The following is a 72,089-nucleotide window of genomic DNA, read 5'->3' on the forward strand; positions in this document are numbered from 1 at the left end:
AAACTTTAGACTAGATTTTCTTACTGTAATAAAAATTGTCATAAATTCTATATGCTTCCAGTCGCTAGTTTAAAGTCTCCTTTCAATCATCAGAATATGCGTTTTGCTAAATTATGGTCCTATTTATTATAAAATTGACGATAAAGTAGGCTATTCTCTAGGAGGGGCGGGATGATTTGATTGACAAGCTACACAACCAATAGCATTCATTCCCCACGCCCCCCGCTCTTGATTGACAACCTACCCAACCAATAATGGTCTGGTCTCATTCTGACGCGTATTGAAAGATGGCGGACCTACAGTCTTGGTACAATCGGCTTCATTTTCGGTCTGTAGAAAGCAGCGGAGTGGGTGTCCATCTCATGTATACAGTCTATGGTATACAGTATACTGCTGTGCTGTTCCATATTTGCATGTGATCAGGACTCTGGTCTGGCCTATAAGATAAAAGTTTCACGTTATTATTGATCTCCATGGGGAATTCTGTCCTTGTCCAATATTCTCCTCAGCAGGTTGACCATAATCTGAAATTGCACATGTGCTGCTGAAATGCCAGAGAGAACGCTAAAATATCATACAGAACCCTAGCAGAAAGCTGGCTCAACAGTGCAATGCTAAAAAAGGACTTTGACTTAAACACATGCTATATAGACTTGGAGCACTGACAAAATCCTGTGTTGTTGTTCATGTGCGTGTGTGTGTGTATGTAAATAAAGTGCAGACGCTTTAATTACAAAACTGTCTCAGTTGTGTGGATAAGAACCCAGTAGCACTCAGTGTGCTACAGTGACATAATGACCATGAGCAGATGGGGCCATTTACACAGTTACGTGGCCAACTGGCCACTCTCATGCAGTTTTTCCTCTTTAGTGGGCTGTTATTATTATTCAGAAATTGCGCATGACAATTGGCATATGCAGGGACTGACAAAACAGATTGTTCTGCCCACTTTTCCCAAGGTAGGGCAACAGATAAGGGACAACTTTATTAACATGCTACAAATATCTAGACAATAACATTACAAATATATACAAAGTTCTGAAAAGGTGACTGAACAAGTAGCAAAATGGAATTGCTAAATCACGGCGTAGCTAGTTACTACTGTAACTAGCTACGCCGTTAATACTGTACTGTATTGACTGTACTTATAGAGCTAGTTTTGAGTGCTAGACATTAACAAGGCAATTACCTTGTTAATGTCTAGCACTCAAAACTAGCTCTATTTGCATTGCACTCAATGCACTGGAACTGTTTCTACTGTTCTACTGTAAATATAAAGGTATATTGATAATATAAATGTTTTTGTATTTGTTTATATGGAGCTTGAGTGAGTTTAACAGGGTGGATTGTCTTCCACTCCTGACATCACAGCTTTGTATGGGAAGGGGAGACCGTTGTTAATCCCGTGGGTGAAAATTCAGTTTCACATTATTAAAATTTCCAGCCTTTAAAAAATACCTGTTGCCCTACCTTTGAGCTGTTGATTAGCATTTTTGCCTCAGGCTATGGGATCTGCAGTTGCAGTTCCATGTATTCTGTCTTCACCTCTCATTGCCTTCAGTCTCATTCTGAGTAACAAATCACTGCCACCTCCTGGCTTGAAAAATAATTTTCATTCCAAAAAATATCAAAGGTGAAATAGACCAGAGTTCATCTGAACATTATGAGCCAATCTTTTTTTTTTTTATAAACAGCTTGCCTTGCCAAAAGGCCATTACTGTCATCTCTCACTCTCCTGCTAGCTGGCCCACCCACTCAGGCGGTTTGTATTTGAAGGGTGCCCTTGGACATGCACAGGTATTGATAGACACATTTCTGGCTGTGTGTGTGAGTGGTGGTGGTGGTGGGGGAGCCTCACACCGGTGACCTTTTGACTACGGTACAGTCTCTGTTCCGTATCCAAACAGGAAGGACACTCTGCCACCCATAAGCCTGATTTAGATTTTGTCGTACATCACACGGCTAGCCAATCTACACGCTCACAGCGCATCGCATCACAACACTCTGTGAGCTTGTAGATTGTCCATTTTCGGTGCTTAAGACACCGTTGTACGACAGAGTGTAAAATATGCATAAAACAGCTGTGCCCAGCGGAAACCATCCATCACGGACCCGTCATGTAGGGAAAATGAGATAATTGAAGAGGGCCTGGTCTCATCTGCCATGTCAGGGACCGGTAATGAGGAGAGGCTCGAGTCATCACTCCACAGGTTTCACCAGGAGACCCAAATCTATATGCTATTCATCAACGGGAGAAATTGGTGGCTTAAGTATCTTTCATTAAAAAAAGCATCTCTTTTCCAGACCTGATTTACAGTCTGTAATTAGTCTGTAAATTGCTAACTGAGGAGGTCAGGCGTTCCATTTGCATAATTGTTTTAATCAAGGAGAAGAGAAGGTGTTTGGACTTTGCAATGTGAACTAGTACTAGTACACACTAGGTACGGTGTGCTCTGCGGATAACAGATCTCCATCAGCCTCTGCTTTTAGAGCAAGTGTGTTTTCATAAAGTTTTCATAAAGTCACCCAACGCATACCCCTCCTTCCAGGTTTGGGCTAATGGGTTTGATGACATCATGGGCCCATAAGCATGCGCATTAGCGTCCTTTATGCGTTTACGTCACAATCTGCCATGCGCAAAGCCCGTGAGTCGGGCCCATTATTTGAGCCAGTTTTGCTCGTTCATGTTTTGGGCCCAAACCTGCAGTTGAGCACTTGGAAAATGTTGCTTCAAAAAGCCCTCCCGGATGTGATGTTGATAGCTTGTAGATCTGTCCTTTTTGGTAAGCAACACAATTGCACGATGAAGTATAAATTCAGCTTAATTCTACAGCAAATGCAATTAATTAATAAAAACATGTGAGGAAACATCTGTGAAATAAACAGATTATGGGCCTTCTCAGGAAGACCCATCTTGATACAAAGATAGCTTCTTTATTACACATGCATGGAATGTTTACTCCATGAGCTGAACCTTATAGTACAATGTATAAGGGCAAAGATTGAGTCAATGGTATGACATCACCACCCTCATCCTATCCTATACTAAAATTGCCTAGAGGGTCAACCGCCGGCCCGGCGGATGGTGTGTGGATGTCACAAACGTAACATGCAGACCTGCGAGGCACACCGTTTCTTCGATCCGCACCAAACTTGGCACAAACACTGTTCAGGGGTGTGCCATCAGAATAGCCAGACCAGGGGCCGCGTTTGGGCCCCAGGGGCCCGACAAGGACAGGCGCACCGTCGCTCTGATCTGCACCAAACTTGCCATAAACACTGTTCAGGGGTCTGCCATCACAATAGCCCCACCAGGGGCCATGTGTGGCCCCCAAGGGCCCCGTCAGGGGCCTCTGGGTGCCACAGGCGCACCATCGCTCTGATCCGCACCAAACTTGGCAGAAACACTGTTCAGGGGTCTGCCATCAGAATGGCCACATAAGGGGCCCCTAACGTGGCCCCTGGGGGTGCCTCATTTGCGCAACATAGGACTAGGTTTGAAGGCAGCGTAGCAGCCTGAAAATCTTGTATAGTACATGTACAGTATGCCGGTACAAAAATAAATACAAAATCCAAATAATAAATATTGTTAAATAAAAGAGAATTCAACCAGTGGCAGGGAGGAAGACGGAGACTACAGTGCAGAGTACATCCCATCACGATTACCAACCTCAACTATGCAGGTGACATTGCCATAGTTTCGGACACAGCAGAGAACAGAAGAGAACTGTCACTAGAAATGGAGTGCAGGAAGATTGGCCTCAAGCTCAATGCCAAAAAAATCTGGAAATCTGACAGGGGAGATGACCTCAATAGGCAGCTGTTCGTGGAGTCAATCTGCTGTACGGGGCCGAGCCATGGACGCTCACAGTACAGGAAAAGGCCCTGGATGGTGTCTACACAAGAATGCTACAAATGGCACTTCATGTGACATGGGACCACATCAGAAACGTGGTCAGAGAGAGAAGGGATGAGGCTGGCTGGACATTATGTCAGGCACCTGTAACTGGTAGCGAGCAAACACTGTAGGAGCCAACCCAAGGCGCAGCTAGGAGGGGAAAGAGGACTCTCGCATCGCATTGCAGTTGTCATTCAAAAATGATATAAAATATTTGAGGAGTGCCTAGTTCTGACACTGATAGGTCGAGATTAGCTCCGGACACGCACGCACACACACACACACACACACACACACACACACACGTAAAACATAATCTTTAGCCCTGCCTTCGGCAAGCGAAGACGTTCAGAAAAGATGGAAATGTAAAATTACCATGAACAAATATACCACGTGGTCCTCTCTTGCCTCTGGCTTAGTTTATTCTTTGTTCTGTGTTTTGGATTTTAGACATCACTTTAAGATGTATCATTCGTTGTCATTTATATTATCGTGTACCAACCCTGCAGGTTATGTCCTATTAGCAATTACAAGAACATTCCCTACATTTCCTTTGATCAGTCCCCTGATTTATGAGCCTTTTTTGTACACCCAGTGTGTAAAGTCTTCCATTATCTAACCTGCACTCACGTTGTATACAATATTTTAATTACATTTGGGGCAGATTCTGTCATCCAAGGACAGTTGCAACAACTGTCGGGCATTAGAAGCTATTTTCCTCATGCCTTTGCCAGTCGTTGCCACTCTGCCAGGTAGTGCCAAGGGAAGGGTTCAATTTTAGTTACCATGGTGACAACATCATGGAAATAACCAGCCTGTCATTGTGTTTTTTTATCGAGTGCTGCCTGTCTTCCGTCCTCCTGTTTTTGTTTTGTTTCGTTTTTTTTTTTGTCATAGTGCTGGTGGAACTGGTGTTAGGACCCATGTGCAGGAACTGAAACTATAACAGAACAAGTTACATACCGACAGAGTACTTTGACATAAATAAGAACCTGACACTGACTTAAGATCCAGCACTGAATGCAGACAAAGACAAACGACACCATAGTCTCTGGAGCTCGTCACTCAAGCGGGCTCAGCTGGTCCTCACAGGTGATGGCACTCAGGGCAATCACTCTTCTAGCCACAGAGGAGAGGAGGTTGGCAGAGGCCAGAGGGGAATTAGGAGCAGGGTGGCAGAGGCAAATCATGGATAAACAGGTAGGGCTGAGGCCGGTACCATTATTTTGTGAAAGAAGCAGAGACTACTGTAGCTAGAGATGAGCGGTGCAGCAGAATAGCATGGGATTTAGAAGGTCTACAATGATGATGACACCCAAACATAGAAACAATAGTATTGTAATCAGCCTGCTTGGTAACAAAGGATTCGGCCCGATCTAATCCTGGAGACAGTGGGTGCAGACCTAGCCTGAAGATACTACAAAGGACAGGAAACTTCAGTGTCACCAATGGCAAATGGCAGGGATCATCAGCTAAACTCACCAAACCAGTCTGGTGAGTGGTTCGTTCACCCCATTTATATTCACCTAAAAATCCCTCACTGGTTATTCATTTATAATGAATGGTAATACTATATAAGATATCATGTGCTCATGTTTGCAATTTTAACACAATCTATTAACCATATGAACCCTAGTAGGTGAACATTCAGTACAATAACAGATCTACTGTACAAGCTCACAACACGCCTTAAGCTCATAGATCGGATATTTTTAGGTATTTGGTGTAAAGGTAAAAAAGGAGGGGACCAAGTACAGAACCCTGGGGGGACTCTGGTCAATTAAGTGCATAGGGTTTTAAGTGGTTAAAACAAGTATATACTGTATGAAATATAGGAAGTTGTTAAGAGTTAAAAGATTTAGGGGCATTTGGGTGGTGCGTGGCTACCCACCACCATGGAGTCTAGGGTTTGAATCCTGTCAGGGTGTTCAGAACAAACACAAATGGCCGTGTTCACAGGTAGGAAGCTGGTAGGGGAGGGTGATCCTGTCTCTGCATTAGCGAGTCCGATAGATTGGTCAGGGCGCCTGCAGTGTTGGAAGATGTACAAATACCACAATGTAGAAATGCAAATAAAAGTGCAGTAAAAGTATTGGCATCAAAATGTACTTAAAGGCACCAAAAGTAAAAGTAGTCATGTCATGATGTTTTTTCTTTCACCACTGGGTGCTGCTCAGCAGAGAGCGTAAGAAATAGCATGTTCATCTGCATGCGTTACGCCCTCCTGGTGAACCTCCTCACTGTCAGGTGAAAAGAAGCTGCTTGTGACTTCATGTGTATCGGAGGAGACACATGCTCGTCTTCTCCCTCCTACATAACCAATTGCAGGGGTTACTGTAGCAGTGACAGGAACTACATGTGAGGGGAAAAAGTGGCAATTGGCATAATAAATGGTACATTTATTATGCATTGCATTTGCATTTATATAGCGCCTTTATCCAAAACGCTTTACAATGTGCATTACATTCACCCATTCACAAACACATTCACACACCGATGGCAGAGGAAACTATGCAATGCATCAACCTGCTCATCGGGAGCAGTTTTAGCTCTACCCTCCTGAGCCACTGGCTGCCACCCCCGATGATGATTAAATTGGAAGAAAAGGAGGAGACACAATTTAGTAACTCTCCTTCTGAGAGTTACTAAATTAACAAAAAGCAGATCTTCCAAGCTGAGTATATAAACTCTAGGGGGTGTGCTGTGAAATCCAATCATTAGACGATTGTAGTATCGGGACCGATCTATCATAAATGTGATATGAGATGGCAGCTTCCCAATAAGAGCCTTGTAGATAAATAAATACCTGTCATGTTCCTGTCATGTCTCCTAGACAAGACAAAGTAAACCACCCTACTTTACTATACTGGATGCAATGAGGAGTCGTATGAACATTACCGGAAATAAACCTATAAGAGCAGAGTGGTAAACATATTTGGTGGTTGGAAGAAATGCCACCCTTTTCACATTGGCCTATTACAGCGCCACCAGGAGGCCAATTTTTGCAACAAAAAAACAATTTATATTATTCCTACACATTTTGTCCAAACATCACGCAAATCGGTACACATTATGTCTATTCATATGATCAAGACGTATCTGTCCGATTTTTTATTGTCCATCCTGATTGGCTAAGATTGGCATCTCCCACAAATCAACATATTGTGTCTGTGCAATAACTTCATCAACATGAATCCCTCAACTTCTACAGATTCCACTCACCTCTATAATGACTGAATTCCGAACATTGCTGTCCCACAATAACCTACCTGACCTGGCGGAGACCAGTTTTTCTTCGAGGAGCACTTTTTCTAGTTCCTTTTAACTTGATGTAAATAGACTTAAGACATGATCCTATGCAGATCTTTAAACAATCAACTTGGGATGGCATTAGATATCATTTGCAAAGGATACAACTTTTTTTTATTTCAGTAACAGCTACTGCATCCGCCCCAGCCAGGAAATGAGAAGTGACAACCATCTATCCAAGTCCAATTTAACATGTTTAACGATAAGGATCATTCAATATATGCTCTGAAAGAGGCTAGCCATCTACTGTATGAGAAGGTCTGTGTGTGCGTGCGTGCGTGCCGTGCGTGTGTGCCTGCGTTTGTTTGTTTGTCTGTCTGTCTGTCTGTTAAAACATTTTAGTATCAGTTGGTTGTTTTTACTCCCCCTCATATCAATGTGACAGCTGACATTTTCCTTGTTGAATTCATTATTTTTTTACTGGCAAGTAAACAACAACATGGCAGAGCTCATATTTTGTTAATGATGTGGCTTAAGGCCACAGGTTGAACAGTGACAGAATGACAGTATGGAATGCAAAGCAGGTTCTTGGAAACAAACAGCAAGCATGCGCTCTGCATACACCTATACAGGGAAATCAAGGGTAATGAAACCATTGACTCATAAGTGCCCTTTGAGCATAAATAAATACAAATACTGCATGAATATACAGTATAACGTCCATCAACTGCCTCCCTCTCTCACTGAATAGATTATGACTATATGTGACATCCTTTCAAGGATGAATGGAAGAGATGACATACATGTCATGGCAGGCCAGCATGATGATCGATATTCAGAGCTGTGCCTTACGCTCTTTTGTTTATTCCGAGTGACAACCTTGTGTTGACGTCCATCCAGTGAGCTCTGCTGCCCGACTTATCAGGACAAACAACCCCATCTATCCAGCCCGAGGGAGCCTAATCTGACATGCATCATAACATGTTTGCCTCCCAAACAGGTCTTCGTGCGAGCAGTGTCTATGATGGATTCGTTGAAAATAGAGACCACGGCTTCTCTTTTGAACCGCTCAAGGTTTATACTTCGAGGCACCACGGCGTCGCGCAGTGAAAATAGTCGATCTACAAGCTCACAATGTGCCGCGAGGCGACACGTCTCTAGCCTTTAGATCTGCGCAATGTGCGCATTTCAGTATTTTTCAAAAATGTGAAAACTTTTGAAAATCTTTGAAAATGTTTTGCCTAAAATGTCATGCCCAAAATAGGGATGCCAGGTTGAAATTATCCACTTTCAAGTCGCTGAATTGTGCGCATGCAATTTGGTGTTCCCATCTTTCATATGGCCCCACAGCAATATGGCTGCTCACATTTAATTGGCAGTTTTCCACTGCAAAGGTTAACGCAGAACTTTCCATAGCCTGAAACTGATAGTTTTTATTTTATTTTATTTCTTTAATGTTTCCATTATAACCAGAATCACCTCTGAAGGGAGAGGCACATTATAAAATATAACACATAACTCAACCAAAATAGCCAGTCTACATCTTAACACACTGTGAGCTTGTATATTTGAGCTATTTTAGAAATATTCTTTAAGTATAAGTTCTGGGTTAGTACCACCTCCTTAACAGGGCCCAAATAAGTTTCTGAGAACCTTATCTGACACCGAGCTGTAGCATAATTATGGAAACAGAAGCTATGAAATATGCTACACCACACGCCATGGTACACTTAGTTCTTGTATAGTCGAAAAGAGCCAATTGTTTTAGCAGGGGTGACCTCTGTGGGAATTCAGCCACTAACTCTGGCGGTGGTATAATGACATGATTTATCTTCTGTTACCATAACCTCAGCATGAACCTGCAAAAAATTCCATAAAGTAAGGGTCAGTCAGTGTGACATAATATATGAATTGCCATCATTTAGTGAAACAGAATTTAACCCATTAAAACCGGAAAAGCAACAGTGTCATTTTAGATTTTAACCACTTTAACCATTATATTATACTTTGGCTATTCAAAATTGATGAGCTTGTAGATCTGCATCGTGAAAATGTGTCCAAATAAAAGCAAACATTTTTAACTCAAATCTTTGCTTCAGGGGGTCCCTGGAACAAAATATTTTAAGATCTTTAAGGTCTGCGGCGAGATGCACATAATTTTGGGGGTGCTTGACATGAAAAAGTTTTAGCACCACTGATAAGTAACATAAATGATTCAGAGAGGGTTAGGGTTAGGATTTAGAAAACATTTGTAGAATCGACCTCAGGTCTTAAAGGGTTAAAAAAAAAGATCTACTAGCAGAGAATCATTTTCCACTATATTAACTTTATTAGGATTCATTATGTGGTCGCAAAAGAATATCCCTGCATGGTTCACAGCCCCATTTTGAAGAAACCATCTATGGTTGCAATTTTAAAACCCTCTGAATTTTCCCTCGAATGTCTTTTACTTTTTAAGAATGTAGTTCAGGAAGAGAATGATTATCAACAAGCATGCTGGAAAGTGAGATCACAGCATGGAAATCAATGGCGTGCATCTGAGAGAAAATTGTGAAATCAATACTACAATCTGCAGGATGGAATGGAAATTTCTCATATGTTTCTGTGAACAGAATATTTTCTTCCCCTGGTCAGGAATACCTTTATACTAATAGATTGGTAGATATATGTTTTTAACAGCACGTTATCTGGCAGCACGTTATCTGGCAGAGTGGCAGTAAATTTTAACGTTCAATCTATTGGTAGAGGACGTCATTCCAGACAATATGCAGCATATTGTGGTCAATTTGACATTATGTTACTGTTGCCTAAGGGGATTGACAGGGTTAAACTCATGTCAAGTGCTACAGAAAGTTTAAGGACAAATCAAGGACTCCAAAGTGCTTCAGGCTATAGCCTCCATCTGTAGCTAATAGCCTAAGCTCTTTGTTCCCACATAAAGCCTGAGTCATGCTGCTTTGTGTCGAATACAGTCACAACTGTGAAGCCTCCCAACCTAGTCAACGTTATTAGTCAAAATACAAAAGACAAGAACTTAATAGATTGAGCCATTAACCACTTAACCCCATATGGTTGACCGGAGTCCCTCAGGGCTCTATACTAGTGTATTTTCTGTTATTGTGGGAAAAGCTTTCAAAATAGCCGATCGACAAGCTCACTGTTGTGAGCTGCTATTTTCTGTGAAAGCCTTCACCACAATGAGGTTGCTGGGGTTTAAGTGGGTAAATAGTTCAAAGAAATTAGGACTGCAACTATCAGTTGTCAAAATGTCAAAATGTATTCATATTGTGGGACATTTCTTTCTCAAAATAACAAAATAAGCAAGTATCTGTCCGGGGGTCCGTGTGACAGACCAGACCCTGTGAGCCACGTTAGACAACTTTTCTTTTCTTTTGTCGATCATGCTCGTTTGAGCATGGGTAGAGATGTGTTTTGGAATGTTGTTGAAGGTTATGTTATTCTGTCTTACGGCTGACACCCAAGCTATACAACGTTTATTTGATATCTCCGACATGCAGCGTCTGATCTTTGTAGCTTTGCTTCCAAGTTGGAAATGTGTACATTTTAACTCCAACGTCTGAACATTGGTATTTATTGCACCCGACAACACAGCAGCTATGTACCATTGCTAAATTAGAGCAACAGACAAGTTAGAGATAGAAGAGAGATGGAAGATAATGTACACAGTCTGCACACCACCGTCACTACTTCTTACTGCTTATCTTGCTCGACAAGAAGGATAGAACTACGTTGACGTCACTACGTGTCAAACTAGTCAGCAAAAAAAATGCCGCCAAAAGTGGGCTGAGTTAACCCCCGAACCTTAACTCTGACGCCATGATCCCGTTCCCTATAGGCCTACTTTGTTGTACAATGGTGTCACGCAGAAAGGCTAAAATAGCCGATGTAAAAGTTCACAGATCAGCCTTTTCTTTAAGCGCCTATTTTATTAACATCAATCATTTTTTTACAATCAATTAAATCGATTAGTTAAATGAACTGTTGCGACCCTAAAACAAATATTAACTTATTTTTTCCTTCAGCAACTCTGAAGCACGCGACAATTGCACGCTTCAGAGCGCTGGTGAAAGGAAAAGACAGACAGACTTGAATGGGTGTTTTTGGATTGGACTGAGCGGTTTGCGACTCACTCAGGTTGACACACTATGTCAAGCTTAATGGAGAATAAAACCCCTGGAGGACATACTGCAGGGCTTTGACTGGCCGCCCTTTGAGGACGGCGCTGTCATCAGAGAATGGAGAAGGAGGGCTGGAGGGGCTTTGAGAAGAGGAGTTGTCTGCATGGTCACGGCCCACTCGGCCCAATCCGTGTGCACTGGGGCGGCGCCGTACGTGAGGGCAGTGGCAAATTCAAATTCCAAGGGACGCCAGTGCAGAGGACAGGTGTGCGTCAGTGAAAAGGTGGCAGCGTGTGTCGGGTTAGCCCAGAATGCACAACAACAACTCTGCTTATTTTGAGACGGGTAGAAGGGGAAAATGGGGTGGGGTGGGGGTTATTTTGCCATATTTGCACTTGATTCTCTCCATTTTACCACTTTCCATGCATCCTTGTTTTGGCCATCATATATGAAAATGTATATTTTCAAAAATGCCAAAAATAGCCGATCTACAAGCTCACAACGTGGTCTTGATGCGACCTGTTGCTATTCGCCATACATCAACGTATATAGGGCTTAAGTCGATCCTAATATGTGCGAAGGGCAGCTACTGTTCAGTGAGGCGTTCAGGACACTGCCAGGAAGAGCCGGGATCGAACTGGGGAAACTTTCGATTCCCAGGCTCTACCTCATGAGCCACTACAGCCCCATAGACCCCTAGAAAGAAATCTGAAAAGGAGCCAGCAGAGAGTTTATACTTGAGAAAGACAAACTTTTCCAGAGTGACTTACTGTACAAAGTGCATGATGAGAGTACATTTCAATATCAAAGGCACTTTACATGTACAGTATGAATTCATTTAAGTCAGGACAACTGAATAAAAATATTTTAATTAATATAAAATAGCCATACATTTATTTGGTTTAGCGATGGATGGATCTGATTTTAGGTAGCCTACTTCTGAGGGAGCACATTCCGAATATCCCCATAGTACATAAAAGTAGATCCAAAACAACAGGTGGTCACTGGGTTGGTGGAAGGTGAGCATTGATTTTAAAAGCAGCAGAAGCAGGGACAGCAGGCAAGTGGCAGCAGCACGTACGGCAGCACAGACAGCAGCAAACAGCAAGCAAGGAATGAGCAATGCAAACTTCCCCGTTTATGGGGCACTCTATTATTGAAGTGAGTGTGTGATTGGTTGAGAATAGAAGCGTGGACCTGAGACCGACCAATGGTCGGACACTAGTCATCTGACTGAACTGAGCTAATCTTTGTTTTTCTGAAGTCCCATGCAGAGCTCATCTTTTAATGCACATTATTATGAATAATCCAGGCTATAAAATAATCTCTTCACATCACATCCCTTACACAGATACACGTCTGTCTATTGACAGGGGGGCATTAGCTGGCCCATCATCACACAAGTAGAAAGCCAGATTTATACTGCGTCGCATGCTGAGAATAGCCGATCTACACTCACAACTCGTCACGTTGTGAGTTTATTGATATTTCCGGCATGCGACATTGTCGTACGACGGGCCATAAATTAGGCAAAATGGCAGTCAGATAAGTTCACAGTTATCCAGAGAGGAGAGCCTTAAAGTATGATCATTTGAGCTATACAGTATCAGATTCATTGCCTATTATTTATTTTTTTGACATGTCAAGGGTGTGTTTAGTGACATTTCAAGTGGGCACCTCCCATTAAATATCAATTATCTTTGCTTACAGTTCTGGGGGATGGGGGGGGGGGGGGGGTTGTTTTATACATTGATAACACTCAGCATGTGACATTTAGTCATGACAGTTTAATAATAACTACATATTTTTCATATAAAAGACCATAATTACAGTGCAAATGAAGTACAATATGGATAGACATCAGTATCCAACTCTCTTCAAAAAATAGTCTATTCAGTAAACACTTCAACAATGTAAGTTGACAACTGACAGCTCAGAGTCTATAGTTGTTTTCAGGTACAAACCACTTAAATGTAATAACGTAAGCTTTCTTGGAATGAAGAAAGTAATTGTTCTTTTCTCACTGAGGCCCCATGTATTTTGTAAATTACACAATAGGGTACTGGCCCAGGGTCCGTAACCACTTTAAAGGTCTTTACACAGTGGGGGATTTTTTTTTTATTAGATCAAATTGTCCAAAAAGTACATTTTTTGGAGCTGTTGGGGTTTTTTGAGTTGGACATTTTCGCCTATAATAAAGATAATAATGACATAATAGGGATGCCTAAAGTGGTTAAACTCGCTCAACATGTAAATGATCAGACCATGAAAACAAGAAAGTTTAAAATAAAAACAAATGCATTACATTTGACATACATTGATGAGTATAATACACAAATTACATCATCTAAAGAAACAATATCTACGCTACTGGAGATTTTGTTTGGGGAGGTCACGTGTACTGCAATGCAAAAGTTCCTCATGATCGTATATTAAAAGGAACATTTATTTAGCCAGGACTTGTGGATTAAGACTCGGCTTAGCAACAGTCAACTTGCAGGCTATACTGTCCTACGAAGGCAAATGGCAGCAACTACTCTTTGTGTTCAAGATAAATACTATGGTTTAGATTGAATAACAAAACAAATTATATATACCAATGAAGCTGCTAAAGAACATCTGTACAAACTTGTTGTTAGGCGGGATCAGTAGAACTCACATTATTATCGGTCTTTGGCTTGTAGGGCAGTACACCATCACCATGTTTAAGAAGTTGACCTATCGATACAATGTGAGCATTCAGGGTTTGAGGCGGATGTGGGAGGGATCCATACTTCTGCTTGTGGTGTCCCCCCTGGTATTTCATTTTTATGGCCAGTGGGGATTTGTTTTATATCTGCTTTCTGGTCAGACTGAATTAAATATATGCATTTCACATTGGTTGTGTTTGATAATACATTTAAAAGAAAAAATGTATATGTGAGCCACATTAGCCCTGACGCCCCTGTTTTGAGCAAATTGTGAACGTTTTTTTTCTTCAAAAAAATCAAAAATAAATATCTAATAAAAATCAAATAAATATCTACAACCGCAAAACGCGCCACACATTGTGAGCTTGTAGATCAGTACAGGCTGTAGGTTACTGTAGGGCTCAAGTGGTTAAGAAAATGTCCTCCCCTTTTTCGTCTTTCTCTCTTTCTTTTTTTTTTTTACAAATCGAACTCTGAGCATTTCTGTACTGTACACTGTGCCACAAGGTGCTCTAATCAGCATATCATTAACCCTGTTTCCAAAAGTTATCCATCCCCCAGCTTAACGACCAATTAATCAAGTCCAGTAATGGCACCAACTGATAACATGGAATCAAGGTCAAAGGTATTCAGAAGGATGATTCCTTCCACTGCCCTCAAAAGGACCTTGTTGTAGCATCAGGACTGCATCCGTTTGTAACCGACCACTTTATGCAGTGCCCATTCAGCAAAACAGAGTATTTTATTATGAATGCTGTGACTGTGACCTGCCTGGAATGGGGACTTTCTGGTGTATCTCTGTGAAGTTCCAGATGCATCAGGGATTTAGTGACATTTCATTAGCTTCAGCCTTGACATTACACCTAATGGCTCAGCTCCCTGTCTGAAGCTATTCAAGTGACATTGAAATGGCCTGTCTTACTGACAAGGAGGAAAGAGAACTACTCTCTCAGCTTGTCAGTGGGAAGTTGCATTCTAGGGGCTCGTGTTGACTATATGAATGCCAAAGAGAGTATGAGTAGAGCTAGAGCCCGACCGAACCGATATATATCAGTTTGGCACATAATATTTGACATTTCTGATGACATTGGAATAGACAATTATGCTCAAAGTATAAACAAAACGAGTAAAATATTTTCAGATGGGGGTCTGCGGCCAAATACATTTCAATTTGGGGTTCCTTGACATGAAAAAGTTCGAGAACCACTGGTCTATTTATGTCTTCATATTTCAGAGACTTTGAATGCTGTCTCCAAAATAAGACACATCTACAGCCCAGAATCTTCAAATACACCAACATAGATTCTTGTTGTGTATGAGCCAGCTGTGCATGATGTCTCATTAGCTGGATTAGCTTCTCATCACAGCTGTGTGTGATTAGCCACACAGTGAAAATCCTCAGTGTTAATTCAAACCCTTATGGGTCTAATTGGCTCCATTCAGCACGCATTAGGGTTAAATGAACACTGTGGGTTTTTGTGTGCAGGTGTGCCATAGAAGAGCAGCAGGTGTGATGCTTTAGAGAACAAATGACATCATATAAACCGAGAGGAAACAGGGAGATGAATCACTATGGCAACAGGCAAATCTCGCCCAGAGCTCATTAAGGGTCCTCAGCTTGCTAGCAGTTTGGGTGGCACAGTACAGCCAGGCAAACAAGTCACGTGGTTCTCAACCTTTTCTGGATCAGGGCCCACTTGAAAATCTTGTAAATTTGTGCAAATCTTTGAATATGTTTTTAAACATTTGTAACTGGAACAAAACATTTTGAGATGGGGGTCTGCGGCCAAATACATATTTAAAAATGTTTTCCAAATCTTAACAGTATGTTGCTATATCAGTGGTGCTCCAACTTTTCCATGTCAAGGACCCCCAAAATTATATTTATGTATCAGTATAATTTTTTATGTTATATTATCAAATCTTTGTGTTTTGCCAATTAGTTGGGGGCCCACTTGCAATATCCTCACGGCCCACCAGTGGGCTACGGCGCACAGGTTGAGAACTAGTGCAAACAGTGGTGGAAAGTAAATAAGTGCATTTACTCTTTACTTAAATTGAGTATTTCCATTTGTTGATACTTTTTACTCCAGTACAATTATCTGAAAACTTTAGCTATTAGTTACTTTGTAGATTTAGATTATTAATACAAAACATACATTAGCCAATGAATCCCTATTTTATCCTTTGTCTATTCGAAAATAGTAGATCAACAAGCTCACAACGCGTCACATCGCGTGAGCTGGTAGATGGTAATTTTACTCTGAGTAGGCTACTTCCTCCACCAGTGAGCCAGGCAAACCTAGAGATTAAATAAATCCAAGTTCATGATTCATGTGAAAGACCCAATTTGAATGTTTATGACTGTAAAATAATGACAGAATAATGAATCACTTTTCTCTCACATAACATATTATTACAGGTGTGTTTTGCTCAAATATTTACAAAAAACTTACATTACAAAAGAACACGTACAACTTAAAAATATTTATATTTCGCTTTCTCTATAACAAGTATTCACTCAATCAACCTGACCATGAAACAATGTCTGATGAATCATGAAGTTATGCCAGCAGTGCCATAGGGGATGCTGTAGTCTCATTATTGAACCTTTAAATAAAAAATACATTCACCATTGGATTTTCACATGTATACAGACGCTAACATTGATAAAAAGAGCCATATAAACTATAGAAACAACCAAAAGAGGCTAAAGTCACCATCTATTTCTTGTTGCGTCCAACTTCCATGAGGTCGGGGATCTTAAGAGGAAGTGTTTTTAGAGGAAATCACATTTCTTCCATGCATTGTAAATAGCCTACTAGTTCAGTAAATACTGTACAGGCATGTAGTCTACAGATTGTCTATTCGACACTCAAAGCTCACTTAGTGATAAACATAGGGAAAAAGAGGGGTTGCGGTTGGTTTTAAACCATTTTGTCAGTAGTACGAGGTTTATATTTTTCAATAGGCCAATAGAATGAAAACTGAAACTTTGAATTGCTCCAAAGCACACAGGGCTCAAAGGTTTTTACATCAGTCACAATGGGTTATGATGAAGCGTAAAATCCCCACTAGTGTCCCCTAGGGGCCGTGCTGGTCTTTACACGCCATCGCTGTGAGCTTGTAGATTTAATATTTTCAGTGTGCAACATGGCACGCAACCAAGTAAAACTCAGGATTTAGTGGGGCTAGTAAGGGAATTTTTCAAATGACTATAAGTGCTAGAATTATGTATATACTGTAGGCTATTGTATATTCACTGAAGAATTAACGCATACAGTACAGTGTATTGTGGTTAACACATATTGCCAAAACTTTAAATTAAAATATAGTACCATATATATATATATATATATATATATATATATATATATATATATATATATCATGTAGTACCAAATAAAGTACCATGATAAAAAATCGACATAGTTAATTTAATACGGAAAGCAATGAGCAGATTTAATGGCAATTCCCGCAATCTGACCATTACATCATGAAATATCTGGTGTGCAAAGTTGATATTTTGGCCTGAGAGTGGCGCTAGAGGAAAGGTACAGTAATAGTGTCACTCAAATGGGTCTCCACCGTCATAGGGTTCATCCTCCAGTGAGCATGAATGTCAGCAAAGTTCATGGCAATCCACCCATTAGATTCTGAGATATCTTATGTGCAAGTGGACATTTTGGCCTAATGGTGCTAGCGTAAAGACCATGGGGTCACCAACATCTGTAGGGTTCATTCTCCGGGAAACATAAAGGTGCGCAGGAAAGTCCATGGCAATGCAGACGGTCGTTTTAAAGATTGTTTGGGACAAAAGTGTTGGACAGACAAGCCAACTGAGCAACATTGCCATCCTTAAGCCCTGGCGCTGGTGGGGATAAACTCTTTCATTATGGTGGATTGGATTTGCAAAACTGTCCATCTCTGCAATGGCGAGGTGATTTCCAAACTGTCAAAGGGGCAACCACTTTTATGTCATACAAATAGAAGTATTGTTGTTATAACATAAACTAAATTCAAATGGATTCTGACCACAGAAAGGACCGTGTTATGTAGGATTTACACACTTTAACAGACTCCGAGGGATGTGTGGGAACGTTTAGGTAGGTCATTGAAGAAATCCCCACATTTGGAAGAAGATAAACACACATATTTGTATGTACAATTGGAAGTTTTCATTATTCCAACTGTATTACCACAAGAACATTTTTTTGTGCATTTTACTCCATATTTTTAGCCTCTTCCATGAGTCATTGTCAGAATTGGTTTATTATGTCTCATCGGAGACACCCAACAGTGGCGTGTGGACTAGCCAAAAAATGTCATGGTGAGAATTGTAGGGCAGGTTTCCATCATACTGTCCTCTCTCAGCCACCTTATAGGTTCTTCAGTCTTGAATCACAAATTCATTCCCTGTCAGCGTGTCTTTCAGCAAAGCGTCCTTGAGCATGACACAGAACTCTTATCCACAAATTTGCAACTCATTTGGAACAGAGTCAGCTAAATATGCAAATGTCAGATACTTAGTGTCCTGCAAAACAACCCAGTCCTTATGGTTGTCTCTCAGAAGGTGAAGGTGTACACTATGATTTAAGTACAGCGACGGACTTCCCATATCAATCACTTTAATTTGCCCCGGTTAGTTAATAGCTGATTCTGAAAACATCAACTGCAAAGAGATTTGTGTCAGGCAAAACATCCCTGTACTTTATGGTTTATACACAAGAGTTGATTGAACAAGACACTGGACTCAGCTAATAAGTGTACCAACACATAAATGCAGAGCAATAGACCTGTGTCCTGCACGAGGTCCCGTTCTCATAGCCCCCCCTCCAAAGTTAACATAGTGAACCCTAGCATCCCTATTCTGGGTCGAACATTCAGCGAAAATAGCCAATATACAAGCTGAAAGCGAGACGTCGCGAGCTTGTATGCTCTAGGCTATTTTCGGCGAAGAGATTTAGTCTGGAGGACAACTGGCGGACCTAGTATAATAGCCCTGGGGGAACCCAGTCAACTAAGTATTTACAGTAGGGTTTATGCGATTAACAAAATAAATATTAATAAATAAGAACCCCCCCCCCCCCAAAAAAAAAATAACAAAACAAATATTTTAGTTAACAAAAATAAAAGCAAGACTTTGTAAAACTAACTGAAACTTTATTGTGTGATAACAACCTATATAAATCTAAAATCATAGATGAAATATCCTTAAAGGGATAGTTCACCCCCAAAATGACTTTTTTCTATCGATTAGTCACCCCATGGAGACTTGAATTCATGGATCATTTTGAGTTTTTGTCGCATTCCTAAGTCAATAATTTGATGACCGGCAGCGGTTCCGGTAGGAGACACAAAGAGTCTCCTTTGTGTCTCCTACCGGAACCGCTGCCTACCGGTCCGCTGGTTATCAACTTATTGGCTTAGGAATGCAACAAAAAAAAACAAAATATCCATCCATGGGGTGACTAATCGATAGAAAAAAAAGCATTTTTTGGGGTGAACTATCCCTTTAATGCCATGCCGACGACCAGCCCTCAGAATGTGAATGCATACACCACACCCACAACCACTATGTTGCCGATGGTGGCGGTGATTGCGATCCAAAGCCAGATGGCGTCTCGAGACATGGGCTGGGGCTCCTCCTGCTGGCCATGGATGGCCATGGACGCGGCGTGCACGCTGGCCGAGGAGTTGAACAGGGAGTGGTCGGTGCTGTAGTCATCGTTGGGGGACGAGTCCATGAAGGCCCCCGTCATCACTGGAATCTGAGGAGAGACCATGACAGTGACTACTACAGACTTGTAAAAGTGAAAACATTTTCTTAACCACTTAACCCATTCAGACCGGAAACGCATGCTGTGTCATTTTTAAGACTTCTTTGGCTATTCAAAAATAGCAGATCTACAGATCTGCTATTTTGGGGGAAAATCGTGGAAAATCATGGGTCTTTGAATATATATATATTTTTAAAGCGAACATTTTTAACTCAAATCTTTGTTTTTGGAAAAAACTTATGTTGCTATAATATCAGTGGTTCTCAAAAATGATATGTATTTAGCCGTGGACCCCCATCTCAAAATATTTTGTTCCAGGGACCCCCAGAAGTTGTAATGTTCCCTTTCGAAAATATATATTCAAAGACTTGTGCAATTCTTCACGATTTTTCAAAAATAGCAGATCTACAAGTTCATAAACTTGTATATCTGCTATTTTTGAATAACCAAAGAAATCTTAAAATGACACTCAGATGTGTTCCCGGTCTTAATGGGTTATGCCCTATTATACTTTATGCAATAAGTATCAAAAATACCAGCTACAAGTTCACAACGTGTCACGTTTTTCGATATATATATTTTTTTTTACCATGAATGGACTTCATGGATTACATGCATGTCCTTACATTACAGAAAATATTAACAAAGTGCAATAACCAATCAAAAATGTAAGGTCTGCCATTTCATTAGAATGACAATATCAGTCTCCAGAAGCAGGGGTATAATTATGTTATCAATGAGTCTACATATGGAGTTTGAAGATGAATGGGCTTATACTGTATAGGAGGGGTGCGTGTGTGATCAAATGAATATCAAACATCTAAATATTGAATTAAGCAAATTAAAACTATCTCGGGTGAACACAAAAGCCAGAGTAGACAGTGAAAATGACCCCAGAAGTGTTTTAAAGTAAAAATTCCCCTTTAAAGGAGTTAATATACATTCTAATTATAGATTTTAACTTGTGATATCGTCAAAAATATAAAATGGTTACATTTCCCAAAAGAAATTCATTACTTATTTAATTCAGTCTGACTAGAGGCAGAGATTAAACATATCCCCACCAGCGATAACAAATGAATGACCTTATAAAACAATAGCTACGGTCCTTGATTACGAGCATGAGCTGAGCATGTGTCAGTTTTACTGCACCAAAGAAATTGTTTCAAAATGTCAGATTTTTTTTCTGGTTACACTTTAGGCAAGCTATGCCATGCAGTTGTTAAATATTGATACATTTTACATTTACATGTTTTCTATATTCATTGTTCATAACCTTCCATGCTTTTTCATAGCAACTTCCTTGTTTGTGCAGGCAGTTGGGGATTACTCTTCTTGTAGAAATTATTCTTGTAGGGAAATTGTTATTAAAAAACTGTTTTAATTGAGATTATGTCTATGATTTTGTTTTGTCAGTTTTATGCAGATATGACTATAAAACGGTACATCGGTGGGGATATGTTTTATCACTGCTTCTGGTCAGACTTAATTAAATTCATGCATTTCATTTTGGGAAATGTTGATATGTCTGATATGATTGACATTTATGTTTGATAATAATATCAAAATTTAACAATTTAATAACACAAAACAAATATTTTTAACCACATTAACACTGGCATCCCTATTTTGGGAAATTTGTTTAAAAAGAAAGTCTGCAAAAATAGTGATCTACAAGCTCAGAATTCAGCTATTTTTATTATTTGAACAGCAAAGGCAAAGCGACAGCACATCAACAAAACAGTGAGCTAAAAGCTGATTGTTTTGCTAATGTGTGAAAATAGAAGCTCCAGCTGACCTCATTAAGGAAAGTGTTGAGAACAGCTTCAGAATTTCACACCTCACAAACAGTCAATAAAACCAGGGAGAGGAAGATTAACCTAATTATGCGATATCATTGGAACTAAAAACACAATTGTAAAAATGGACGTTAACAAAGGACGTTAATAACCTTTTTTATTTTAAAGATCCTCTTTAAAAGATATGAAAATCGATTCCAATGCCATGGCACCTCAGTCTCACTTCATTCTTCATTCATTCATTCATTCATTCATTCATTCATTCTTCTTCTTGTTTTTTACTTTGTAAAATATCAATAATGAATTTGATTAGGAGGCATGTGTGACTCTGTGGGCTGTTGCACTGAAGAACAGTGTGTGAATTATGTTTGAACCAAACCCCAGTCTACTTCATTACCCAGTAATAGATTGCTCCAAGTGGGAAACATTAGAATGAAATGAACAGCGCAGACATCAAGGTCTTTCATTAACCATTAAATGAACCAAACAATCTCAGTCGATCCATAATGCAAAACAAACACATTGGTTACAGACATGATAGAGAATAAACTAGTGCCGTGGCTTTCAAAGTGAGTGCCACTGGGGAGTGGGGGGTGGGGGGGTGTGGGGGGGGGGTCGAGCAATTGGAAAGGGAGGAAAATTATTATTTCAATTCAAATTCAATTCATAAGATCTACAAGCTCACAATGTGTCACATTGTTGTGCATTGTGAGCTTGTAGCTATTTTCAATATTTAAATTGTTTTTTGGCCATTTTGAGGTAGGGGGGCTGCCATTAAAACTTTTTAATTGCATTTGAAGACAGTTTGCGGGAGTTTTTTCTTTCAGGGCCTTGGCTTGTAAAACGTTGGAAACCCCCGGCCAATTATATCACAGCATGCCGTGCGCACAGAACACAGTACACAGCACACAGTGTGCTATGCAGGTCAGATGAGACGTTTTCTCTTTGATAAGGAATCATTCATTGCGACCGTAGGTCGCATTTACTATAGAAACCTGCTCCAGGTGTCCGTCCGTCACGTCACTCCGTCACACACACACGTCACACTTTTGCCCTGCTCATATCTCCGCACCCGTTGCCCCGATCCATGCCAGATTTTGCACACACACTCCTTACCTGCCAAACTACACCCTCCAAGGACCCCCGGAACTCCAGGGACCCCCAGCTGCCTCGGGGACCCCCAAGTGTAAAAAATGAGCACATGTGGACTAATTACCAAATGACCACCCCAACGGGGCTGCTCACGGGGCATTCCCGGGGACCACCCACTCCTGGTGCTCCAGAACGGATGCAAAAGTGGTGGCGCCCCCAGTGGAGGACCCCCTGCCACTGCAGCTCACATAAAATGCCGTAACTCGGGCTAGGAGCGTCCGGGAGAGCCGCGGCCGGTACCTATTCGTCCGCCAAGGCAACGCGGACACCCCACCCCTAATTTCTCACATGGCCCTCTTCTAGCGCCACCTTCAGGCCGCTTTTCACAACACATTTTTGCCCACTACTCCTACAGTTTTGCCCCTAAAAACACGCAAATTGCTACACACTACACAGTATGTCTACACTCATGTCATCAACATGCCTGCCACCACATTTCTTAGACCACCAAACAAAACTATACATTGCCCACACAACTAGGAACCAATCGCCGTTACAGCCCTCTTCTGTATACATGTGACCTACGGTCGCTTATCTCCCGATTAGGGAGTCTTACTGGTTAGTAACCTCTGTTTGTTGAAAATACTTTCCATCACTGTGTTCACTTGGCTGTTTGTTGCATAATTATACAGCACACACACACACACGCACACACGCACGCGCACACGCACACGCACACGCACACACACACACACACACACACACACACACACACACACACACACACACACACACACACACACACACACACACACACACACACATACAGGACCTCCTTTGCGACCTCCTGTTGCAATGCTAAATGGATCAATGCTAAATGGATCATGTAATATGCCTGTATTACAGGGGCTTGTTTCTGTTGCTTACAGTAGACATGTTTACCAAACAGACTTTAATTCTACCGTTAAATGTAGGTTAAATCACTGGTTCTCAAAGCGCGGTTCAGGGAAACTCCAGGGGCACGTGGGGGGTTTGAAAATAGGAGATCTACAAGCTCACAACATGTCACAATGCAATGCGTTAAAAAACAAAAATATAAAAAGGCACAAAATCTTTTCGGATGGGGGTCTGCAGCCAAATATATATGAATTTTGGGGTCATTGACAATGTTTGAGAACCACAGGGTTAAATGGAGTATACTGTATGGCGACAGCCCTATGAAGCGAAGGGGAAACAAACATTCCCATCTGAATGAGAGACGGGGACGTGCATTCACGCTCAATCGCTCGCGCTACAGTTTCACTCCGGCTGGCCATTAAAAGCGCTGTGTGCTGTCCTGGCTAATAGAGGTGTCTGTCATGGCCAATAACAGCTTTCTGAGATGGCTTTTCTAGGCAGAACAAATGGATCTCACATATTGGCTCCCCCAGTGGGGCAAGCCCTGCAAAGTCACAGCTGAGCCAATAATTAAGTGGCATCAACAAGATCGCAAGGCCGATGGGTGGGGAGGATGTGTGTGTGTGTGTGTGTGTGTGTGTGTGTGTGTGTGTGTGTGTGTGTGTGTGTGTGTGTGTGTGTATGTGTATGTGTATGTGTATGTGTATGTGTATGTGTATGTGTATGTGTGTGTGTGTGTGTGTGTGTGTGTGTGTGTGTGTGTGTGTGTGGGGGGGGGGGGTGTATTGGAATGGGGGGAAGTTTGATAGACGACCCGAATTTATGAACTCTATTTCATAATTTTTCGGTCCTTTTCTGTCCCTTTAACCAACTCTCCACTTCATCACTGTCAGCCGACTGACTATGCAAATGCAGTGGTAAATAGCTTGTTAGGGTGAGCCGGTGGCTGTCTGATACATTAGTTTATTGGACGAGACATGATCCTAAATTAAAAAGTTGTCCTCGCCAAATTCCTGTAAAAGCCTGATTGTTTCCACCATACGTGCAGTGTTGTGACACCTACTGTGCCGGTCTTGCAACGATCTCTTCTCTTAATGAAGTCCTTGGTTAAAGCTGCAATCCGTGATGTTTTATGTCCATTGCCTGTCCCCATCGGAGAGAGGTACTGTAATTGCATGAATGTCCGAACTAGATAGCGGAGCCTGTGACCATAAGTACAATTGCATAGCCAGGGAAGCCATTGTATTATTATTTACTGTTTATTACAGCTACAGTTCCAGAATTGGAACACTAATTGAGTCTTGTTATTGAAACAGCAATCAAAAAGCAAATTTGGTACAGGTACAGTACCAAACAAGACAAGTAGTGTTTGATACATGAGCACTAGTCAACACCTCCATGTCTATAATGACATGATATCGTCCGAGATGAGAAGTCGCATGAAGACGCGCTCTCCGCGCTCCCGCTTGGAGACGCGCTCTCATGGCAACATATTTGCCAGTTTTTCACTGGATATACTCTTCATTTTCATCCTTTCGTGGACGACGGATTCATTCCTTGAATATCCACAAAATCTACACCTGATGGAGACAGAAAAGGGTAATCCACGGGAAATGAAAAACGAAAAACACTCGGACTTCTACCTACTCGACGACACTACAGAATCAAAACATCTGGGGTTTGCGGCTGGAGCTCTCCATATGCTCCTAGGCATGGACTCGACTAGAAAGTACGCGCCCCCGACAGGACGCATGGACCGAAGATTTTTAATCATCCTTTTTCTTCTCCTGTCGGGTGATATCCACGTTAATCCAGGCCCAGTTACCACCAGGCAAACTTCTGCCCGTCTGGCGAGAGAGGCAAACTTGGCCAACGAAGCTAGCGCTGCTAACGTTGCTATCGTTGCCAGCGACAACGTCGCACAACAACATCAACTCCACGCCGCTAGCTCTCGGTCCCAACAAGCCAACGCACCCTCGGACCACTACGACACCGCAGCCGTACTCGACGCACCACGACGCGCGACGGAGAGACGCTGCGCAACGGAAGAAACCTATCCACGGACACATCTGGCGTTTCCAGGCGGCACACGGACCAGGATGGACCCCCGTGGACACAGACGAAGGCCCCCCTCAACCCCCCATCCCCCCATCCCCCAAGCCCCACAGCTGGTTGCTTACCAACAAGAACCAGACGATGCCCAACCCCCCACCCCCCCCCAACCCCCACAGATGGCCGCGTACAGCGAAACAGAGGCTTTGATGGACGCTAACACCTCAACACCCCCCTCCCCCCCCGACACTGCTCCTCTCTGTGGACTCTCAGTGGACAGACATCTTTTCATTGAACAAATGAAAAAATCGTTTGGCGTTGGCTTGCACATGATACACCTCAATGTGAATTCCCTTGTAGGAGACAAGCTAACACAAATCAAGCAGATGTTTTATGATGGTAAGGTTGACATTTTAACTTTCTCTGAAACGAAACTTGATCATACGATAGATGATACTGATATTGAGATTGAAAACTACAAACTTTTCAGAAAAGATAGGAACAGAAACGGGGGCGGCGTATGCATGTATGTACACAAAGACAATGTCTGCATCCTTCGCGAAGACCTGAATGATGCAGACATTGAAGCTGTGTGGGTCGAGATCATTTTTGAAAATGCTAAACCTGTGCTAGTCGGTACCATATACAGACCTCCTAACCAGGCTGATTTCTATGATAGACTTGATGAATGTTTAGCTAAAGTGGACAATGAGGAGACAGTACTTCTTGGTGACTTTAACACTGACATGCTCCGTAAGGAAGCGTCAGTGTTTAAGTCATTCAGGGGGTTTTGTAATCGGCACTCACTCCACCAGCTGATCACTCAGCCCACAAGGCTGTGTGTTTCCACTCAAACTATCATAGATCTCATTCTAACAACGGACAAGGACAAAATCCTCAATAGTGGTGTTTCTACCTGTGGCATATCTGATCATAACATGATCTTCTGCACCAGAAAGAAACGTAAACCTAAGACCGGTTACCACCAAACAGTCACGATCAGAGACCTCAAAAACTACAAGAGTGAGGACTTAGATCACAGACTGGAGGAACAGGATTGGTCCGACGTACTAAACAGCACACAGGTAGACGAATCTTGGCTTGGTTTCAAAACCAAATTCATTCAAATTTTGGACAGTGTGGCTCCCATGAAAACCATCAGGGTCAAAACCCGCTCGGTTCCATGGATGAATTCGGATATCCTTGCTACCATGAAAGTCAGAGACAAAAAGTGTTCTGACTATCATAAAAGTAGGATCAAACTTGCCAAAAGCTTCAATAAAGGTCTCGAATCCCACGTAGCGAAACTCAAAAAAGAGAAAAACATGCTAAGAAACAAGGTTAATGGCATGCTGTTGTTAGCAGAAAAAAGCTACCTCGATGGCAAAATTGAGGAAAATCAAAACAAACCACGTGAGCTCTGGAAGCTATTCAACAACCTACTAGGCTGCAGCAAGAAATTGAAAACCAGGTTTACAAACATAAACCTCAAGGTGAATGACACTCTCATTTCATCCAAACGGGAAGTGAGTAAAATCCTCCACATATTCTTCACGACCGTGGCCTCAGAGTTAGTTGAAAAACTACCCCCTCACTCTGGGAGTCATGGTGGAGAGTATGTTGATTCATTTTACGATAAATAGGGTGTACGCAAAGATGATTTTAAACTCTCCCCTGTGTCAACAGATGAGGTGTTTAAAAAATTGAGTGCACTCCAACAACACAGAGCCACAGGTCCCGACAACATCCCCGCTAAATTTCTAAAAGACTCAGCCGCCTCCATTGCCCCAATCATTACCCACATAATAAACCTCTCCATCATACAGGGACGGGTCCCTAACGACTTCAAAAAAGCAAGAGTGACCCCTCTGTACAAAAAAGGAAACCAATTAGACCCTGGCAACTACCGCCCTATTTCTATTCTTAGCTCCATCTCGAAAGTCATGGAAAAAATAGTCTATGAACAGGTTGATAAGTACCTTGCCGAAAAAAATCTAATTTACGAATTCCAATCTGGTTTCAGAACAAACCACTCCACTGACACATGCCTTCTCTATTTGAACGACTCTATCAAACAAGATGTCGACAAGGGCAAATATTGCGGCATGGTCATGCTGGACCTCCAGAAGGCTTTTGACACCGTTAATCACCCAATTATGATCAATAAGCTCAAAGCAATAGGCTTTGATGACACGTCGGTGAACTGGATGAGATCCTACCTGGAAGGGAGGGAGCAAGTGGTGGAAGTAAACGGCACCCAGTCCCCTCCCCTCCCAGTGACTTGTGGTGTTCCTCAAGGAAGCATACTAGGACCACTACTGTTCCTGATATATGTGAATGATATGTCCTCAGCTTGCGACTGCAAACTGTTCCTGTTCGCAGATGACTCGGCTCTGCTGGTCTCGGACAGGGACAGGCTGCAGGTTGAGAAAACTCTCAGCACTGAACTCAACAAGATCTGCATCTGGCTCTCCGACAACAAACTCTCATTACACCTGGGTAAAACTGAATCCATCCTCTTTGGGTCCAACCCTAACCTTAGAAAGGCTGAGAGTTTCACGATCAAAGTGGGTGAAAATGTTATCACAAGAAAGGAGGAAATTACCTACCTGGGTTCCATCTTGGAGGCAAACCTCTCAGGTGACAAAAACGCTGAAAAGACGATCAAAAAGGTCCACAAAATAACACGGAGGATGTGGAGGCTTGTTCGTAAAGTCAGTAAGAATACTCTGAAGATTCTTGTAGGGGCCCTCATACAAGGTCATTATGATTATGCATGCACTTCATGGTATCACAACACCTCCAAGGCCCTAAAAACAAGGCTCCAAACATCCCAAAACAAACTTGTAAGGCTACTTCTTGGCCTCAATTACAAAGCCCATCTAACCCATGCCCATTTTGCTAGGCTTGGATGGCTTAGGGTTGAGGACAGAGTACAGCAACTTGCTATGGGCCTGGTCTTTAAGATACACCACAACATTGGGATCCCCCTGTATTTGTCAAAATACTTCCAAAATGTTAATCAAGTCCATGATCATAACACCAGAGGCAGCTCCACAAACCATGTTCAACCCAGATTTGGCACAACAAAGGGAATGAACTCTTTCTCATGCTATTCATCTAAAATGTGGAATGCCCTACCAAAAGGAGTAAAGGAGTGTAAAACCCTACTTACTTTCAAAAATGCCCTAAAGATACACCTTCAGGAGGCTGCAATTCAAAAATGGCCCCTGTCCAAGTCCTAACCTACCCCATGTCCTAACCTAACCTACCCCCCCCCTCTCTTTCTTTTTTGTACATATTTTTCACCCTTCATACTTCATACCAGTAACCTGTAAACTGATTGTATGACATTCTGTATAGTAGTGTGTATATCTGTCTGTCTCTTATATGTCAACATGATTTGTGTGCATGGGGATCTCATCTTAAACAAGCTACGTGCTTAACTGAGCTATCCAGTTTAGTAGACCTTGTATTGCGAATTTGTACTTCCATGTACTGTTATGTACTGCCATGTACTGTTCTCATGTCTTACTAAATAAAGTACATCAATCAATCAATATATGCAGGGATACACAAGAGTAGCCTGGCATTTCCATACTGATGACATGGATTCACTCACACGTTCCTCCACGGTATCAGTAATTGGCAGAGAGTATGAGAGATCAGAAAATGACCGGGCCAATCAGGGGCTGCTTTTCACTGTCGTACGGACAGCAGTTGAAACGCAGTCACTGATTATTTGGCCCGGAAGTACATTTAGATCGGTGGTATTTTATACGGAGTTACAATGACTTTGCACAATGCAGCTCTGTAAAAATCCTGATTTGACCTGCATCATGCTGAGTGTGACCCTCGCCATGCCTCAGTTATCACACAGCTTAAAGCAGCTTTTCTGAGGTATAGGTTTCACAAGTGAAATCAAGGAACCGTATAAAACACACACGCACACGCGCACACACACACACACACACACACACACACACACGCGTGCGCACGCACACGCACGCACGCACACACACGCACACGCACACGCGCACGCACGCACGCACACGCGCGCGCGCACACACGCATAGTATAAACCCCAAGGGTTAAAAATCCATCTTCAACGCATTCGTATGGTCACTAACGGACCAGGTACTCCCGATATCTTCTCTCTTTTATTACAGGCTTACAATGTCCCCCATGTCTACATATCAGTGTCTTCTAGCCCTCGCAGTCTGATGCACATGGGGACCGAGAGCACTTTACAGAGCAGCTGTCACAATGGGTGAACGTCTGCGTGTTGCTGTCGGCTGTTGCATCCGCTAAGCCTGCAGTTGCATGCCAATCATAGGCATTTTAAGTGCTCACAGTGTACTAAATGATCGTGTGTCCCATAGCCCGCGGTTTCCACACAAGGGGGGAAATAATTCACCGTATTCCATTCCATAGACGTCTATCAGAAAACAAAGAGTTCAGAGCTGCATGTTGGTTCAATGAGACTCAAATGAGCATTCACATTTTTTTTTTGTCGTTCTAAAAGCGCCATGTTTAGCGGCTAGGTAGAATGTAGACCAGGGGTGGGCAACTTTGATGATGGAGGAGAGGGACACTATATTTCCACACTAACTCCAGAGAGCCACATTACATATATTGTTGGGCCATTCTATGTCTCATAAAAGTAGCAAAAATAGCCGATATACAAGCTCAAAACGCGTCGCGGTGCGATGCGTTTTGAGCTTTTTTGGCTATTTTTGAATTGGAATCCTGAGAAGTAACATTTTTATTTAACTTCAAATGCATTTAGTTGCATACTTATGTTAAATTTATGAACTTAAATACAGATACACAGGACGTGAAAAAGACAATAGAATTTTAATACTAGTCATTAAGCTACTAATATAGACTGTAATTAAAGCGGGTCATGTTTGCATGTTTGGAATTGTAACAGCAATAATAAAGAGAAAATTGTGTGCACATCCCACGCCTGTATTTAGGCCAGGTGCTGGACATCAAGGGAAGAATCAAGAAAAAGAAGAAGGAAGTCCGCACACTGTTCTCAAGCTCCAAGAAACTCACTTTTTATTTTTGCAACGTTTCGACCTTCTAGGTCTTCATCAGCCAAAAAAAATGAAATAAAATTTGCCTGATGAAGACCTAGAAGGTCGAAACGTTGCAAAAATAAAAAGTGAGTTTCTTGGAGCTTGAGAACAGTGTGCGGACTTCCTTCTTCTTTTTCAACAGCAATAATAATCAATAATATATCAGTGTTCTGATATTAACCTGTGGGCCGCATTAAGTGAAGGTGGGGGCCGCATGTGGCCCCCCGGCCGCCAGTTGCCCATGTATGATGTAGACTCTACATTGTAGAGAGTAATGCCTGATTTATACTTTTTGTACGACTGTATCACGTGCCAGAAATAGACAATTTACAAGCTCCCAACGCGACACGTGGTGAGCTTGTAAATATGCTATTTCCGACATGCGACACCGCCATACGATGGACCATAAATTAGGCTTGCAGAGTGCAAGGGCAGGCCTCTTGCATTCATGGAGGCAGGAGCTGCATGATGCTTGGTGGTTGTGTGGGATCAAGCCGGAAACATTCCAGTTATTCCGATCACATGGTCTGCTTTCTCCAGACCAGACCTGACACTTTAACAACACCTTAAAGTGAATGAATAATATAACACGTGTAATCTGAAAGAGCAAACATGCTGCTTATGTATTCTACGGCATGCTCTCTCCAGAGGCAAAGCGACATTTAAAGCTGCGTGGCGTTGTGGTCCTCCTGGGTGCATTTACGTTTAATGGCTCGTCCCATGTTACTTGATGCAGCTGCTCTCTGTTGTATCGTAAACTGTTTCAATGTAACCTGTATAACCCAAATTCCAACCGAACGTTAAAACGTTTATTCTGCAACTGCAGCACGTTCACAGTAGCATGGTTAACAGGAATAGACTATATTTCCCATTGGTGTTTCTCCCAATACGCTATAGTCATGCTAAACAAAAACACATCATCTCCTCCCATGTTACAATGTATGTACTATGGAACAAACACTGAGGCATTAGGCCTACTCTTGGGACACAGCGTTCATGATTTGTGGCATTTTTTGCAAAACGGGCCCGTCCCACAAACTTTGAAAGCCAATCGTAGCCAATCGGAATGGAATGTGAAAAATCAGGCTTAATACATGCTGATCACAATACTACAGAGATTGTGTGTACCGATTTGCATGAGTTGTGGTCAAAAAGTGTCGGAGTACTAGCAAAAAGTGTGTTTTGCAGAAATCCGCCTGTTATAGCGCCACCATGAAGCCGATTTAAAAAAATTGGGGCAGTCCTTGGTCTACTGGGAGTGTGCGTGCAAAGTTCCATGCCAATTGGTCCAGCGGTGCTCGATATTAGCTGCTCACAGACAGACGAGACGGACTCACAGAACCAAAAAAACAAAAACATAAGTGCACAAGCCTGGCCATTCAGGCCTGGTGAGGATAATAAATCTAATCTGCAAGCTCAAAACGCGACGCAATCTTTGTGTTTTTATCAATAGCCTATCACCTGTAGGGAAGGAGAACCATGTGACAACTTCAAGCCAGAATGCTCTGTAGCCGTGCTCACCCCATTATAGCAGGATGATTTCCCATGGTAACATGAACTGGAAGCCTTAACAGTCACATTTGTCATCCCATCCATGTGCACTCGATGTCCCATACACCTGAAAAGCTGTGTCTGAAGGAAAATGTGGAAGGTGCCTCGTGAATTTCCGTACATTTTGTGAGATACAAGTGATGCATAGGGCTGTGTGCACTGGTAATAATTTGCCGATATGATACGCTTCATGTCACATGGGTTACGATTCAACATATTGCAATTACTGTAATCAAGGCGATAATTAATTACAGTGGGATCTGCATTAGTGATCAAGTGATATTTATTTCTTAATAAAGTATTAAATAGCTATATACTGTATTTTGATAGTAATCATTGCTATAGTGTTTGTGTTTGTTTCTCATCTCTCCAGCTCTTTAGTTAGCAGAAAATAAATGTTCAGGTTTTATCCAAGCAGAAGAGACAAACGGTTCTAATTTTATCTGCTGTCTTTTTTTTTTTCATCAGTTGCAATTCAACTTGTTTACCCTGTATCCTGTATGAGTTCTCTCTCCTGATTGGATAAAATCTGCATTCCGACTTGAAACAGTTTTTTTGTATTTCAAAGAGCTGCAGAGACCCCTGAGCAAACACTCTTAAGGAATGATTACTCTATGATTACTATCAGAATATAGAGCTTTAACTTTTTAACAAGAAACTTTTTTAACCAAAAAATATACATTTCTTACAGTACATTCGTTTTAATCACAGTCTCAGTAACATCCAACACCCTAGCACTAGTGTGTGTGTGTGTGTGTGTGTGTGTGTGTGTGTGTGTGTGTGTGTGTGTGTGTGTGTGTGTGTGTGTGTGTGTGTGTGTGTGTGTGTGTGTGTGTGTGTGTGTGTGTGTGTGTGTGTGTGTGTGTGTGTGTGTGTGTGTGTGTGTGTGTGTGTGTGTGTGTGCGTGCATGCGTGTGTGTGTACTCATTATCTGCACAGTATTTACAGCAGCAGGCAATTTTTCCTATGAAGACAGAAGACTCACAATTTTTCTCATTATGCTTATCTGTGTCTTTTATGTTTGTTTTTTACACTCTCTTTTATTTGCAGTCCAAGCTTCTGTCTGTGCTGCTTTTTATGCCTGCATATGGCCTTTGTTCCCGCAGTTATGACAGTCCATATGTTTGTGTCCGGATTTACTACAGATTGGTTTACTGAACATTGGTGAGCTGTAGCATTTTGCTGATGGGCTCCTTTCGATGCCATTTCCAAAGACCTTTTTCACGACAGCCATATTGACATAAAAAGTTGCATAATGATGCTAATCATTAAGGCTCTGTTCCATTAAATGTAACAGAGTCTTTCCAGTGAGCCAACATGCACAATAGCAGCACCCACACATAAGCGCCCAGGACAGCGGAGGGTTACTGAAGCAACCGTGTCCTGGTGGTAAATCTGTTTTGCAAGACTTCATGTTCTGAATCTGCGTCAAATCTTCCGCATTTGCAGTGGCGTGCACAGACATTTTGAGGGGCAGGTGCTCAAGTAAATTATACTTTTTTTTGTTTACTTGGTCTGCTCTTTTTTCCCTCTACACCTATACCTCTCCAAAAATAGCAGATCTTGTAGATCTACAAGCCCACAACGCCTCGCAGCGCGAGGTGTTAGATCTGCTATTTTTTGGCTAAAGTTCTCCTCAGAAAAGGGATGCTAGGTTTCGAGTGGTTATGGTAAAAAGAAAAATCATATCACACAAAGATTTGGCGGACCCCCTGTAGTGACTCTGAGGACCCCTGCATGCACGCGCGCTGCGCGCGTGCATGCGTCAAGCGGGTTCCCCCGACGCTCAGCCCCCCTGGCTATTAAGTACTTCCCGCGCGCCTGTGTGTTACTGCCCAAAAGTGTCATTTAACACATCTTTAAACACACTGATGTGCAGCTAACTTGCGTAATATTGCATCATACGGCATGGCGACCGACTCACCCCCTTCCTGTATGCATCTGTAAAATAGGAGGCTTGGGTGAAAAATGGTTATCCTGTCCACAATTTTATATGTTTTACATGGCTTTGTTGGCTGCAGTGGATTGTGCATAAGTTAAAAGCCTTTGGACCTATTACACTCAAAAAAGTAGGCACTATCTTCTCATTGTCTATCCATTAGGCATGACGAAGTAGTCAATGAGCTCAGCATAAGAGCTCCATTGCTCTATGGTCTCATCAAAGGGCCCGATTGAGCCAATAACTGCAGTCATCCTAGCCCAGCACAGTCTCTCCTTATCAATACACTTAATACGTGGCATGCCAGGCCATATTTAATAATCTATGGCTTCCCAAGGACTCATTTTAAAAATTATTATTGAATTTCCACCCTGGCGATCTATAAGGATGGCAATTTCACAGGTCACAAGATGAGAGGACTTAACAAGCATGTTTCACTTACAGTGCGAACATCAATGTCGAGATCTATGTCCATGCGTTAACCTCCCGTCTAAATGACTGCAATTGTCATTATTCTGTCATTTGGAGAAAGTCTCTGAACGCCCTTCAGATGATCCTAAATGCAGCAGCCAAAGTTTTAACTGCCACTAAAAAAATGAGACTTGTCACACCAATCCTTGCATCGTTTCCACTAGCTTCTTGTGAGATGTAGAATCGATTTAAACATTTTATTGATTGCTTTTAAAGCATAATGAGTCTGGTCCCTACAGCTGCATATTTGACCTTCTGCCGCCGTATATTCCCGCCCACTCTCTACAATCCTCTGATGTAAGGGTGCAATACTTAATCGAACTGATCGTTTTAATCAATGTGAGGTTGTAGATTGGCTGTGTTTTCTCTATTTTTGAATGACACCTTTGTACAACAAAGTATAAAATAGAATGTTTTGGAACTACCTTCTCAAGGAAAAAAAGTGAATTCCAGCATTTAAGGTTCATTTAATTCATTATTTAACTATGACAGTGTAGTAATGAAACCAAATATGTAGTTCCATTTGCACATCCTGGCTTACAAATGGATACACTGTATGGGGATTTTACTGGGTAGATTCTTCTTTTCTTTTCACTTCATCAGTGCATTTGACCGATCCTAAGAAGCAGTGAGCACACTCAGGGACCAACTCCAGTTGTAATGCCAGTAGCTTGGTCAAGGGCCCTGGCAGTACATCTAGTAGCATGCATGCCAGTGGCGTGCACAGACATTTTGAGGGGCAGGTGCTCAAGTAAATTATACTTTTTTTTGTTTACTTGGTCTGCTCTTTTTTCCCTCTACACCTATACCTCTTTGCCAAAAATAGCCGATCTACAAGCCCACAACGCCTCGCAGCGCGAGGCGTTGTGGGCTTGTAGATCTGCTATTTTTGGCTAAAGTTCTCCTCAGAAAAGGGATGCTAGGTTTCGAGTGGTTATGGTAAAAAGAAAAATCATATCACATAAAGATGTGGCGGACCCCCTGTAGTAACTCTGAGGACCCCCTAGGGGTCCCGGACCCCCTGTTGAAGACCCCTGCTGTAAACTGAAAAAAACAAACTTTTTTTTATTTTTTTCAAAAGGGCACTTCTGGTCAAGAGGGCAAAGGGCAGGTGCTCTAGCGCCACCTAGAGTCTATCTGTGCACGTCCCTGATGCATGCCTAATGGTGTGGGAGGATTTTTTTCAACTTTTATTTTATTTTATTAAACACTTTTCAAGGGGAAGAGACATCAAATTGCATTCAAATTATGCATGCTCAGACAAATACTGCAGCTCACACAGCCCAACAACAACTTAAAGAAGTGCATCTTCTCAGCACATAGATCGTCCGTCAGTGGCCATCAATGCACTCAGTCACTCCACAGTTTTCCTGCCAGCAATAGCAACAGTCTCTTCCTCTGACCTGTTTTTATTTTTATTTCATGTTAATACATACAGTATATTTTACTCTCTCATTTTACTCTCTGGTTGTTTCAGTGTTCTTAACCCATTAAGACTGCATCTGTGTAACCACTTTAACCATTATTTTTAATACTTTGGTTATTCAAAAATAGCAGATATACAAGCTCATAGCGCGGTTACGAGCTTGTAGATCTGCTATTTCGGAAAAATCTTGAAAATGTGTGCAAATCTGTTAAACAGTTAAAACAAAAGTATGTTGCTATAATATCAGTGGTTCTCAAACTTGTTCATGTCAAGGACCCCCAAAATTATATGTATTTTAGCCGGACCCCCATCTCACCAACATTTTGTTCCAGGGACCCCCCAGAAGCAAAGATTTGAGTTAAAAGTGTAATTATATTCAAAGATTTGCACACATTTTCACGATCTTGTTCCTCAAAGATAGCTCATAGCTCGATCTACAAGCTCATATGAGCCTGTAGATCTGCTATTTTTGAATAGCCAAAGAAATCTGAAAATGACACAGTATATGCGTTCCCGGTCTTAAAGGGTTAAAGTAGGATGGTTTGTTTTATACAGTTTTTTTTGTATTATTCTTCTGTAAAGCACTTGAGTCATTAAAAAAAAAGACATCACTGAAAATGAAGCAACTTTATGAAGAAGGAAAATAAAATCAGCTACTGTAGCTATTTCCAAATCAAATACTTCCAGCCATAGCCTTACATCACTTTTCTCTGTATCACGATCCCCTAGAGAGTCTGGGAACTCTGTAGCAATTATAAGCCTATCACCGGGGCCTGTCTGCCTCTGAAATAATGCAAACAATGTTTCTCTTTGAACTTTCTCTTATCATCGGTGTCGGGGCAGGAACCTTGAATGCCCAAAACTGTTTCTTTTTAGGAAATGGGAAAAAAAGACCTGCTGTGTTCCAGCTCATCCATCGTAGTTATTATTCAGTCACAAGCTTGTGTTAATACTTTTCATTGTATTTAAGAAACCCAGAGACAGACTTAAACACTTTCAACCTCCTCATTCCTATTTTGGGCATGTCATTATAACCCGAAATAGCGTAAATAGCTGATGAACTGAATGGGATTTACACAGGACAAAGCAAAGTAGCCCAAATAAATATGTCAAGGTTGGGGGGGGGGGGGGGTGCAAATATTTGATTTGGGTTTTCCTCCTTGTCTGTCAAATAAATGATTTAAAAATACTGTTGGTTTGAAAAGCACTGAATGGTTTAGGCCAAGGGCACAGAGGACAATTTAGAACTGGAGGGGTCTGATTTTGCTATATTACCCCCACCCCCCTTTAACCCATTAAGACCTGGAACTGTGTCATTTTTAGATTTGAGCTAAAAAGCATTATTTTACACTTTGGGCTATTCAAAAATAGCAGATCTACAAGCTCATAGCGCGGCACCGAGTGCCGCGCTACGAGCTTGTAGATCTGCTATTTTTGAAAAATTGTGAAAATGTGTGCAAATCTTTGAATATATACATTTTTAACTCAAATCTTTGCTTCTGGGGGTCCCTGGAACAAACTATTTCGATGGGGGTCCGCGGCCAAATACATTGATTGAGCACCACTGATATAGAAACATACGTTTTTCAGAATACTGTTGAGATTTAGGAGACATGTAGAATCGGCTTCAGGTCTCAATGGGTTAAAAATCAAAACAGAACACTACAGCAGCAAGCTTTTCAGTTTAGAGCACACAGTGCAACAGATCCATATTTTCATTTTTTTTTTGCACTTTAAAGCAATCAATCCTTCAGCAATTACAAATGATGGCAGCAGGCTTATTTGTGTGCATAGGCACAAGGCAAACATTTTACCAACTATTATAGCCTACAGCACCACCAAATAACAACACAACAAGGCTTTTGTTTAAACATCTAACACATCTATATTAATCAGACCACTTGACTGTATGAATGATTACAGTACCTGTTCAACATAAGAAGCTCTGTCTGTCTGTCTGTCTGTCTGTCTGCCCGTCTGCCCATCTGCCCGTCTGTCCGTCTGTCTGTCTGTCTGTCTGTCTGTCTGTCTGTCTGTCTGTCTGTCTGTCTGTCTGTCTGTCTGTCTGTCTGTCTGTCTACAATTCGGATCACAATTCTACTGTATCAGAGCTATGTTGTTGTCGTGCACTTCTACTGTAGTTACTGGTGAAAGACAAAATAAGAAAAGACTTCAGCCAGTAGTTCCATGGCCAAAACGTTATTGAACAGTAGACAAACTTTTTTCTTCCTACAGAATCAGATGTCAGTGATATCTGTGATATCTTCGAAAGGTTTTATTTTGTCATCTTCTTCTCAAAAGTGTGGGACACACACACACACACACACACACACACACACACACACACACACACACACACACCCCCCCCCCCTTCTGCGTCCCTGGTTTAGGGCAAAAATGGATCTGATCTTGTGATCTTGAACCATCTGCCTCTCAGGCCGTCAGGGACAGGTCAGCATTCTGAAGCCAGAACTAAGCACAGAGAAGCAGCGTTCACTTTTTATGCACCACATATCTTGAATAAGCTCACAGAAAAATGCAGGTCTGTTACAATTCTCAGTATTTTCATTCAAAGCCCGGCCTGTTTGCTGCTGCCTTTTAATGAGGCTGTTTTTTCCCCCTATAAGCATTTCTTGTGCACTGAAATGTTATTCTCTAATTTTTATGTGTAATGACATATGCTACTCCATGGGGAGGATACAAGTGCAGGTAAAACAGTGTATTATATATTAAATCTAGATTATTAAAAAAAAAGCTGAGATACAAAATCTTTGTGCAGTCAAGGGGGAAAAACGGACTTCGGCAACAGAACTCGGAGTAAAGTATGGACCGAAGCGGGAGTGAAGGCTAATCTATGCTCACACGAAGGAAAAGGAATCAATACTGCATGAGGATGGACTGAAACAGGAGGAGATATGAAGGTGGGGAAGACAGAATGTGATTGGAGGATTATCCACAGCCGTGGATACGGATAGCACGTCGCCAACATGAGTTAACACTGCCGCAATAACTATTAACAGTACTGCTATCACCACTTCCACTTCTACTGAGAGTGGGAAAAGAAATAAAAATGAAATAATGGGTACTAAATCACTTACTCCATTTAACTCTTTAAGACCGGGAACGCATCTGTGCGTAATTTTTAGATTTCTTTGACTATTCAAAAATAGCAGATCTACAAGCTCATAGCGCTGCACCAAGTGCCGCAATATTAGCTTGTAGATCTGCTATTTTTGAAAAATCATGAAAAGTTGTTCAAATATTGGATTTTTTTATTTTTTTTTGGCTGACATTTGTAACTCAAATCTTTGCTTATTTGGGGTTCCTGGAACTAAATATTTCACAAATGTTCGCTTTAAAAAATACATAATCCAAGATGTTGCCACAAATGTTCACTATTTTTCAAAAATCTACAAGCTCTGCTTAAATAAAGCTATGAAGGTGTATATCTGCTATTTTTGAATAGCCAAAGAAATCAAAAAATGACACACAGATGCGTTCCCGGTCTTAATGGGTTAAACGGAAGATTCTACTTCACAACTTTGATAACGACTAAAAACAGCCCCCACGGCTACTGCTGCGAACAACAGTAAAACAATTAATGAAGATTTATTGATACTAACATCAAGTCACTATACTCCACTCTCTCCGCTCTCTCTACGCGCAGTAGTAGCTGAGCAACTTGGCAGATTGTAAATCATATGAGAGCAAAAAAAAAACACAGTGACTGCTCACTGTGGCTCCTGCTGTAGGGGTGCGTTTCATGCCACTCTGAACCTCTTCACAGGGAACGGCCTCTTTCATGTAAACGCACCCTCAGCCAACCTTTCAGTCCTGCAGGACCGCAAAACCACAGAGGTTAAAGAAGAATAAAGACTGCAGCATACTCCAAACGAAGCCAAACTTTTTTCCCGGCTTTGACAGGTCAATATAAGAACAAAATTACATCATTGCAGACCAAACTAACTAACTAACGCAATGATTTGCCAAAGGTCATTTCGGCAGTTCTCGCATCTCCCAAGATTTTCTAACTAGCCGCAGAGACATTAATGTGAACATCCTGTGTGACCGGTCAGACACTCAACAAGCTTGTTATTTACTGTACTGTATATTGTTTGCTTTCCGCAATATGCCAGCAAGGGCGCTGTGGACAGTCTTGAAGAAAAGTTGTCTGAGGATGTGCAAACACCTCTATAATCCTTCTCTGACGTTGATGTAAACAAACAGATGTAAACAAACAGCGGAGATCCATGGTAGAAATCTTTGACTGTTCCAGCACTAAATACAGTGGGGTTGGGTCAAACGTTCAGAACTCACAGCAGAGCCGCAGCGAGTATAAGATACTTATAAAAGTTCCACTTCGTTTGGAGTATGCTGCCTGCCAGCTTAAAACGTTCTCACATTCAGCGCCACTAGGATGGGTTCCTGTGAAAAAAATATGAAATAATTCTATGTCAACAGCCTTCTCATATGCACAAGGGGTAATTGGTTTAGCAATCAGGAGAAAGCACAAAGGCTGCGAATAGCCTAGAGGTTAACAGACTGTACTGCTGAGAGACAAGGGTTTGATCCCTGTCAAAGCCAATAATGTGTGTCTAGCAGCATCCATGTGTTTCATTGGTGGTAAATATGTAAACACACAACTGTTATGTAGGCTATACATTCAGAATCTTCTCTTCTTTGTAATAGCAGAATGAGCTTGATTTCCTGGATAAGAAAGCAACCTGCAGTATGACGTGCAAGGCCCAAAACAACAGCACCCTCATAATAGATGTTCACGTTGAAAGCTGAATGCAAACACAACAGTATTTTGTGGCAATTTAGCTCTTGAAAACAATTTCTGGTAAACAGACATTGACACTGTTGGTTTATTCTTTGACTAGAGCAGACACATAATGGATTATTTCTGACACGGTTTGGAAACACTGATCCATGAAGTGCTATTTGAGGGAAATAGACTGGCATGCGACATGATTGAACATTCACCTTTCATTTGGTCCTTGACTCAAGTGGACGGATAAAGATTCGGTAATGGAACAGACTTGGCACTATAAGGAGACAGTGCAGTCACATATATAACACAGAATGACATCCTTTCACTGCAGACTGAACGTTTGAACTCACACTGCATGGGCCTGATAACAGCTTGTCTGTTGTATAACTGGACTCTTTGTTGCAACTTAGTGTCGCAAATGTAACAAATATTAGTGCATTTTGAGTTGCTGTACTTTCCACATTGATATGCAAACAACCAACTTTCAAAGGTCCTGTTCTAATGTATCTTTGGAGAGTCTCTTTTTGAAGATAGACTTGGGAAGAGAGGTATTAAAGAATAATTCCTCTTATTAAATACACTTATGCTGACTCTGTTAAAACGTATCTATTGATAAGAGGGAAGCTGAACTAAGATTGCTTGATGTACAGTGTATAACAATGAATAGTTAATAGCCTAAGAGTAAAGACCACAAGAATTTTTTCTGTTTGCATAATCATAAACCTGCACCTCAATGAATGCAAAAAAATATAATACACACCAGGGAAGTGTATTATGTTAAGTCCTGGTTGGCATAATGCAGTTCACAAAGTAATTTTTGGGGGAAAGGGTATTTATAATAAGTTGTGCTTGATAAGAGCATCAGAGCGTTGGATATAAGCCTAAAAAGGAAGAATCTACAGTATGTAAATTTAGGTGGCGACTTACTGCAGCCACTTCTTTAAACAGATAAAGACAGCACAAATCCTCACTGTTAATTAAAATGTACTTCCCTGAAGTCCCGCAGGGCTCTATGCCCCCCAATTATTTTTCCCTCTACAACAAATGTCTACAACAAAACAGCCGATCTACAATTGTGAACCTTGTAGCTGTTAAATTAACAAAGGACTTTTCAGTGTACTTTGTCTGGCCTTCTCCATAGCCTCCCTCTCAGCTTTTGGCACTGCGTATGCTCTTGGCACAAAGAAGCCCTCTTCTAATCTATTCAGTAGGCCCGTCTTAGTGCTGCTCGGGAGAGATATTTCACACAGAGCTGGAGGCGTCCGGGGCGACGGGGTGTGCTCTCTGCACTCCTCATGTCTGCCCCGAGCCTCTGTCTCGTCCCACAAGCGGCCGATCAGACAAATGACCTTTGACGAGGCCCGGCTGGGCTCTGCGGGTCATGCACCCGATGTACAGTACCAGTCTGAGAAGGCCAGTGGGTAAGACCAGCTCACTGCTCTCTACACTGGGAAATCCTGGGTGTACGAATGAAAATGTTCCCAAATAGCCTTGGCATGTATAGTTAATTTATACACCATTGTACATGGTGTTGCGCAACGAAAATAAACTTCTGCGCCACATGTATATTGATAGTTGTAGGTTGTGTCCGAAATCCTTCACTCATTCACTACTCCCTATATGGTGAGTAGTAGACACAGACAATGTCCTACGGATCTTGGTTGAGTCACAATGTGTGGCCTGGTTTAATGACATGATCAGAGTGGCAGAAGTTCCTCTGACTCTCTGCATGTCAATAGGTCACAGAGACCTAATGACATTAGGTGTGACAAATGTTTTGAAAGATGGGGGGATGCTTACACTGGGGGTGTCCTACTTGTGAGCTTAACGGTGCTAAAGGTGTTACCTGTCCGTCCCAGATCCATCCCATCAGGTGTCCCAGATCCATCCCAGATGGATTTGGTCTCTTTCCTCCAATTTAAGGGATTATCTGAACTGCGCTGTAGATGGCTGTCTCCATCTCTAGAGCCCTTTCTTATGGTGGACCCCTTCTTGTCTCTTGTCGTCTCCATGCTCTATACTTTCACTCTGTCTCCTCCACTCCATGTCTTGGCACTTAAAAACGTTGTAACCCCCCCAACACATTGTAACCCCCCCAACGTGTGTGTGTGTGTGTGTGTGTGTGTGTGTGTGTGTGTGTGTGTGTGTGTGTGTGTGTGTGTGTGTGTGTGTGTGTGTGTGTGTGTGTGTGTGTGTGTGTGTGTGTGTGTGTGTGTGTGTGTGTGTGTGTGTGTGTGTGTGTGTGTGTGTGTGTGTGTGTGTGCGTGCGCGTGTGTGTGTACTGTATTCATAAAACCATGTTTAGACATGGAAATGATCATAATCTCTATGTCCATATCAGACTACTGTAGATGTAAGTTAATTTCCTGCTGGCTATGTTAGGCACTGGAGGAACGGCAGCACACATCCTCCTAGCTGCAGAGCTGTGTGCTCCCATTGTGATAATTTGACATGGCATTTTATCAGTTACAGGTGTGAGGAATTAAGCTGATATCCAAACCCGACGTCTGCGGCAAATTTGCAAACATTAACTCAACCGTGGCTGTTCATGTGTTATCGGGAGAGGCTGTCAACCGTGTGCTTCCAAGAGAATGAGTTTTCCGAGACAGGAATTACTTTTTTGCTCATGATGATGAGTGGCGCCTTAGAAGTAGCTTTTATTTCCCAAGAAACTTTTTTGTTAGATGTGTCCTGATGTGCTGTAGCCCTGCCATATCTGTATCTGTCCAAGTACTCTCCACTCTAGGATTCCTTGTTATGAGGATTTTCTAGAGAGAACTCAGTGATAGCCAGGTGTGGTATTCCAGCCACCTCTTCAAAAATTCAAAGTATAGGCCCTACAGGCCTACACTTCGTTTACCAGGGGTCTATACTAAGCCTGCTCCTTTTTTCTACACCAATTCTAAAGCAGGGCTTGTAGGTCTGCTTGTACTAGACGGGTACTAACACTTTGCCCCCAGAATAAATGCTAGAGTTTAAGTGGTTAGCATCCTAAAACAATAAAGTCTGCACACTGGCTCATGCTCCAAAGTTAAAAATGTATTGGTTCCTTTGCACCATTGGATGTGATGAAAAGCCGGTAAGGCTCGAAGCGGCACATCCAGTGTGCAGACTTTATTGTTTTTAGATTGTGACCTCTGCCCAGCACCTGTTTTTTTAGGGAGTGGATGTACGATTGATTGATTGAATACTGTATTAACAGTTTGAAAAAATGTACAGTTGAACAATAATGCTAAAAGGATTACACAAAAAGTCCTGAGGGCTTGCTTCCATTGTGGTCCTGCGTATTCAATTCATCAAGACATATAAAGACATACAATACTATACAAGAAATCGTCAATACTAGGAGCAGTAAAAGTAGATTTACAGAAAAACTGTGGGGGGTGCTTTATTGTCATCCGGGCTATTCTATTATGTTGTCAGCTAGGTTTTCCATATACAGCCGACGAGCAGGTACACATAACAGTGGACTTTGTGCTCACATTTAATTTCCCTGGAGTTAATAGATGCAGTTGACTTTCTTAAGCTGTTGATTTTTTGTGCCTTTATTAAAGATAGGACAGTAGGCTGACAGGAAATGGGGAGAGAGATGGGGAGTGACACGCAGCCAAGGCCGTCGGGATTGGGACTCGAACCCGCGACGCGCTGTCAGATTGCATCATAGCCTAGGTGCCCGGACCGCTACGCCAGCGATGTGGGCCTTTTGTTTCATTTTTTAAATTCTAAATGAATAAACACTCTTACTCATGTGTGCTATTTTTCCAGAGGCAAAGGTGATCGTAAACTGTGTGTGCGAACAAAATGTGTGTCATAAATCAAAGGGTGCGTAAGACAGAGCTGCACTTATTAAAGTGACCGTACGCAACTTGTTTTTGGTCTTAAGTATTTTCTTTTCTATGAGTCAGGTGCAATTATATCATGTGAAATGATATGATTAAGTTCAAGCATAAAATCCAACAACATGTTTGTGAACGAGGCCCCTGGAGCTCAAAGTGAGAAAAACTCTCCCTTTGTTTGCAGTGAAACAAGCAGCCTGTGCTACAGTGTCTGGCTACAGCATACAGTATGACAAAGGGGGAGGGGCACATGTTTCTTCTCCATTTAAGCCCTTAGACCAGGAACGCATCTGTGTCATTTTAAGATTTCTTTGGCCATTCAAAAATAGCAGATATATAAGCTCATAGCACGGCACAGAGTGTCGCGCTATGAGCTTGTAGATCTGCAATTTTAAAAATATATTTATAATATGTTTCAAAGCGAACATTTTTAACTCCGATCTGTGCGTCTGGGGGGTCCCTGGAACAACATATTTTGAGATGGGGGTCCGCAGCCAAATACATATCATTTTGGGGGTCCTTGACATGGAAAAGTTGGAGCACCACTGATATCGCAACATACTGTTAGGATTTAGAAATCATTTTAGATATGTATTTGGCCGCGGACCCCCATCTCAAAATGTTTGGTTCCAGGGATCCCCATGAAGCAAAGATTTGAGTTACAAATCTTCACTTTTAAAATGTATATATTCAAAGATTTGCAACAGATCTATAAGATCATAGCGCGGCACCAAGTTCTTGTATATCTGCTATTTTTGAAAAGGCAAAGAAATCTTGAAATGTCACAGATGTGTTCCCGGATTGAATGGGTTAAACTGGAGACGGTATTTGCCTGTACACCAAATCTCTTCTACAAGCTCATAAATTGCAAACTTGTAGGTATGCTACTGTATTTTCACTCTAGAACAGTGAAGCCAAAGTCTTTCCTTCTCCATGAAGTCACACAAGCCTGGAAACCTGACAACTCTGCCAGCTCAAATTAAAATTGCTCTGGTCTGGTGATGCCAGGCTATAAGTCACGACCCAATTTAGCAGAAAACACAATGTTCTCCTACCAAAGTTGCTCTGAGTCGTGACTCTGTGAATCCACTGGTTGAACAAAATGCTCATCCATCTTGAAGTGATATTTGCCACAGAGACTTGGTTATTTATGATGCAGCAGCAGTTAGACAACAAGGGAGAAATGTCTAGGAACAAAGACAAACTTATCCCCTAGTTGATTAACTTTACATTCAGATGTATTTGATTAATGGTTTAAAATGCATCATGAATAGTCCTACATTAGAGATTAACATAAAACTCACATCATCGAGGGGATGAGCCATGGCTGAAATACTCAGTGTGTATTTATGCATAATGATAATTAATGAATGAACAACAGCATGATTCTGCTTTTTTTTTTAAACTTTTCTATATCTACAGCACATACTATGCATAAATATAATGAAATCAATTATTCATATCCAAATCTAAATCTCAGTGAATACTGGAACAGACACTGCATGTTAATGAGCAAGGTAGATTTAAATATAAAGTTGATTTGAAGACATTAAACATGAAAGATATTGCACACGTTGTAAATCACAATGCTATGTGCATTGCATAAATTCATTTATTTGAAAATAAATTATAATAACTCACCACTTTAATTAAAACTCATTCACTGCCTCTGACGTAATTGACGTATTTAACCAATACTGCCACTGACGTGTTTTTTTTTTTTTTTTTTTTCAAATTTTACCCAAAGACCAAGGAGATATGATTTTTCGAAGATCTAGACTCCCATCCACTTCCTTGTTAACTTAAAACTTAAAAAGTCTGTATCTCGGCTCCTGAGTACTTTTTTTTTTCAATGAAAAATCTCTGGCAGTGGGCAAACGCGGAAAGCAATAATTGTGGCAGTGAATGAGTTAACCACTTAAACGACAGCATCCGTTTTGTGAGAAATCCTTTCGCAGAAAATAGCAGATCTACAACGCGTCACTTTGCAACGCGTTGTAAGCTTGTAGATCGCTATTTTCAGGGAAGATATTTGTAGCTAAAACAGAAAAGACACTATAGTATAGAGCCCAGAGAGACTCCGCTGAACAATGTATGGGGTTTAAGTGGTTAATGAGCATTGATTCTCTTCTTTTAAAGTGGCAAATGTGTGATATACGATGTGCTTTGAATGAACACTAAATTCAGTCAATGTCCATTATTTCATCTTAAGTAATGCCTGGCTAGTTTTCAAGAAAGAAACTGTGCCCACACACAGTGACTAAGAGACTAATCATATTGACAATGTGATTGAGGACGCCATTTTGAGAACCTTTAAGTACAAAATAGGTTTTCTCTGTCTTCGCTAGTTGGTAGTATGATGTCACTCATCTATGACGTCAGTAGTAAGATGTCACTCATCTATGACGTCTGTAGTATGATGTCACTCATCTATGACGTCAGTAGTATGATGTCACTCATCTATGACGTCTGGAGTATGATGTCACTCATCTATGACGTCTGGAGTATGATGTCACTCATCTATGACGTCTGTAGTATGATGTCACTCATCTATGACGTCTGGAGTATGTCACTCATCTATGACGTCAGTAGTAAGATGTCACTCATCTATGACGTCTGTAGTATGATGTCACTCATCTATGACGTCAGTAGTATGATGTCACTCATCTATGACGTCTGTGCTTATGACATCAGTCGTCTCCATATTTGGACGAAGTTCCAGCCCAAGCCAACCACCATTGACTTCCAGCATAAAAGTAAAGTAATACATAGATTGAACCCCACTACGTTTCAGAGGCAAATATTTGTGCAAATATTACATCGTTTTTGTACTTTTTCCACCACTGGTCCTAACCGGATTGACAGCCAAGAACGACGGTTTCCACCGGGCGTGGTAGCATGCTATAGCATCGCATTGTAGCTGCGATGCGGCAGCCACACCTCACTGCAGCCACTGTTCCCCAAAAATATGCACCTGGTCACTTTTTTAACAGTGAGAAAAGATTTCATCCACCGGTCAGCTTTTTCCCAGCTCAGACATTAAGACACTTTTTTGTAATCCGCCACTGCAGGGAGTTACTTCTTTGGCCTGAAGTGCACAAGAAAATGTGGCACTGATCGGTCCAGCGGTTTGCTCGATTAGCAACAGACACACACACACACACACACACACACACACACACACACACACACACACACACACACACACACACACACACACACACACACACACACACACACACACCATAAAAAACAAGACATAGAATCTAATAAGGACATGGCCTCCCTGTCCTATCTGTAAGTATTGGCAGTAAGTTACTACTCTGTGTGTGCAGTTTGTGAAATAAGCTGCACAAATCACAATGCAATGTGCAATGGTGAAGTAGTACCATACAGCAGGGGTCTTCAACCGGGGGTCCGGGATCCCTAGGGGGTCCTCAGAGTTACTACAGGGGGTCCATCAACGCCGTTGTGACCTTGTCGATCTGCCATTTTTTGAGAGTTGGTGTTGAGGGAAAAAGAGAAGACCAAGTACAGAGCCAACTGTCGAGTTGACTAAATATTGAGCGTTTAAAAGGTCTGAATGCACATTAGCATGAATCCAACATATTTATAGAAAAGATGTGTGTCAAACAAGTCTATAAAGTATTTATAAAGTATATAAATCTATGCAATCTATGAATGTTAAACAATATGTAGTGGGGGTCCCTGCTTCATCTCTCTCTCAGTTAGGGGGTCCTTGGCCTGAACAACGTTGAAGACCTCTGCCATACAGGATGGCTGCTTGTGTGCTAGTGTGGTGAAAGTCTATATGTCTCATTTGGCCAAATAGAAATAGTGATCTTACTAAATGAACAAAAGTGCCCACAGAGCCAGTGAGGGCTCGAAACTTTCATTCTTACGTAATGTGATGAAATGTGTGGAATTAATTAGGTGCATCGACAGTGTTGAGAGCCTCATTCGAACGTTTTTGCCATAATCTGGAAACAAACGCCAACCACCCATTTTATATTTTAGAGTACTTTTATATCAATCAAGTTAGAGGCTCACCTACTCCCGCTCTCTCTGTACGACCGTGTGTGTGTGTGTGCGCGTGCGTGCGTGCGTGTGTGTGCGTCTGTGTGTCTGTCTGCATGTGTGAGAGAGATAGAGAAGGAAATGGTCCTCTAGCTAATGCCTATGACTCACTCACTTGTTCTGACCCCCCCCACCCCCCTCTTACCCCCAACACACAGCGATTTTCATTCCTTTTCTGTCTCTGTTCCATCCTTTTTATTCTTAAAAGCCCCATAAGCATCTTGAGTGTGTAGCATCATTCACCCCTCCATGCATAGATATGACACGAACTCATGGCTTCCAGGACCGATGTACTACATTATCACAGATGCTGCTGTCATATAGGCTCGGTAATGTTTTACCCGTCTAACATCGTCTTTCCTGTTTCGGAAACGTCTCCTGGAGAATGAAATCACTGGCAGTGCAGTAGCTCTGTCTCTGTGGGTATTTTTGCCCTTGTGCTGTTGCTGTGCATTGTAACCATGAAGGTTCATTTTGCTGGGGGAGATGTGGGGTGGGGCGGAAATCTGTGTCTCTGCTTTTGATACCCCCCCCGGGGTCATTCATTGTTATGGCCAGTGGGGATGTTTTATCCCTGCTTGAACTCGTCAGGCTGAATTAAATACATGCATTTCCTTTTGGGGAATGTACACTGTCTGGTATTGTTGTGATTTATTTCATTTCATGTTGATCTAAAAAAGAAGTTCATAAATAGTATTAAAACAGTTCAAAAGAGATTTGCACTATTTACGGTTTAAGACTTATAGCCACATTTCTACCACTCTTTCCAGGTGGAATCCCCACTTGCCCAGGGGAGATATTTTGCGATCGTGAGCTTCAGGCGGTAGGCTACTACTTGTCAAGTAGGTGTCCTACCTGACACCAGGGTCTGGATTCTTCAGTGGAAGAGTAGAGAGACCACCTCCAATCACTGCAAAATCGTATTAGTTATATCTTATTAACATACTACTGTACCATATACTTGGTTTAAAATAAAATGTTATTAATTCTAATATTTTTCAGATTGCAGCAGGACCTGGCTATGTAGAGGTCCTATATCAAAACTAGACGTGTGCGTGTTGACTGTGCTTGTAGATCGGCTATTTTTGGCTAAGAGATTTGGTGTAGAGGGGGGAAAGGAGGGAGTATAGACCCCTGTGGGACACTGGTCAAGTATATGGTTTAAGTGGGTAATGTTGTGTAATGTGTAATGTTAAGTGGGACTTCAGGAATAACAAAATAATAACTAAACGTTATTGAAGATGATGATGATGATGATGATGATGATTTTTATATGAATCCCACACCCCGGGGCCATAGGGATTTTTTAGTACAATTATCTGATACTGTACCACTGCATTGTAAAATTAGCTGAACAAAAGTTTTCAAGTCACAGTCATTACTGCAAAAGTAATTACATCAAACCTTTTTTTATTATTAATATCTGATAAGAGTATTCAATTTGAAGGGGGGAGGGTATTCCAGTGGGAGCAGACACTATTAATTTTCAAGACCTTGCCGAGGGCACCGAATGCATCAGAACCCAATGCTGGGCGATTGTTGTCAACACTAGCTAATTACTGTATCCTCGTCCTCATGCTCGTGGGCTAAACCAGAAGTAAATGAGCTCGCAGTATATAATTAGATTAATTGAATGCCTGAACGTGGGTGCCGAGAATACAGAGTTGGAGAGATTATCGACAGGATTGTGACAAGGTCTATGGGCAATTAAACTAGAGAGATGTGCCCAGTCTAGCGTGTCCAAAGTGATAGAGCCCTTTCTGATACCTTTCTCAAAAGTGTGGGGAGACTTTGTTACTGTCTTTACAGATGGTTGACCTGAACAGATACTATTTTCAGTAACACATCCTCCATTGCATTCATACAGATCAGACAGACAGACAGACAGACAGACAGACAGACAGACAGACAGACAGACAGACAGACAGACAGACAGACAGACAGACAGACAGACAGACAGACAGACAGACAGACAGACAGACAGACAGACAGATCACTGGTTCTCAAACTTAAAAATGTCAAGGTCGCCCCTTAACTCTAACAGTACACAAATGGAACCAAATGGACCGGTTAGGGTCCATTTGGTTCCACTGTCAGAGTTACAGACTTGTAAGGGTCAATTTAGATCCCTCTAAAGGACCCCCAATAGTCCCTGAAATCCACTTTGAGAACCACAGAGATAGATAGATAGATAGATAGATACGATAGATAGATAGATAGATAGATAGATAGATAGATAGATAGATAGATAGATAGATAGATAGATAGATAGATAGATAGATAGATAGATAGATAGATAGATTTAGATAGATAGATTTAGATAGATATGTTTATTACATACCAATAGCCGTATTTATTCACAAAGACGGCTAGAACTTATTTGATCAACACTTGAATAAATAGATTAGCATTACTGTCAACGAGGTACTGACCTGACAAATGTCATGGTTAATCCCAAAGGGATTTCCCCATATTCTTTTGGCTTTTCTGCTCTAGTGGGCAGGACAGTACAGAGAGACGGGAAAGAGATACAGAGATGGAAGAGTCTGATTCAAACACAGATACACTTTCTTGCCTCGTTTGCAATTACAACTACATGTCTTCTACTGTCACTGAGCAACGCCATTGGGATTTCCCCATATTGTTAGGCTTTTCAGATCTATTGGACAGGACAGTGTAGTATAGAGACAGGAAAGCGATAGAGAGCTGGAAAAAGCCGGATTCAAACACAGATATATACTTTCTTGCCTCGTTTGCAATTATAACTACAGTCTTCTGTCATTGAGCGACGTACTCCACAGTGGTTTTGAGGTATTTTTAGGGCCTTTCAGCTCTATTGGACAGGATAGTGTGAGTCAGGGAAGAAGGGGTGGACAGATGGGAAGAGCCCGTTTCGAACAGATATACTGTACTATACTATACTTTCTTGCCTCGTTTGCAATTATCGCTACAGTTTTCTACTGTCACTGACCAACTCCACTGTACAGCATACATTTACATAATCATCTAGATATAATAATCCTCTAGACCAGATATTTATTTTACGACTTGAAGTTGATTTAAAGGCACAAAAGTAAAAAAAAAAAAAAAAAATTGGTTAAACAAAAAGTTTATTATTAAAAAGTTAAAGCCCTATTCTGATAGTAATCACTGCTATAGAGTGTTTATTCAGTAACAGTGGTCTCCTCATGTCTCCAGCTCTTTAATTATCATAAAATACATTGTCAGGAGGGTTACACATGTCATCCAATCAGGAGAGAGAACTCTACAAAGTCATTTATCAGCTTGTGCTCCAGTTCCAATTGTGTCTGTTTCATCACTTCCAATTTCACTTGTTTGTGTTGTATCCTGTATGTGTTCTCTCTCCTGATCGGATGAAATTGGTATTTCCAACCTGAACATTTATTTTCTGTTTACTTAGGAGCTGGTGAGACCCCTGTGCAATGATTGCTATGGGAATATGGAGTTATTTAACACTTATTTATCTTTGACACACACTATCGCATTGTCATCTTCCTTGGCCCCTGTTCATGTAGCCTCTCTCTGTCACTGACGCACACACACGCACGACGCGCGCATGCACGCACGCACGCACGCACGCACGCACGCACGCACACACACACACACACACACACACACACACACACACACACACACACACACACACACACACACAGTTTGCATTCTGAAAACCATATCAAGTGTGCATTATGGCTTTCTAATTTTTCACGGAACATATTCTGTAAATAATTCCGCAATCACATAAAAAACGCAGGTTGCTGATATAGAAATAACATCTGTAGACTAATAATGCTGCTCTTCTGGGCTCAATAGAGTATCAGATTAACTCCTTATGGGGGTAGGTATCAGTGGTGCAAAGTAACTGAGTACATCTACTTAAGTACAATTTTGAGTTACTTTTTACTTTACTAGAGTATTTCCAATTTGCAATACTTTTACTTCTCCTCCACTACATCTCAGCGGCAAATATTGTACTTTTACTCCACTACAATTATTTGAAAACGTTAGTTACTAGTTACTTTGCAGATATAAATGACTATAGTATAAAACGTACATTAACCACTTTAGCCCTATTTTATACATAGGCTATTTGAAAATAGCCGATCTTGTAGATCTGCTATTTTTAAACATTTTAGCACTTTTGGTAAGTATATTTTGATGACAATACTTTTGTATTTTTACTCAAGTAACATTTTGAACACAGGCCTTTTACTTGTAACAGAGTATTTTTATATTGTGGTATTGCTAGTTTTACTTAAGTGAAATATCTGAGTACTTCTTCCACCACTGTCTGGTAGGTATCCCTTGCAAAAGCTCTCTTCTGCGTCATTTCATCTCACACCGTGCTACTTTCCAGCGCCCACACCCACACCCTTCCCGTCTCAGAGAGTATGGTGTCATTATTTCACAGGAGACTCTCAGAGACACCAGTTGCCGAATGAACACATTCACCAAGTATAGATGACATTGCATGGGACAACCTGTTCTTTCCATGAACTGACTGTCGGTAAATAAATCCAGGTGAAGACCAGTAATCCAGTGGTTCTCAAAGTGGAGTCTCAAAGTGGGGTCCCTGAGGGGGTTCCAGGCGGTCCCTAGAATAATATGTTAAAGGAGTAGTTCACCCCAAAAAATATTTATTTTCTATCAATTTGTTTTTGACGCATTCAAGACAATAATTTGATGACTGGCGGAGTATACAATAATAATAATATATTTTTTTAAACAACAAAAACCTCTAGGTTCAAAGAAGGTTTGATACGCCCGAGACTTGGATTGCACAAAAAGTAACAACTACAACCCTGAATCTTAATATTAGGGCAGCATTGCCAAAACTATATGAAAAACAAGTGTCCTAAAAAACAAGTGTCCTCTATGTCCCTAGAGCGAGAGCATACAGCTTAACTCAAGTTTAGCATCTCATTGCAGCTAAAAAATACACCATATCTCACTGGGAAAAGACAAATTGCTCTCGTCACAGAAAAGAGAATGCAATTTAATTAGCAAAGGAGGGGCTGTCACGTCCCCTAATGTGAGATAGATCGGAAAGTTCAGAAAGCAATAACGGAAGCCTTGATTGCAATTATGTGCGAAAGAAATACCCCTCAACTTTAAGCATCCTTCATCGTCTGTCAGGAGCAGTAAGTGCAGACGTTAATTTGAATGAGAGTTCCAAAATGAAGGATGCGATTAAAGAGAGACAGAAGTAATTTGGCGCCACCGTCGGCACTCATTATACGTTGGAAGGACAGCCAAGTCTAGCAGAGATGATAACATATTATTATTCCTGCCTCATGTCTTGTCTCTCTGTTCCCAACAACAATACCTTTGAAATCGTACAAATGCAATGGTTCTATTTGTAGTAGAGGCTGACTGATACATCAGTTTGGCTGACAGTATATTGGCCATTATTTAACTTTGGGTATCGGCAATTATGCAGCTGATGTGTCCTGGTTTTTAACCACTTTTCAACATGGAACATGGAAAAATGTCAGACATTTTCGAAGAGTTTCAAAAATAGTTGATCTACAAGATCTCAATGTGTCGCATCGGAACGCATTGTGAGCTGGAATCAGGATCAAATCGGGATGAGCTTGAAATGCGAGCAAACATCGGGACCAAAAATCGGCATCAGTGGGGCTCTGGTGCAAATGGATTCAAATGGACCTGAAAGAGTTATTGGTCCATTTGATTTGGTTCCATTTGTAGACTCTCAGAGTGAAATGGTTAAATCAACACCAAGGATTTTACTGCGATGAGTTGCATATTGACTGTTCACTCTGCCGTCTCCCTTCTGTCTCTGTCCCCTGACCATATTTACGGACCGGCCATTTTGCTCGTACTTCACATTCGGACAAAATGGCCGCCATGTGAATATGGTCGATTGTGCCATTAAAACAGACAAGAGTACGGCGCATTTCCCCTTGCATTTTCTTTTCTGGGCTGGCAAGAAGAGGCTGCATTCCTCCTCTTAATATTGAAAGAGCTGCCTCTGGTCTGTCAGAACTGTGACGGCCGTGGGCACGGAGCATGGCGAGAGGTGGCGGACCAATAGCAGGCAGGCAGAGGGTGCAGTAGCGAAACACAGAGTAGTGTGATGACGCCAAGTGAAGCAATGTCAAGTAGCAACTGTCTGGCTGTCCTGGAATCATCTCATCCTGAGACATACTCATGTCTGAGTGCGTGCTGCCTCGTACGCTCACTCACGTGCGCTGTGCACGCACACGCGCACGTATGTATGCATGCACGAGCAGACACCCTTTGTATCTTTCTTTACTTACTTGTACTGCCATTTTGAATGTAAACTAAATGAAAGCTCTTTCCTGTCAAGCATGGCATGGCAAGAGAGATAGAGAGTGAGAGATAGATAGAGAGAGAGAGAGAGAGAGAGAGAGAGAGAGAGAGAGAAAGAACAAATGGAGACCTTTGTGAAGTTGAAAACCAAAGTTATGTCAAAAGGTCCTACATGCACATATCAACCACTCCACAAAACGCAAGATGACACGCTGACTTTGAACATATTGGATTACAGAGTCAAAAACATTAAGACAGTATATCATGATTGCATGCGAGAGAGAGAGAGACACTGGTTCTCAAAGTGAGGTCTGAGGACCCTCAGTGGTTCTTGAAAGGAGTACTTCACCCGTTTACCCCCAGTGATGTCTTTGAGTCAAGTAGAATTTTCGTTTGTAAAACATTCCTTAACGGTGATGAAGAATCCAAAAATTGAGAACAACAATCTGTCCATAAACTCAAAAACACAGCTCATATTACGATTTAGATTCTCTTCTGCCAAAGTCCGCTGAAAAGCATTTCCAAAATATCACCACAGAAGACAAAAATAAACTTTAAAAAAACTTCCGGTTCAAACCGTGACATGCACGAGCGAAGTACGCATATGGGCGTGCCCGTCGGGTTTGAACCGGAGCTCATTCACATAAACCCGAGCACCCCTGGGCGCATGCGTCTTTTGTGCATGATCCGGTTTATCCTGGAAGTGTTTAAAAAGTTGATTTACTTCTTCTATGGTCATATTTTGGGAAGGCACTGAGCGGATTACAGCAGAAAACACTTTGAAGCCCTTCATGAGCGGTGTTTTAGAGTTTTTGGACATTTTGCTGTTGTTAAATCAGGTCTTTGATTAATTCCATTCATCAAGTTTTTTCTTCAGTTTTGGATCCTTCATTCACCGTTAAGGAATGTTTTGAAAAGACGATAGAAATGAAGTGAAGAAGTACTCCTTGAAGGGGTCCCAGGTGGTCCCCCAGCAAAATGAGAAACAGTTTAACAATTATAAAAGCCCTTTAATTTTTACAAAAAAAAATCCTCACGTGTCGCTTGACAAATTATTGACAAATCTTCCGTTATTACAGTCATTTAGCGGTCGCCGGTCATTTAGCAGACACTTTTATCCAAAGCGACTTACAATAAGTGCATTCAACATAGGTAGGGAACGAAACTATTAATCACCAGAAGTCTTAAGTGCATTCTTTTCTAAAACAAGCAACTAAGAGTATACCTAACGCTAAGGTAAAAGTGCAATATATCAGCTACCTACTTTCTTAAACAGATGAGACAAATAGGAAAATGAAATGAGCAAGAGCTAAAACAAATAAGTGTATCGAATAAACAAGATTCAATAAAACAATAAAACAAGAGCTCGTACAACAACAACAAACCTTATGGGGGTCCCTGGCACACAAATATTTTTAAATGAAAGTCTGTGGCAATTTGGGGGTTCTTGACATTCTTGAGAACCACTGAGGTAGTGTATATTACTTACACATGTACTTATACCACAGACCAGAACTTATGGACATCCAATTGCATTAGTTTCATGCCACTGGGCAGTTGTAGGGATCTATTATGTCATGGATGCATCATCTGCCTCTCTCTCGCCTCTTGTCTTTCCAAAGTCTGAGTCAGCCAGGAAGGGCTAAGCTACGTCTGTCTGTCTGTCTGTCTGTCTGTCTGTCTGTCTGTCTGTCTGCCTGCCTGTCTGTCTGTCTGTCTGTCTGTCTGTCTGTCTGTCTGTCTGTCTGTCTGTCTGTCAATCCATTTGTATGGCAGATTGTCTATCAGTCATGCTGTCACACTGATATTGAAACGCATTTGGGATGGTGAGATGGGAGAGATATCCGTGAAATCATGATATACGACTCACGTATCCCATAGTTTATTATCTTAAGAAAGGTATTGTGAGAAACGCATCGATGCACTCCTTGTCAAATTATGTCATCCCCTTTGGGCATTACGGGGAATGCAAATTGATGTATAGCCACTCTGGGCTTTGGATATGAAATTTTTATAAGCACAGCTGAGCAGCATTCTCAGCTGAGACCTGAGTGATGGACAGCCTCTAGTACAGAAGTGCCCATTCACACAGTGGCTAATGAAAAGTGACAGTCATAGGTCAGCATTTGCATTTAGTGCAGAGTTCAAACAGTGGTGATACAAGTGTCAAACTCAAGGCAACAGCCATTCAATTTACTCTCATCTAGGGCTGAAACTATCCATTATTTTCTTAACGATTATTCTATCAATTACTTTTTTGTTTAATCTATAAGGTTGCAATTTTGTTTTTGATTTGTTATAATCAAGTACATTTATTACTGTGATTAACCACTTGAGCCCTATTTAATTAAATTTAAGTAAATTGATTACTTATATTAACTATCACTGTTATCTCTATATCTCACTTTCACTATTTCCATGTCAGTTTATTTATTTCTCTATGTTGCTGTTGCTGTCACCATCTGTTTTTCTGTTTGTCACTCCTGTCCATGTAGCTATTGATTAATTTATGCTCTGTATGCTATGGTGTTGTGCCAAAAATAGCAGATATACAAGCTGTATAGGCTATAAATCGGGCTTAACAGTCTATTGCTATGTCTCCTCTCTTTGTCACTCTTTATTATTTCTCTCTCTCTCTCTCTCCCTCGTGCACACACACGCACACACACACGCACACGCACACGCACACGCACACGCACACAGTCACTCACAGTGTGTGTGTGTGTGTGTGTGTGTGTGTGTGTGTGTGTGTGTGTGTGTGTGTGTGTGTGTGTGTGTGTGTGTGTGTGTGTGTGTGTGTGTGTGTGTGTGTGTGTGTGTGTGTGTGCGTGCGTGTGTCACTCAGGTGTGTGTGTGTGTGTGTGTGTGTGTGTGTGTGTGTGTGTGTGTGTGTGTGTGTGTGTGTGTGTGTGTGTGTGTGTGTGTGTGTGTGTGTGTGTGTGTGTGTGTGTGTGCGTGCGTGCGTGCGTGCGTGTGTAACACAGTGTGTGTTACACACACACACACACACACACACACACACACACACACACACACACACACACTCTATGCCTCTGATTCTCTCAATCTCTGTCTTGCTCTCCCTCCTCACCTCTATATCTGTCTCTTGCAGTTGCGTCTCTTTCACAATATCATTGCTGATTATGCGTTCTGGGGGAACAGCTCTATCATCCATATGGATATGGATATGATAATGAGGGCTATGAATTTGTCTTCTGAAAGACATGTCAATCATCGAAAACAAACGCTGTCACTTTGACGCAATTGAAGACGTGTTGTCTAACTTGTCTTCAATTGAAGACTCATATACGATCGCGTTATTATATAGTCTAATAATTAGGCTATTGTAGATAGACCTACACGAATCGGTTACATGGTAGACATAGGATAAAACAAAACAAAACAACCACAAAGCAAAGGAGAAGACTTCCATAGGCTATGTTAAAGGTTTTCCATGCAGAGCTGGTCTGGAACTCAAATATGACGAATATACCACCACGTATCATCGGATAGTTGCTTATTAACTTTATGACCATTCTAATTGCATAGGCTACAAGTACGCTACAGATCACATCTTCGCTCATTTCAAAAACGGACTACGAATTCCTGCTATAGCCTATAATCAGACATATGCGCTCATATTTTGCCATTTATTACAAAACCCTAAAGAAACAGCAATGATTAATGTGGATCTTTGCATTGACTAACAAACGAAGAGAATGCAAGTTAGTAGGCTATATTATGTTTAGCCTACTTGAGCACATAACAATTTAGGGTCACCAATGTTACCATTATAAAGTTAAATTAGCCTTTTCTGATTTGATTTGATTTATTGATTGAATACTTTATTAACAGTTTGCCAAAAAAGCACAGAGGTAGGCTATATGTTTCATACATGGTGGTGGGATGCTAAAAAGGATAAACCCAAGAAAGCACTATATGGCTTGTTTCCATTGGTTTGCTGCATTCAATTCATCGGAAAAAAACATTCATTCAATAATTTCCTTTTCACAATAAGTTTCACAAGGATAGTGTAACTTCACAGTCATGCAGTGTGCCATCTATACAGATGTGATGTGTGACTCTGCAAATATTTGTCTCTGCAAACATTTTGGTCAATGACCTCGTCTACTACGACATGACTTTTAAACACCCTATCAAATGTTTTAAGGCCACTTACTTGCGCTGCCATGAACGAGAGATCCATGTTGATGATTGGGTTTTGAAGACAACAGTCTACCCTGGAATATTAGTGTCGATCAGTGTCGTCCTGGTCGCGGAGAGGACGTTAAAACTCGTCTGCGGTCAGATACAGCATCCTGGCTGCGCGTCGCCTTGTAATGGAATAAATAGGTTACCGCCGTATCTTCAAGACTTCACCAAGACTATCTAGACTTCACCAGGAGGCTGCGAGGCTGAGAGCGCAACAGCGTAATAAAGAAAGAGAGAGAGAGAGAGAGAGAGAGAGAGAGAGAGAGAGAGAGAGAGAGAGAGAGAGAGAGAGAGAGAGAGAGAGAGAGAGAGAGAGAGAGAGAGAGAGAGAGAGAGGGGGGTGGAGAGCAGAGCACCACGGAAGAGAGAGAGAGAGAAGTGAGAGATGGAGGGGGGAGAGACACGGACAGACACGGAGAGAGAGAGAGAGAGAGAGAGAGAGAGAGAGAGAGAGAGAGAGAGATTAGTGTCGTATTTACTCCATAAGTGAATAGTCTTCTAATGTATGACAGGCACTACTGGCATGTAGGGCAGTAGTGTAAAGTAACTAAGTGCATTTACTCAAGTAGGCTACTGTAAGTAAAGTTTTGAGCTATGTGTACTGGATATTTCCAATTTTCAGTTGGTTACTTTTACTTCTACTCAGAGGCAAATATTATACTTTTACTCCACATAGGCTACAGTTATTTTGAAAGCTTTAGTTACTTTTTATTATACAAAACATAGGCTAAATTAACCACTTCAGCCCTATATACATTTCGGCCATTTGAAAATAGCCGATCTACAAGCTCACAATGCCTCACATCTGCAATTTTAAAAATATTTGTATACATTGTAATACATTTTATACATTTGAAAAATTGTGAATTAGACATTCTGCATAATGAGTACTTTCTACTTTTGGTACGTTAAGTAGGCTACATTTTGATGCCAATACTTTCTACGTAAATGTTGTATTCTGGACTTTTACCTGTAACAGAGTGTTTCTACGTTGCAGTTAGGCCTAACTTTGCTTAAGTAAAAAATGTGAGTTATTTTTCCACCACTGAATAGGAGAGAGAGAGAGAGAGAGAGAGAGAGAGAGAGAGAGAGAGAGAGAGAGAGAGAGAGAGAGAGAGAGAGAGAGAGAGAGAGAGAGAGAGAGAGAGAGAGAGAGAGAGAGAGAGAGAGAGAGAGAGAGAGAGAGAGAGAGAGAGAGAGAGAGAGAGAGAGAGAGAGATTAGTGTTGTATACTCCATAAGTGAATAGTCTTCTAATGTATGACCCCCAACAGGCATGTAGAGCAGCATAGGCTACTGATGTATATACATATTGAAATGTGAGGCAAGGATCGAGTAGCTACTTTGAAAATATGACTGCTATATTTAATGAAGGTAGGTAGGCCTATTTCACCAAGTAATTCATCATGTCCTGTAGAGTGCTGTTCCAGCGCCGCTGTTAAACGCAAGACAACTGTATGATTAATGACTGGTTGATGAAGGAGTAAATGTTTAATGTGTCCATTCCAGTCTATTTCCAGACACCATCCAATGATTTTCTTTCTCTACCCCTCTGACGCACAGTATAACAAACGCATGACACACACACACACACACACACACACACACACACACACACACACACACACACACACACACACACACACACACACACACACACACACACACACACACACACACACACACACACACACACACACACACACACACACACACACACACGTGCACACACACGCACACGCACACGCACACACACCCTAATCCTCATCAACATGCTTAAAAGTATTCATTATACACTCTGTAGGTTTTGGAGGTTCTTAAAATTGTCAGAGAACTATAAGAGTACAGTGGCAAACTTTTTATTTATTTATTTATATTGTATTAACCCTATACTTTGTTGACCCATGGGGTCTGTAGGCTACTTGGCCCCCTCATTTTCCCCTCAATAAACCAAATGTCTCTGCGAAAATAGCAGAGCTACAAGCTCACAACGCATCGCATCACGACATGTTGTGAGCTTGTAGATGTGTCATTTTTCTGCAAATGTTTGCCTATATTTCCCCCAAATGTTCCCCTAATATGACAGGCCCTGCAGGGATAATAGGGCTCATGTGGCTAAGAGCGGCAGGGTGGCCTAGAGGTTAGAACATTTTTGTGTAATCCCCACAATGGCTAATGTGTGCTCATCATTAGCCATGTCTCTAAGCAAGACCTCCAACCAGCTCAGTCACTGTACGTAACTCTGGGTAAAACCATCAGCTAAGCTAGAAAAGTGCATGTGCTCAGTGGAGCACATATCTCCCCCAGAGTGTGGCCAGTCAATGACATCAAGTCAAGTCAAGTCACCTTTAAATACATAGTGCTTGTATGCCTCTCTGTCACCGTTTCAATTACACACTGTCCAGACTCATATAGTAGTATGTAGTGATTAGTGAACGAAGACTTTGAAGGATTTTAATGAACTTCTTTTGTGAGATCACTGTGATCTTGACCTTTTACCACCTACTTCTTCTAATCAGTTCATCCTTGAGTCCAAAGTGGACGTTTGCTGCCAAATGCTGTGACATTCCCTCAAGGCGTTCGTGAGATATCGTGTTCACAAGGTTGGAACGGGACGGTCGGTTGGACAACCCAAAAACATATTGCCTCCGGGTATGGCAGTCCACCGGGTGGAGTCATAACAATAGGACTTAACCTGAAGTGCTTTCCATTCAAGGTCGAAACACAACAATAAAAGCATCGAGGTACTTATTATTTCCCTGACCTCCTGGCAGTGTGCACAAGAAATTTGGCACTGCTCAGTCCAGCCCCGGACAAACATCACACATAATCTCCCTCGCCTTGCCTTCGGCCTGGCAGAGATAATTATAGTTGGGACTACTGGCTAAATAATGCAGAAACAAACAAGCACAGATGCTCTCTGAGACATCTATATTGTACTGTACTCTATGTCCAAATTAATTTTTTTTGTTATGATCAGTACAGTCAGACAGACACTTTCATCAGGATCCAAAAATGTATTGCAATGATATTGCATTCAATGTCATTTTCAAATAATCTATGTATATAGGGTTAAAGTGGTTAAACTTGATGCTATATTAACTCATTTTGCTGGGTACCCCCTGGAACACCGTCAAGGATCCCTGGGGGTCCCCGGACCCTCTTTGGGAACCACTGTAATTACAAAATCCATTGGGGCATAGCCCAAATGCCCACTGAAGACTGAAAATTTGTTTTGCATGCAAGGATTAATTTGCGAGAACAATTGCAGGGACACCACATCTCTTAAACTCATCAATATTTCACATTCCAATTTTTTTCTCAGGCTCTGGATTCTTTTTTTTTTTTTTAAGGAATCCTGCTGAGTTACAAACAATCCCCCAACAGGTATAGAAACTTTTGAAGGAGAACTAACCAGGGAAAATGGCATTGATGGATCTCAACATCTTCATTGTGTCACCAGGGGGGCTGGTTGAAGCATGGACCTCTTGAGTTGTTGGTGCTCTGTGATGCTTTTCAGCCATTAGCTATAGTCAGGGCAAAGTAGAGGTTCATCTTGGAGGAAAGTTTGATTACCTTTTTTCCAGACTTTAATGCCCTTAAGATACTTAAGTGTTGTCTGTGGTTTAAAGATACTGTGGTTCAGGAGAAATAGATCTTATGAGACACGGCAAAATCCTTAATGTTATCTTAACCACATTCAACCTGCATGGCGTTCCCTACTTTGGGCATGTCATTAGGGGAAGGAAAGCATTGCATTCGTCTTAAAACGAAGTTTATGGGCCTTAACTGCTAACTCTGAGAAAATTGACCCAAGTGAACCCATTAGGACTAAAGTTGTACACTCTAAGAGTTTAGTACACACTGAGGACTTTACTGTGGTCTAATGTTTCCACAATTTTTTTCTAGAGCTGTTATGCATCAGAGAACTGCCTCGCATCTTGCACAAAGAATCCTCTTCAGTCGGTCTTTTATTCCTGTTCCAATGACTTCCTGACTGTCTGGTTAGTAAATAACCTCTTTTCTGCGATATTGGCATCTCAGCAACTGTCCCTCGTAAACACGGCTAATCTTTGAAGCAACAGAGAATGTTTCTGGGTCAGTCTATTTGGACAGCCCCCCCCCCCCCCCCCCCCCCCACACACACACACACACACACACACACACACACACACACACTTTTATTCATCCAGGGATTGTCTATATTGATTCACTTTAATGACTACACACATTCCTGCTGTTCACACTGGCAGTTGGCCAGTGTTGATTTCGTTGACTAAAACTATGACGAAAAATTTTCGTCGGCTAGCTTTTTTCACTGACGAAAACAAAAAAACAAAAAAAATAAAAACTAAGCTACGATGACTAAAACTATGACTAAATATATTGACAATTTCGTCAACAAATAAAAACTAGACTAAAATGTTAGTGAGGAACTAGTGGAGAAGAGATCCAGTAGAACTAAAAGACAAGTCATTTTATGTTTGGTTGGGCTCGGGTGTTGCGCTCTGATAATAGCAGATCTACAAGTTCACAACGCGTCGCACTGCGACGCGTTGTGAGCTTGTAGATCGGCTATTTTCAGCATGCAAACAAGTGTAAAATCAGGCATTACGACGCCACCAAGGCACCGCCAAAATACATTATAGTCGACTAAATCAATAGATTTAGTCGACTATAATCTTAGGATATTTAGTCGACTAAAACTAGACAAAATCTAAAACATTTCAGATGACTAAAATATGACTAAAATTAAATGGAATGTTATTCAAAAGACTATGACTAAATCAAAATGTGCTGTCAAAATCAACACTGCAGTTGGCAGCTGCACCGGAGCAAAAGACTTGCTCAAGAGCACCTAACGGTAGTTGTTGAGTTGTTGGAGTTAGCTGAGCTAGCGATGGTTCTCTAACCACTTAAACCCTCTAGTCTTAGTGAAACGGACCTGAGTTGCAACTGCACTTGCTTTTTTTCCATCTTCAAATCTCTTCGCCGATTAACTAGCTCCCAACGTGCCGCGTTGCCATGCGTTGGGAGCTTGTAGATCGCCTATTTTTGGCAAATGTTCCCCTTCAGAATAGGGGGTGTTGGGTGTCTGTCCATCCTCAACTGGCTGTGCCTTGGATTTTGGTTTGCAACATCATGCTCCCCAGACGATGGCCCCTGCTGATTTTAGTGACGCCATGACTTTTTCTCTATAGTGCCACCATTAGGTCAATAGTTCCACTTGTACACAACATATCTCAAAATCAAACTGGTTGCCATGAAACGAGTGCATTCATGCTCCCCGGAGGATCAACCCTACTGAATTTGGTCACCCTTTGGCCTTTCCTCTTGCTCAGTGGTCTTCAACAGGGGGTCCGGGACCCCTAGGGGGTCCTCAGAGTTACTACAGGGGGTCCGCCAGAAATCTTGGTGTGATAGGATTTTTTTTTTTACATTAACCACCTGAACCCTAGCTTTTCTTTTCTGAGGAGAATAGCAGATCTCTATTTTTGGCAAAGAGTTATAGGTGTAGAGGGAAAAAAGAGCATAACAAGTTTATCTGAAACACAATTTTATACAATATAGAGGGGGTCCCTGCTTCATCTCTCTCTCAGCTCCTTGGCCTGAAAAACGTTGAAGACCCCTGCTCTAGCTCCTCTCTTTGGCCAAAACGACCACTTTCTAGTTTCTCACAACTTAGTTATATGTCAAAATCTACTGGGTTGATTTCCATGAGTCTTGCTGAACACATTGTGGCGGCAATGGCTCAGGAGGTGTAGGGCCGCTTGGGAATTGGAAGGCTCCCGGTTAAATCCCCGGCTCTTGCTGGCTTAGTGTGAAAGTGTCCTTGAGCAAGACACTTAACCGATAACTGATCCCGGTGAAATTGTTGGTGCCTGGTTTCCTCTGCCGTCTGTGTGTGAGTGGGTGAAAGTAACGCACTTGATAAAGGTGCTATACATATAAATGCAACATGTACTATTTTTATACTCCCTGGAGGATAAATCCTCCTTCCTTCTAGCCCTTAGGCCAAAAGACACTTTGCAGCCTTTTATTTTTTCCACGTTTTTTTTTTAAAGCATGGTACTTACCTTTAAATATTCTGCTGTAATATTCATTCAGTGATATATAATATACTGCCTCCTAATTCTGGCACTAAAATTAATATTTTAATCATTTAAATCCATTCTTATTTTAAGGATGGCAATGTGATCAGTTCAAAGCACTTTGGCTCGGGTGCATGGGTGTACCCAGAGGGCCTTTCAGGCAAGTATACATTTCAGAGAGAAAGTGAGAAGCGAGTCAAGAAATGAATGAAATAAGATGATTGACGGTGCAAGGCTGTCGCCCATAGTTTAATTCCTGTTATCACTTAATCCTTAGATACGTCTTCTGCCATTGTGTTTCCTGTGTGATTGTCTAGTCTACCATGTCCCAATGAGTGTCACCTGTCCAGTGGTGGAAAGTAACTAAGTACATTTACTCAAGTACTGTACTTAAGTACACTTTTGAGGATTTTTTACTTTACTGGAGTATATCAGTACTTTTACTTCTACTCCACTACATCTCAGAGGCAAATATTGTACTTTTACTCCACTACAATTATTAGACAATTTTTGTTACTAGTTACTTTTCAGATATAATTTATGATATTATGAAACATACATTAACCACTTTAGCCCTATTTTATACATACTGTAGGCTATTTGAAAGTAGCAGATCTACAAGCTCACAACGCGTCGCATCGCGATGCGTTGTGAGCTTGTAGATCGGCTATTTTCAAACATTTTAGTACTTTTACTTTTGGTACTTTAAGTACATTTTGATGCCAATACTTTTTGTAATTTTACTCAAGTACATTTTGAATTCCAAGACGTTTACATGTAACAGAGTACTTCTACATTGCAGTATTGCTACTTTTACTTAAGTAAAGAATTTGAGTACTTTTTCCACCACTGACCCCTGAATTATTAGTTGTGTGGCGGTGTCTCACACCGGAAATAGCCGATCTACGACGTGTCGCAGAGTGACGCGTTGTGAGCTTGTGGATCGGCTATCGTCAGTGTGAGACATGATGTGCAAACCAAGAATAAATCAGGCTTTATCCTTCCTGCCCTAATCCCTATAGTGTATGTGTTCCTCTCTCTCAGTGCCAGTTCGTCTTTGTACCCAGTGTCAAGCCTTCCAGCCTTTTTCCGTGCCTAGTTTTGAAGAGGGCTATTGCATTGCATTGTCAGTTAGCATTGGGCTACTGCTGTAGCTTGCTTCAGAACTGTTCAACTTAATCCGAGTTTAATGTGCAGCTGTGCGTTTTCTGTACCATTTAAGCCCTCCCAGTATAGGCTAGCCTACTTTGTCGTGCGACAAATAGCAAAAATTGCTGATCTACAAGCTTACATTGCGTCACAAAGCCTTGCAGTTGTAAGCTTGTAGATCTGCTATTTTCACTGTTTAATTTGATTTATTGTTTAGAAATTGTTTGCATAAAAAAAAAGAAAATCTTTGAAGAATGTCACCTATAATGAAATGCCCAAAATAGGGATGGCAGGTTGAAAGTAAAGTTAAACGTGATTTATCTGTAAAAACAAAATGCACAGTCGCCTGGTGTAGCGCCCACTATAGTCTTCCTTGACCAATTGCAGCTGAGAATGGAAGACCTATTGCTATACACCAAGGCCATAGTCACTGCTTTTAGCCAGAATACTGATGCCTGATACGACGACACATTCTCAATGCATTTATTAAACCTTGGTGTCTGGCTGTCTGGGTCTGCTGCTTGCTTACAGAGGAATACTTAACCTTGCTGTCTGAGCCGGCAGCCTGCTTACAGAGGGATAGCTGTTTAATAACTGCACCGAGGGTCTAATAAAGTCACAGCACAAATGATCAGCCTCGTTTCATTCCCTGCTAGGACACTCACTGCATTCAGACATAATCAGCATACAGTCATATATGAATAGAACTGAAGTAAGATAAACAAGAATAATAATCGATTGGTAACAATTGCTATGCATACCATTACCTATCTATAATGCATTATAAACCTACTTATAATGCATAATCAGCTTATAACATATAAAAATATATCAAAAATGTGTAATCGTATTATATGTTAGTTATATCAAAACATGTCTGACATTTGTGACAAACTAAACCGCTTGCAAATCGGTAGAGAATTCAGAAAGTTATGATTTTAATTGTGGAGAGACCTCCTGCCTCAATAGAACTACATAGGGCCTAGATGCATTAGGAAGCAGGGCTTGCCATAATAACGAATGCATCTACGGGCTAAACCGCTGGCTCTGAGGACAGCAATCAGGTTGAAGAGATCTCGTGACCTGTTATGGACAACAGGGACCGCAATGGATTTAAGTCAGACTTTTTGTACTATCCTGATAATTTAATTGTACAGGAACAGCTGTTCCCAAGTGCAGGAACTCAAAGCAGACGCAGGTCAGGATATGAGGATCACATTGACTTGACTTTACTATGGACAATACACTATGGATTAACAACAATAAATGAACTCAAACATAACACTTAACACTAGCAACAAAGGAACCTGACACAACTTATGACCCAGTACTACACACCAACTGAAACACAGTAGTCTCAGGAGCTCATCACCCAACCAGGCTCAGCTGGTCCTCACAGGTGACGGCTCTCGATCAGGGCAATCAGAGCAGAGCAAGGGAGGGGCAGAGGCACACTTAGCCTGGGATCAATACCATTTTCGGGTTTCTGATCCGGTCGGAGCGGAAATAACTGTAAGTCATCATTACGTCATCAGGTGGCCGGAACGGACTACCGGAACTACCGCCGCCGTGCATCTCCAAAATGATTCCATGATGATGTTTAGTTTGGTATATTTGTTTAGTTTCTTTTGGTATAATAATGGTTTGGTATGTCCATTTACTCTTCTATCTAAAATCTAATGCGGGGTAATTAAACTCTAAAACTGCTGTTAAGGAAATGACAGAGCGTAGCCTCCTGGTGTTTTCATGGTGTTTCTTAGCTCCAATCGGAACCTCTCTCTCTGCTGTATAGCTCCGATGATGAGGTTCCACTGCGTAGGGTGCCGGTGAACGGTAGCCAATATCGTTGATTCTTACCTTTTTCCGCACAACGTATCTAAGATATATATATATATATTTAACCGACGGGTTGAAACAAGCCTTTAAATAACTTTTTTTGTGAGCCTGTGGCCAGTCAACCCCTGTCCGCATGAGCAGTACTGCTCCCGTTAAGGTTGCATTGGGAAAACATGGCACAGGCTGACTAAAAAAGCGATTTAAACGCTTGTTTCAACCCGTCACTCAAATTTTCTTCACCGCAAAAATTTAAAACATCTGAGAGCAGGGGGGACGACCTTTACTTTTTGGATACGATGTGCGGAAAAAGGTAAGAATCAACAATATTGGCCACCATTTGCCAGTGTCACATTCTGCCGGCACCCTACCAAGCGGACCTCATCTCGGAGGTGGAGCGATATAGCGGAGGGAGAGGTTCTAGACGGGGCTATGTGTGTCTATGCAGGGGTCCAGTCCAGTGGTTCCCAAACAGTGTGCCGAGCCACACTGGTGTGCCATCAGACAAGTCCAGGTGTGCCTTGGGATTTTGTGACAACCTAATTCAATCAGTCAATATATACAACTATACAAAAAAGTTAAACTTTTTAACTTATACCACTTATTAAAATAACCAAAGAAACATTGCCTGGATAATGCTGATTTGTTTTGTCTTTGTCTTACATTATGCTATCCCGTGAGACCATGAGACTTCTGAAACTATGTTGTACTGAGCCATGCAACCCAGTTTTTCTCAGCACACAAAACAACTTCAACAACTGCCCTTTTCATAATTTGGAACAATCAAAGTGCCATCTGCTTGCCACCTCCTGCGTCCCAAAAATGCCCAAAACAGTCCGACAAAAGATCTCAATAGACCTCAAAGTAGAACAGCCCCGAAAAGTTTATTTTCATTAAAGTGACGTTTCGACCAACTGTCAAGGAACTTTGCATCGAAAGCGAACCATCTCCAATTTGACAGTAAAACCTAATTAAATCACAACCCCTGTGGTCATACTGTCTGTTAAAACTCAGTAAGAGAAACCCAACTCTGCCAACTGGAAAGACAATTACTGAGGTCTTATTTAACCACATTAACCCTGGCGTCCCGATGTTGGGCATGTCATTATAGGCGGAAATTAAAATTCAAAAGATTTGAGAAAATACTGAAAATGACAGACATGTAAGGCAAGCTGTAGATTGGCTAATGGAAACCTATAGCCTCCCTATTCTGGACATGTCATAATAGGCAGAAATTTGGCAAAAATAGGCAAACATCGGATAAAAATAGATCTACAAACTCACAACATGACGCAATGCAAGGTGTTTTGAGCTTGTAGATCAGCTATTTTCGGCACAGTTTACACGGTTAAGATGGTTGAACTTGAGATAGGCAAATCTCCCTAGTTGCAGTTGTCATTGCATGTTGGGTCACACAATGAAATTGTTCCATGGGTCAGAGTTTGTTATCACCAAATGGATGGGACATTTAACAATGGCCGGGGCGGCAATAGCTGAATGGGTAGAGAGCCTGCCTGGGGAGAAGGTCCCATCTTCGAGCCCTGACAATATGTCAAGGTGTCCCCAGGCAAGACAATTCTAATTATTATTGTTGTGTGTGTGGTCAATCACAGAAAAGTATTTAAACGTGTCTATTAATCTAAGTGCCAAAACTTTAAACCACTCACTGTTTTTGGCAAATCCAACCCATTCCATACAGCAAACTCCAAGCAGTATACTCCAAGCTGATTTAAATACATTAATTAAGAATTAGTGAGCTATTAATAGGAACTTCAGTTCCTTAAGATACAACAAGATGATATATTGAGATTTATAATTGGGTGCTTGTCATTCCTCACCCCCTTGGGTCCATTTTGATGCGTGTGGTTTTGAACTTATTTTCATTCAATTAAGTTTGCTTTTGGAGCAATAGAACAAGAGACCAAGGTTAATGTGTTGATTCACCCTGTTATGAGAGGTAAACAGAAAAGTGTTTGGAAGCACTCACTGAGGAGGATAGCACTTAGATAGCAGTGCTATCTAAGTGCTATCCTCCTCAGTCATAGCACTTACTGTAGATTTACACACTTTATTTACTTATTTATATTTATTTATTTAAAAATATCATAGGCACCAGAAATGTATTTAAGTTGTTCCGTTTCAAAATGTAATGACAACAGGGCTACAAAAGGGGTCACCAAAAATACTACTAAAATGAATCTTACACAGATCCCTTTAAAATACAATCAGATGATATAAGATTTATTATGAGCTAAATTGGCCTTCTTCAGTCCCTTGTGTACTCGTTTTATTTCCATTAAATGGACTGGAGCATAACAGGAGACCAAGGTTAATGTGTTGATTCACCCTGTTATGAGAGGTAAACGGAAACGTGTTTGGAAGCACTTCCCAAGGACAATAGCACTTTATTTCTTTCTTTCTTTCTATCTTTCATTGTCTCCGCCTGGCCGAAGGCATGACGAGAGAGTATGTTTTACCCTCCGTCCGTCCGTCCGTCCGTCCTGTCCTGTGTTACCACCAAATCTCCGGCACCGTTGGCCCGGTCGCTGTGAAACTGTGCACACACACTCCCTGGATGCCAATTCAGAACCTCTGCCTCAAATTTTTCACATGGGCCTGTTATAGCGCCACCAGGAGGCCGATTTGTGCAAAACCCATTTTTTTCACATTACTCCTACAGTTTTCAACCAAACGTCATGCAAATCGGTACACAGTATCTCTATAGTCATGTGATCAACCCTGATCTGTCCGATTTCCCATATTCCATCCTCATTGGTTAAGGTTGCCATCCAAAGTTTGCAGGATTGGTCCGTTTTGAACAAACTGCCTCAAACCATGAATGCAGCTTGCGATTTCCGTGAAATTTCACACACACATTCCCACTAGGCCGAGGAAGAAATGCCACCCTTTTCACATTGGCTTGTTATAGCGCCACCAGCAGGTCTAATTTAGCTAAATACATTTTTGGAACAGAATTCCTCAAATCATGAATGCTGTGTCTGATTGCCGTGAAAGACCTAAGAATAAATGGCACCATTTTCACATTGGCCTATTATAGCGCCACCAGGAGGCCAGAATAACGTACCTGACCTGGCGGAGACCTGTGCTCCGAGGAGCACTTTTTCTAGTTTTTTTCTTTCTTTCTTTCTTTCTTTCTTTTTTCTTTCTTTCTTTCTTTCTTTCTTTCTTTTTTTCTTTCTTTCTTTCTTTCTTTCTTTCTTTCTTTCTTTCTTGTCAAAGCCCCCCACCCCCCAAAAAATGATGAAATAATTTCAAAAATAGCATATCTACTCGTACAAGCTTACAACGCGTCGCCAGGCGTCCTTCTTTTTGGGATGTGGTTTGTTGGAGACGATGCAGGTGAAGTCGAGGCTGTAGGAGACTGGGAATTCACTCCAAGTGGGGTACCTTTCCCACTGAAGGGAACAAATTCCCTGATGCCCTGGAAGCCAGAACCTGAGGTCGTGTTGGGGCTCTTACCCTTTTCTGGAGATGATGCAGATGAAGTCGAGTCTGCAGGAGACTGGGAATTTCCTTCAACTGGGGTTCCTTTCCCACTGAAGGGAAAGAAGTCCCTGACGAACTGTAAGCCAGAACCTGAGATCGTGTTGGGGCTCTTACTTTTTTCTGGAGACGATGCAGGTGAAGTCGAGGCTGTAGGAGACAGGGAATTTTCTCCAAGTGGGGTTTCTGTCCCATGAAGAGGAAAATCATCCCTGATATCCTGTAAGCCAG

The 72,089-nt window shown here is 41.5% G+C and overlaps 1 protein-coding gene across 1 annotated transcript; it reads right to left on the bottom strand.

Moving 5' to 3' along the window:
- Nucleotides 1-19,516: 19,516 nt before the first annotated feature.
- Nucleotides 19,517-59,276, bottom strand: LOC311063365 (uncharacterized protein C14orf132-like; the record flags this gene model as incomplete). The annotated part of the gene is made up of 2 exons (XM_084082770.1): nt 19,517-19,747; nt 59,250-59,276. 2 exons carry the CDS (start codon nt 59,274-59,276, stop codon nt 19,517-19,519), a joined length of 258 nt encoding a protein of 85 aa, XP_083938896.1.
- Between the last annotated feature and the right edge of the window lie 12,813 nt (nt 59,277-72,089).

Source organism: Gymnoscopelus microlampas (genome assembly GCF_963454915.1).
Source record: "Gymnoscopelus microlampas genome assembly, chromosome: 16".
Classification (NCBI taxonomy): Eukaryota; Metazoa; Chordata; class Actinopteri; order Myctophiformes; family Myctophidae; genus Gymnoscopelus; species Gymnoscopelus microlampas.